At 42.8% G+C, this 72089-nt stretch overlaps 1 protein-coding gene across 1 annotated transcript; it reads right to left on the reverse strand.

Moving 5' to 3' along the window:
* Positions 1-5985: 5985 nt before the first annotated feature.
* HS3ST1 (heparan sulfate-glucosamine 3-sulfotransferase 1) lies at positions 5986-17480 on the reverse strand. The gene is made up of 2 exons (XM_055795595.1): positions 17311-17480; positions 5986-8689 (listed from the first exon to the last, which is right to left on the reverse strand). Exon 2 carries the CDS (start codon positions 8559-8561, stop codon positions 7599-7601), a length of 963 nt encoding a protein of 320 aa, XP_055651570.1. The 5' UTR covers positions 8562-8689; positions 17311-17480; the 3' UTR covers positions 5986-7598.
* Positions 17481-72089: the final 54609 nt, after the last annotated feature.

Genomic DNA, 72089 nt, shown 5'->3' on the forward strand with positions numbered 1-72089 from the left:
CTGAAAAAACAGTTCTTTTTCAGCTGAATCCACTCTTGTTCTGGCACACCTCTGGCCTGCTTTGGCAAGATTAAGCAGTATCTCTGAGCGTTCAACCATGGCTTGTATCTGCTGAAATCAGATTCTGGATCACTGGTTTGGGGAAAAAGAAATTTAGCGGCATCATTCCCCAGCAAATAGTTATTACTAGACAATCAAACACAAGAGATGATGGCCTGTCTGTCAAAGAAATGGCCACAATTTTAAAGAGCTGAGGTCCTTCAGTTAGTAGGAACAATGCCAAAGCTGTCTCCTGAATAAGGTAATGAAGAGTTTAGCAGCAATAGTGCTGTAATGTATTCCTGCTGTCTGCACGGGGCTCATCGTCCTCCCAGCTGGTTCAGCATAACTGTATATAAGGCAAGCAGTTATGTAGGTGGAGAAGAGAGCTGATTCTACTAAGCCACTTTCTCCTTTATGTTTACATTGCTACTTCCAGTATACTAGCAGTTAAACAGGCCAGTTCAAGGCTGGTAACCTGGGGCAGAGGAGAAGAAAAAGCATCCTTTGGTGACAGGTGAGACGCTGCAAAACTCTCATGCTTGTGATAAGGTGGAGGGAACATACCAGAACTCTGCAGGCCCCCACAGAGGCTGTGACACCCATTTTATCCTTGCTCTGAGAACAGGAAAGGTTTTCCTTTTTACTTTCCTGAGCTGTCAATCCCTGTTCAACTTCATGAGCAGTTAATTTACTTGCTAAAATCCATTTTTCATGCATTGCCCCATTTGTAAGGGATAGTAAATCCTTTCCTTTATTTACTGTGCTTGAAATTTAGCTTTCTTCCATAAGGCTACAGAAGAGAAGTTCTTGTATGAGTCACTAAAAGGAGCACTGAGGCAGTTAAACTTTTACATTATTTTCTTTTCAGTTTATGAATGTCTGAGCTTTAGCTGACTCAAGTTCATTAAGTATGAAAAAACGGCACTAGGATTTTAACATCATTTGATGTTAAATAATTAACTCGGAAAACTAATGCCAACGTCATAAAACATCATATGCATGATATTGAATATATAGCTATATTCAGTAATAAATATCTTATGGAATTCACATAACTGAAGCCCACACAAGAATAAGGAAGCTGCCAAAAGTAGTATCATATCCAGCTGGCTTAGTCAGCAAGAAACCAACTGGTCCACAGATGCTCTTTTTTTTCTATGAGAAAATATCCTCTTTTGCAAGTCTCCTCTCTGCAAAATGTTTAATATGAACTCTTCTCCTCCTGCAGGCTGTAAGTCATTTATTCATCAAACCCTTTTATTTGTAGCAGATGGAAAACTTAGTACGAATTTAAAAACAAAAAAGGGGAAGATTAGACACTTAGGTGAATAATAACTCTAATTGCATTATACTGCGCTGACTTTTAAAAAAGGTGTTGAGGCATGGGAGTCAACTGATACTCAGATGGATTTGGATGCCTTTTCTCTGTTCAAGTAGCACAGACAAGAACTGGGAAAGAAGCTGCTTTTCCTGCTTGTTCATCATATGTAAGGATGTGAACATAGGGAATGCAGCTATGGTAAGATGCTCCCCTGTATCCAGTGTTCCCTTACTATCTGCTTCCAATGTCCTTGTCTGTTTAATTGGCTCTTTAGCCCTGGTCCCAGCCAGTGTCACCGTCAAAATGGATTAGATGCTTTGTTTCTGGAGGGTGTGTCCTTTTGTTCCCTCTATTATTCCCCTTGCACAGGAACCCACATGCTCAGGCAAGAAAACAAGTCAGTAAAATAAAAAAGACATGGTATGGTTCCAATGCCTTTTCTTCCAGCACATGCACACTTATGTTACCTTTGTTAACTGACTGTAGAACACAACTTGCATTCCTGCTCTTTGTACTTTACACAAAGTCACAAGGGGAAAAAAGATGCCATTCCTATGTGGATCAAGGGAATGGTTCTCAGACTGTTTCCATTACTTCACAAGAAATACTGCTACCGCTCATAGTATAGGTAAAAGTCTCTTAATTTTGCCAATAACATAACTGCTACTCTAGCAATGGGAAAAATATGTTCCTTTGATTATACATTTATTTTTACCAAAAGCATTAGGTAACTAGTTGCATGTGACGGTGTGACAATAGCTCCTCCTGTAATACAATTACACAGACCAAACAAGCTGAATTTTATTTAATTAAAGTTTAAAATATATCAGAACAAACATAAACAAAGTATGCTTGAGACCCTATAGAATTTTATTTAATTAAAGTTTAAAATATATCAGAACAAACATAAACAAAGTATGCTTGAGACCCTATAACGCTGTGATTTCCCATTCATTTGAACACTATTCTATAAAAATACCATCAGATCATGGAGCTATTTTCTTACAGAGTGATAATATAATAGTTAATCATAGGACAGATGCGATACAGCAGCATACTGGAGAGGAAAAAGGAATGTCACAATTTTCAGTAACAGGAGATACCATGAGAAGTCTGTCTGGTGTAAGAAATACTTCAACTCCTCCTTTTCTAACTGTGTGTTATCTGGACTGAACTGTGTTCAGTGCTGTAAAATGCCCTGATCATTATTGTTGAAATAGTGGTGACTGATTGAAAACCAAGGAGCAGAGGGCATGTTAGTTGTTCTGCTGTTTTACTGTGAATGCATACATGTTCCTGTTTTTGTAACCCTCATCCAAATTAAGAAGAATTTTTCCATTCACTTTAGAACAGTCCTTTGTTCAAGTGAACGTGCCTTCATAAGTGAAACTATGTGTCTATGTTGTATTACAATTTTTTTAATATACTAAAGGATTCCTCATGCACCTGCTGCTTGGGGTTTGGCTCTTAAACTGTTTTGGCAGAACATAATGTCAATAGCAAGTAAAAAGATTATATCATTATGATAGGATTATTGACTTAGAAGTTAATTGAAGACACTGCTTTCATAGATAACACAAAGTTATATTCAAGCCAAAAATTTCATGTCCCTTATCATTAACAACAACAAAAAAAGTGTTCTCAGACCAATGAGACCAGCTGTTCCTATGCATCCAGCTGCTCCCCACCCTGACTTGCATATTTTATATATCCCAGAAGGCATTTAAAATCTGCAGCATCACTGTTGAGTTTATTGCACTATTAACTTAAAAGCTGCATCAACTGATGTGTGGTAGTTAAGTAGAAAATTTACTGTGGATCAGTTAGTATTGCAAGGAAAGAGTACTGCTTTCCTTTGCTAATATTCTAGGAGACATAAATGCAATTTCATTTATTTTTGGTAAGCAAAATACTAATAAATGTTTTTCATAAGATATTTGCATGGTTGCCATCTGTAACTGGCCTTTTGAATGCAACTGCAAAATGAAGGAAGTAACATTGAACATACAATCTTTCCAGCATAACTGGGCACTTAGGCAGAGTCATATAAATAACATTTCCAGGGTTAAGAATGGGAAAAGAATAATATTACAGCTGTAGGGGCACATATTTGCAACTATTTCAGCTGGTATGCACCTAGTAGCAAGTTCAACACACTTTGTTGACAATGTTAATTTAATATTTTTGCCTTACTGTACTTTTTATTACTGTATTACTGTAATAGAGAACATTTACTAATTTACTCCTGCAAAATTTCATCCACAATGTGAGCTTAATAAGGACTTTAAAGTCAGAGACTTTGAAAAAGAGAAAGAAGAAGGGATATTCCTCTGCAAAGTAGTTTTGATGTACAGCCTCTTACTTGTGGGGTGCATGTGTGAACTTTCTTAAATACATGATCAGTCATGCTAGCTACAGCAGAAGAAACATACATGGAAATATGTCTTAAACCAACATTTATTTTTAGATATTGGAAATCTGTGTGTATGACAAGAGGGAATGAGAATCCTGGCTTTCTGCAGAAAATAGGTATGAAAATGCATGAAACAAGGAAACATGAATCAGCCTTGAGCCCCAAAGTAATGAAGTTTTTGTCTAAACTACTCTGTGGTGGTAAGTCTCACACGCTCACCATGGAGTGTAGCATTACCATATTCCCAATACAAACAGGCTCAAGCAAGATTAAAAAAAAGGATGGATTTTTTTTCTGAGATGTTCCAAAACAAAGTTGATTTATTCAAGCACAGTAGATGTTATTTCACCTACAACATCAGGAAAAAGGCACAAGGAAAAACAAAGCACGTGTAAAAGGATCATACAGCACCAACAGTACGTAGCAATAGTCTTGATGAAGTAAGAACTTCTGTGATTTTTTTCCTAGGAGACTTTTTTCCCTTTCCATACTTTTTCAGCAGTGCTCATGGAATAATGATTATAGCTCAGACTTTGTCCTCTGCAGGTAAAATATCTGGCTTTCAAAGACTCACAGTAATCCATGTTGTGAAGCAAAGGGCAAGACTTAGTCCTACAGTGCCACCCTGATTAATGACTTGATTGGTATTTCTTTTTGTAGGAAATGGGGAGTGGTAGGCTTTGAATTGCACATTGAGTGTTGTATTTATTTTATATTTGCAAGAGTAATCACAGACTTGGCTAGCTGCCCCGAGGAAGCAGGCCTCTAGAGCAACACCTAAGTGGTTGTACTTTAAACCTGAGATGGTAGAGTTTTACAGAAATACCTATATTGCATAACACTGGAAAGGGATTTTCAGAGATTTTTAAAAATTAATAGATACGGCATGACTTCAGTGCTCCCTATTGGTGTTTCTACAGTCCCAATAAGAATGTGCTTCAGCCTCTTTCTTCCATTCTCTCTTCACTTTTGTCTTTTATTGTTGTTTAGCATTTCTTTTGAAACAGTCTAGGAAATATACGTAAATACAGTAATGCATGTGTGGAAAGTGAGTGCTGCTCTGTTACACTGAACATTCATACTCTAAACCTAGTTTTAAGTATTGTAACTCTTGAATTTAGGACATCTATGACAGGTAAATTTTACCATTATTATTAGTGTGGGTGTGATTTATTTTCCATCATCATCATAGCCACCACATAGCTAGCTGTGCAACCTCCAGGATAAGGTATTGTACAATCATGTCATCCCTGCACAAGGCATAAACATTCAGTTTGACATAGTGTCTGTGGGCCCCTTTGAATGTAGGGTCTAAGGCATGAGTCATGTGAACCTTTGCTTCAGGATGTGCCCCTGAAGTGGTCACTTCACCTCCTGATACTACAGAGAACACACTATGGGGTCTTAGCATTAACACAGAAACAGTGACCCAATGGTTCATGCTCTACTTCTCTTTCTACAGAGACAAGCCGTATTGGGCAGTGGGAAACGTGCATGTGTCCTGCTTAGTGACAGCAAGATACTGGTATAAAGTAGCATTATACATCTAAAAGTATTCTCAGTACCAACATCAGGTGTCAATATTGCTCTGGCATTCACAATTCAACACTTACACCTTATGCTGCCCTGTATGACCTCCTGCAGGTGAACTTGATGCAACCCTGTCTCCTCTGGCTCCTGGTCACATACCCTGGTAGTAGTTTTCCTTTCCCAGCAAAAATCTGGTGAATGTGGTGGGTGTAGTCTGGGACTGTAGGGAGGTCCCAGTGAAGATGGGACTGTACTAAGGTGAAAAGCCTTTTGTCTGGACCAAAACCTCTTAGGTGCAGATGGCTCCTGCAGAGGTCACATTAGCAAAGAAATAAATAATAAGCGTAAAGAAAAATACTGCCCCAAATTACACAACCCCCCCTGAACTCACCTTTTCGAAAATTTATGATGGCACTACAATCCTGTAATCCAATTTTTGGCATCTGCGTCATGTAAGATCTGACATTACTGTCACCAGAAACTTTCCCTCCTTGTCGTATATTCTGGGTCAGCAATGGACCATACAGGCACAACTGAGTAGCAAACAACTGCTTTCCAACCAATTCACTAGGCTACAGGTAAATTCTTAAGTAACATTTAACTGGAATCCAAACTGGAGTTGAATCCTAAATTCTGGCCTTTCAAACTAGAAACTGATGAACAAAAGAGAAAGGAAAGATGCAATTCAGAAAATATTTTATTGAGTACAATACCATTTCATTGTAGGCTTTCATCAAAGGTCTACTTTATAAAACACCACCAACCTCCCTGAGGTTGAATACAGCTTGGGCAGGTGCACAAGGAGCAGGAGAGAGAAGGGCATCATCTGCAAATTTTCATGCAAGCAGCATAATATGGGATATTTGCATCCAGACAGTACCTTGTCATAGTGCCCAAGTTTGCACCATCTCACCAGAAAAAAATTAATGACTCTACATTTAAATTTTATAAAGGATTGCAACAATCAGTTACAAGTTCAGATTTACAGGGTGTCGCCACTGCACATTCAACAGCTAAACATAACAGGAAAATTAGGAGCTCAGAATGAAAGTACCATAGTAAGCCTTGTGTGGAAACAGGATTAACTTTAACTCCAGAAATCAATGGCTAAGACAACATCATAACTACTGTAGACAAGGAGAGATGTAATTTTTACTAATGTACTAACATCTAACTTCCATTTTTAGCAGACGAAAGACCATAAAAGTTCCTGGAATTGGGGTTAATCCCACAACACACAAGTCTAATCAAGACTTGGCATCACGGCTCATGGAAGGAGATTAAAAGAACAGCAGCCCATGGGCAATTTTCAGTTGCACGAAGCACCTGCACAGCTCATAGGAAACAGCCTTAAATGGAGTACAAGTGGTAATATTTATATGAATGAAGTTGCTGCTTATTGCAATGTAGACCAACTAATTTTTCTGGTGTAAGTGTTCATTTTCAGTGATGGCAAAGCATAAATGTGCTATAAAACGTAGGAACAGTCATAAGCAACCTTGAAAATGTCCCTATATTGCTTAAAGTCTTCTCTCAACCCTCCTTTATGAAGTATATATATATATTCAGAGACTGTAGGAAGTTTTCAGGTTGATCATATTTCTGCAGCTAACTCCAGATTTTATGAGCAGGTCCCCACAGAAACCTTAAAAATCTACTATGAAACCTGCACTGTACTGCCAAAGAATTGGAGGAGCACTTGTTATAACAGGTTATACAAAGGTAAGTACAGCAGTTAATATGTCATATTACAGAGACTTCCACTTTCCTTTGGGTGTGCATGTCCCAACACGTAGAAGTACAACCACTTTTGAGGAAATAATTTTATAAAGCAGAATGGAACAATTTGCTAAGTACAACAATATTTTTTCAAGTGATAGAGAAATTCTTAAACCACATTTTAAAGCAAGAAAAAAGGAAATGTAAAGTCTAGCATATTCATTAGCAATTAAAGGAGAAAGTCCAGAAAGGCCAAAGTATTCAAATTCTGAAGGGTTCTGTTGTAATGAATTTCCTATTTATTAAAAAGACAATGCATTCTCAAGAGACCATCTTGCAGTGAAATAATTTAGTTTCTTCATATAGACACATCATACACAATGTTAACAGCCATGAAAAACAATACAAAATGCTTTCAAATTTAACAAGTAGAAAAATATAACTAGTATATATGGCAATTGTGAATCTAATACTGTACAGAAATATTTATGGATTTTACAAATAAATTATAGCTTAAATGCCCCTTTTAAAATTTCTAAATGTACAGTGGAACATAGGTTCTGAAGCCTACCACTAACTTGCCACAAATGAGTGCCAGTCAAATGTTCTGCCCACAAGCTCGAAAAATTTCTTGTTGGGTTCATGGAAATATTCATGCAGTTTCTCAAGTAACCGGGTATCTACTTGTGGGTGGGCTCGTCCTTTTGACTCATGTAAACAACGCTCTCTACCACTGTCCCTTAAGCAGTAGAAGCCTTTAGTTTTATTGAAATAAAAGTTTGAAGCGTTTATCTGTGGCGATAACTTCAAAAATCTTTCTACCTTCTCTATTTCTGGGAAGGGATCTTTGATTAGTTTATCCCCATCTACAATATGAATATGATTGAGAGGAAAATACTTCAGCCAGTTTTGCATGTGAATGTAGTATAAGCTTCTGTTTATTGCCTTGTAGTCCACATTGAGTTCACCATCTTTAATCAGGAATTGTTCAATGGATGGATACGGCTTGTGCTTCTGCATGTGATTATAGAACACTTGGGTGTAATCTGACAGTACTCTCTCACTTGGGTCTCTTAAAATAAGGAGTAGTCTCATTGATTGGTTCATGTTATAAACTCTTTCAGGCACTTTAGGTGATGTGAAATATGCTGGAGTTTTTTCCACGGTGATCTGATGGGGATAAGAGAATGGCATTTGATTAATATACCACTGCAATCCATTTCTGTAATGATCTTCCCAGTCAAAGAAGTGAACTTCACTTTCTGCTGCTGCAATATCTGGATGGAGACTCAACATCTCTAACAAAGCCCTTGTTCCACCTTTTCTTACTCCAATAATGATAGTCTGTGGCAGCTGCCGGCATGATCCATTAGAATGAATGCTTTCTTTGAAGTCATTTTTTTGAGACGTTTTCTTTAAAAGCTCTCTCTGAACAGACTGAGAAGAAGTCTCAGCCTTTGAATTTATAGCCGGTCTGGAAGGCACTATCTGAGGTTGAACAATAAGCAACACAGCTCCCAGCAGAAAAGCTGCCATGACAGAAGTTCTTAGACTGGTTTCACTCAAGCAGGTAATGGGGCATAGAGTGATTTCCACCGAGAACAACCTTTAAAAGTTGTTTTTGTTTTGCTGAGTGAACACGTATTTCTCAGACAGAAACTTTGCTGAAAGAGGGAAAAGAAAAAGCATCACATTATTTTATACTCAGACATATCACTACTAAAGCCACAATACAAGTATCTTTCGCTCGTCACAACTGAACAAACTTTAGCTTTCCCAACTCTATGCTCCTAGATCATTTGGTATAATTACAGTTTTTAAAAGACAGGCACATACAATAATGCCATGACAAAATTAATTTCCAGTCATCAGGAGACACGACGAAACTTTTGCACCCAAGATACCTCTTGAGTATTACTTTTTGTATTATTTTTTAAAATCTGATTTCACTGGAGTTGAAGCACAATCACAAGAGAATTAAGCGCTTTTTTTATCTGCAAGAATAGGTTTATCTTTGAAACAAAACATAAAAAGGAAAAGGTATGGACTGGCCCAAAAGAGCATTTCTAAAAGCTGAGGGTCTTGTAGGAAGCCTAGGAATTACAGCCTCCTAAAGGATGATGTGACAGCAACCTTAGAAGTAAAACCTCCTGGGGAGAAAGGCTCATGCAATATAGATAGAGCTGCCCAACTGTGGGAAGGTAACACTCTCCTAGGAAGCAGTTAGGAAGAGCTCTGCGTGAGTAGTAGACCAAAGAAAAGTTAGTATTTGCTTTGCGAGTGGGGTTTCTAAGGATATATCAGGTAGCATGCACTCTGGCCCTGCAAAACATAAGATAATGAAACCATAGACTACGTAGTATGACTGCATTAACAAAATGCTAGAAGAGCTGTGGTTCCAGTCATGATGCTCAGGAAAGAAACTACACAATGAATGCTTCTGAAGGTCATTTCAAGAGTTAGCCAGCAAGCTGCTGTGACGTAAACAACTAACTTTACACTTTATCAAAGGACTACTAACCATCAGCACTGAACTCTGTTTAAAGGTCAGGGTGTTTCTAATGCAATGTTTGAAGTGAACTCTTAATGGCCTCACACATAGCATAGCTGTTAGATCGTCACGTTATAAGCAGGCTGCGTATACAAACTCCCTAAACTAAAATGTTTTCCGAAGACTTTATAAACTCAGTGGATGGCTGGTGTAAGCATGATTTTGGTATCGTCTAACTCACTTTAGAAGTGGAAGCTGCAATGGCAGAGCACCCAACTGCTTTGTCTCAGCAGGCTATTGTAATTATGAATTTTAAGCTTGGAACAGTGCATACTGTACCAGCTAACAAGGGCTGAAATATGAAATTACGTATGAACAACCTGAGGAAATGCAAGGGCTAGGTTTTGGAAATTCTCCAGAGAATCTGAAAAGAAACTAAGAACTTTTCCACAATAAGCTAAGCCCCAGTGTGACAAGGACTAATGATGTGTTTCTAAGTGATCTAGAAAGTTTTATTTGGTAGCTCTGCATTTACAGAGGTCATGACTCCATCCTGAATGGATCTGGTCTGCTTCCTGATGTTTGCTACTGATTAGTACTTTTATGCTTTCCCTATATCTAACCACTTTTAAAGGGCTACAAAGCAGTGATATTGTTCGGAAACAGAAATCAAGGCTGGGAGGAGAGGGAAGCAAAGTGTCACGATAGGTGCAAAGTCTAAAGAGGGTGTGCTTCCCTGTATGCCCGCAGGCTTTGAGCTCATGAGCACGCCTTGCCTTGGGCAGAAGGTCATGCTGCAGGCTGTTCTGTGATGTCTGATGTGAGGCAGCTTTGCAGAGGAATTTGTTGTTCTTCCATTTTTGGCCGCTGAAATTTTATATTGCTAAAAGAACTCCATTTGGCTGTTGTAATTATCTTCTGCTCTTTCCCTGTCCTCACCATTCCTGTTAATCTTTCTCCGTTTGATCTACTTCAGGTATAACAAGAAATAATCTGAATTATTTGCCCTACACTGAGGATGTTGGTAGGGTGACGCTGGGTGACAAAGAGTTTGGTATATATATTCATGGTGGATGTCCCCACTGAGCTATGCTGCCATTATATTCAGCAGCAACGTGAGCAAATGGTACAGCACCAGTCAGATTGCATCAGTGATTGATAGGCAGCTCAGTACATGAGAGCAACAAAACATCAACTCTTGCTGAATTTTAAGGTCACAGATTAAAGGAATAGCCACTTACTTCAGAGTATATTTTAAGAGTCACTAGCTCCATAAATAGTAAGCCTGAGTTGTTGCCTTAACACCTTACTGGAAAAGCGTAATAGGATTCCAGTGAGGAACAGGTTGAACTGTTGTTGAAAGGAATTCAGTTAAAGCCTAATGGTAGGAACCCTTATTTCTGAGTAGTCAGGCTGAAATATGCAATGCCAATAGCCAACTTCTGCAATAGGCTGCCTGTCTCTGAAAAGATTAACTTTTAGCTGCTGGTCTCAGCTATTAGTGACAACAGATTTATTGGAATTTTTTTTATTTTTTGAAATGAACTAGATATACCTGTTCATTGGGACTGTTCATTTTTAATTCACAGTTTCCATACTACTCAGTCGCCAGCTTTTTCTATTTACCTCTTCCCGCGGCCGAGTATAGCATGGGAATGTTTTGGGGAAATAAAAGACACAGCAAAATGTCTCTTAACTGAGCTCTACTCTTGTTTCGGCTGCCATTAATCTTTGAAATCAGATTTGTGGGATATTACAGGTGTGGTACCAAGGGCCTCACCTCAGGTATTTTTTTGAGCCTCAGTGGAGCTCTGCCTCCCTGTCTTTCCATTTTTAACTCAAATACTTTGGTGGGGGGGGAGTATAGCTTTTTCTAAATAAACCCAACTGTTTTCTGTTGCAACATCAGACCTCAGAATAACATGGGAGTATCTTCTGTTTCAGACATGCAGAATTTAATTGTTCCTCCACAACTCTTTGTTCAAGGTACACAACAGGTGTTCCTACAATGCAGAACACTGCTACAGTATCTGTAGCATTTTCTGTCTTTAAGCACACCTAACAAACCGTATCAGTAATTATGCCTTTCAAAGTACATACATGCTATTGTTTTGCTTGCAAGCAAAAAAATCCCAACTTTGTCTGCCTTTTCTTTCCACTCTCTTTTGTTTCTCTCAATCTGTGTAGGTTTGATACCTGGATCAATTGTGTTTTGTGAGACTAATGCAACACAATGGATATGGCTCCTAAATTCATCTCAAAACAAGTTGTGTGGGCAAAGTGGTGTCCAGGAATAAAACTGCATATAAATTGGTTGTCATCTTCTCTTATGTCCTCTTTAATGCTTTATGTAGATCTGCAGTTTGGTGGCTAGAATTACAGCCGTTTATATAAAATGATGCAAACATGTATTCCATAGCTTTATAATCTGTGGGTCTAAAAAACTGTTTCAACAATAATAAGCATACACTGAAGAGTTTACAGCAACCACTCTGCCAAATTACTTTTCTGCTTTAAAGAATTTTCTTCACTGCCTCCAGAAGTCACGCAGAGCATACATGACTTCCCTCAATGACTCTGTATTCCAGATTAGTACAAAAATTTAACTGACAGTCATTACTATTGTATTTGCTACAAGTAAACAAGCAAGTTAGTACAAGAAACACAGTTTATGTTAAATGGTGCCTTGAAGATTATACCAAGACTTTTCAAAGTCTGATTGCTTTTGCTTAATCTTTTCTTCAGCCTTCTCCAATTAATTTGCAAAATGTGCCATAGTGTTTATTCAACAAGATTAAATGTGGACATTGTCAATCAAATCAGCTTTCATGATTAAAAAAAATCTTCAAAAGTAATAGTAACTTGAAAATAAATGGAAGCTTTTCTCAGTAAATGCAGTAGGAGGGCCACAGCTGCCAGACTTCATTGGCTTTTAAACACATTACAATGCTTTTTGAGATGTGTCACTATTTTATGATTTCTATCTCTTACCACATTACCAAGATAATTTAATGCTTTGGTATGTTTATCCTCAATCAATGGCATGGCCTAAACTACCTAGATTATATATAATTTTCAGTTCAGTTAGCATTAACAAAATAAGGCAGTTTTTGCCTGGACTGAAAATTTCATTTTTCCTGGGGGTGGGATGGGGCTGGGTTTCACTCTAAACTTTCATAAACGCCTTTGAGTTAACTGCTGAAGCAGGCAGGAGGGAACATAAAGAGTGTCTGTATGGCAGTCAGTAGGCGTCAGGTTGAGTCTGCTGGCAAATCTGACAAGTGTACGCTTCACAAAAAAGCCCACAGCAACATACTGAGAGGTTTAGCAGAGCTAATGAGACACAGTTACTACTAGGACAGTGACTAGGAGAGGGAAGACTAAAACCTTCCCATGAACACGCAGGTGACTTCATCTTCATTAAAGCAAAGTTGTGTTTTTATGGTTCTCTAGGGACTGAGGATGAACAGGTTACATCTCAGATGCCTTCACTTTCTCTCCTTGTAGAACTGAAACCCTTCACTGGAAAGATCTTTGCCCAGGCATCTGAAAAAGCACAGTCTGGCCTGAATGAGAACCATAGATCAGTTGCTGAAGTTTGTCTCTAGAGGGAGATTAAAGCTGAAAATCTGAAGGAGCCATTCTGTTCTTATAAAATTATATTTAGTTTTGCAGATGCGATAGAACCTCAACACAATTTGCAGACTCTGTTTTCCTTTGCAAATATTTGGACACTAAATACTGAAAAATATAAGATTAACATTGCTGGTTAAAACTAGCTGTGCAGTACAACCCACACATCTGCTAAACTGGCTTCTTATATTGGGGAAAAAAAAAAAAAAAAATCCATAACTGAGCTAACCAACTCTAAAAACAACTTTCTAAACTGATGAAAGTCAGTGATCTGGACATTTGTATTCAATGCTGTGTTTAAAAACCTGAACTAGATCAATTGTAGTGTACTTTAAATTCTTCAATAACTTGATATGAACAGCTTATATTCCTGTCCTCTAAGTATAGCTGGTGTCTGCCATAGGATATATTCCTACATAACAGGAATTGTTTATTAGAGCTTTTTTTGAGTGACAGTTTGTATCCAGTTCGCATAAAACTCTAGTACAGCTATCACTTAAAGCTCAGTCAAGAGCAGGAAAGGAAAGGGAGCAACATTTATTTTTAAGTCTGATCTAGTTTATTAAACATTTTTTTCCTTTGGAAGTATATTCTGCATTTTGCTGTTTTTAACTATTAAACTGTCTCATAATGCTCTCTTCATGAAGAAATGCTTCCCACACTTCCTCACACACTGTTTTTAATCACATTTTAATAAAAATTTTAAACAAGTGCCAATGAAATGCTCAAATTCTAGTTTCCAGTAATTAACTACAAGTAATTGCCTATTTCAGTGAGTGCTACAGAGACAAGTGTATTAAGTTAACTAGAACAATATACTACTGAAGCCATAGATCTCTAGGGGCATAAACTATTGATCACCTCATGATATAAAAAAAAAAGCCATCTGTGCATTAAGAAGGGAGGTAAAAAGATAAGCAACCATACAAACCTGTATTACAGTGCCTAAGTGATATTGTCTAGGTACATTTCCCAAAATATATTAAAAAAAATTCTGCATAACCAATAGAAATTAAGCCATGACTAACTTTTACAGTCAGCATGTTAAGAAATTTAAACATAATTTCAGTGCTGTTAAGATGATAGATTGTCTATCAGCTGTAAGACTCCAGAAATACAATTGTAAAAGTCTCTCAATTTTGGTTTGGGGAACTTCACACACTGAGAAAGGCTGACTTGGTAGGAAGTATTTTTGGCTGAAGTCTGCTATATTTCTGCACCTGCTGTGATAAATACAGTTTACACAAATTAGCTAGGTCACCAGTTCATGACTTCTAAAGAAAGAGTTCAGCTCCAGTGTGAGCAATGAAGTAGCAAATTTATAATAGACTGTAGTTATATATAACATGCATTTTTTTTCCCTTAAGGTCAGAAGGGACCACTGCAGTCTTTCATGCCAAGAGATCATAAAAATTTTTAGAAGAGAGGATACTGTAGCTATCAGAGAGCCTCATGCAGGTAAAAATAAAATGGGACATTACAGCAGAATAAAAATAAACCTGAAAAGCTCAGGATGCACAAAAGGTTTTATACCGAATGCTAATATGGAATCCCCCTACCACCTTCTAGCAATTTTTTTAGTACCTGCCATGACTAATTTTTTTCATAAAGAGAAAGCATACACATACCACTGTCTCCTCTATCCCCACATAAACCCAAAAGTTCAATTCAAGATCCAGAAATTACTCTCCATCCCACTTCCAAGCAAAATGGGTCACATTCCAATTAGGAAGCAGAAATCTACTGCACGGTTAATAGAGTTGTTTCCTAGTTCATCAAAGCTGTCCCCAAGAAAACAATCCACATGAAAGAATGGCTCAGTCCTGTCTTGCTCCCTTTCTGTACACAGGCTCACCTTAACTAGATGTATTGAAAAAGGGAACACAGCAGATTAAGCAATCCCATTCTCATTTTCTCTGCCAAGCAATTTCTTTCACTCTCTGTAGCTGTGGGCCCTATTTCAAATACCAGCAAGACATTTAAAACAACAATAAACACACACACACACACACAAACTTTCACATAATCTTTTAGTTCATATTACAAGCTGATTTCTGTGTCTTCCAGTCCTGCCTTCAGAATAATAATGGAGTGCATACTGGTAAGGTCATCACTGTATTAGGCTTGGCTAAACCAATCATTTACTAAGCAAAGCACTACATGGTGACCTGGAGGGAACCCTCATACTCTGGAGTGAGAAGTAAGGTAACCCATCAGGATCTTCCATTTTGGACTGCCCAGGCATATTTTCAGTTTTCTTCTTCTAACTATCAAAACTTTTCACAGAAATCTATCAGCTTTGACATACTTTTGGGCTCTGATAGCTTCTTAGCTCTGGGTAGCATTTCTAGAAGAGGGAAGGGTGAGCTCCCATGCTAATCAGACTAATTAAACCATTTCTAGTTTCCTCTAATGAAGAGCAGAAGAGTTATATGTATCTGTACCTGCATGTATTAGGTATTGCAAAACTGTTTTCCATCTCCTCTGTTCTTCTGTAATGTCTGTGGAAGCATATGGTTAATTCAGAACAACCAAGGTAATATTCTGACAAGGAGGGGACACAGTCAAGAACTTAGCAATGCTGGGGTCAGAATTTGCTCTGTCAAAATTAGTGCCTCTCCACTGCAGCAGCTGGCTTTGCTTCAGATGCGTAATCTTGCTGCTGACCTACCGGAGGCATTCGATAACTATGTAATATCAAAAGCGTCTGCATTTTCCAAAAAGGAAAAAATCCAGGGTGGGTACTGAAAGGGTGGATGTGCAAGAGATAGCTAAAGATGATGTCAGTAACTGCGCTCTTACTGATAGGTGCTCATTTCTGAGCAATGTGGGAAATGCACTTGTTCAAGAGCGTAAGAAACGCTAGCAGATGTAAATTGTAACAATTACTATATTTATATATATTTACAGATTAAGTTTGATAGCCAGACAATATATGAGCATATACTAAACTGAACCTATTCCACTGATGCTCCACTTGGCATACATACTGCTGAGACTCTCAGTGGGCAATGAATGGGTCCCTCATGCCAGAGGTATGATCCCCACAGACACTCCAGCCCCATGCCATTCAAGCTTAGTATTCACAGAACTTCTCAGATTTATTTTCTTCCCCTCCCCAGTATCCAGAGACTAACAGTCTTGGCACAGGGAAAGCCCTCAACCTACCGCACTAACAGAGAGGAAGGGGAGTCATATACTTTAATTCGCAGTCAACTGAGGTGATTGAATTGCCCGTACTTAGCTGGGTGCCCTTTCCTGATCTCGACTGGAAGACAAGACCAAACCAGAACCCTTCCAGCTGGGGGCTACCATCCCTCCCTCCCATCATCCTTTTGCCCTCAAAAGATGTGAACCCCTTACGCCCTGATCCCCAGAAAGCACCCCGAGAACTGCAGGAATCAAGCCTTCCCCGGGCTGGTGCAGGGAGCCAGCGCTTCAGAACAGAGTGAGCTGAGTTAAGTCTCCGTGCTCCTCCGCCACCCCCGAACACCACCTCGCCCTCCAGCCCTGCGCGCAGCTTGCCAGGCTCCAGTTCAGCACGCTGCACCCAGCCGGATCCAGCACCCTGCGTGGGAACGGATCAGAGATGCTCCGAGGAGCTTTTGCAAGTTGTCCTGCTGTCAGCTGGAGCCCTGCGCTCCGCCACCCCGCTTCCACACCCCTGCCACTCTGCCGCGACATGCCCTTGTCATTTAGCCACAGGGCAAACAAGGAGGCAAAGAAATAAAGTGCCCAGGGGCAGATCTGGTCACATCTACAACCCGGGTGCTGCCGACCACCTTCCCCCCCCGCCCCGCTTTCTTTTCGCTCCCCGCCACCAGCGACGCCTCCCCGAGCCCGACTCGGTGAGAACGGCGGGTGGGGGGCGGCTGCTGCGCAGCCCCCTCGGGGTTGGGGCCGGTGGGTTTCGCACGGCGGGTCCAGCCCCGCTGCTCAGCCCCGCAGCGGCGCTCGCCTCCCGCGGGCGCGGGGCTCCCACCAGCAGGTGCCGGGCGGCGGAGCGGGTGGCAGCGCCGGCTGCCAGCGCCTGTGCGCGCCCGGGGGGCGGCGAACCCCCCCGCGACCGCCCCGCCGCCGGCACCACCTCCCACCCCAAACTTCCCTGGCGGCCAGCGCCCGCCGCCCTCCGAGGAGGGCTCCGAGCCGCGTGTCACTCACCGCCGGGGCGCAGAGCCGTGGGGCAGCGCCCGCCCCGCTGTTCCATGGGCGGCGGAGCCAGGGGAAGCGCGCCGGGCGGCGTGCGGGGGAGCGGGGGAGCCGGGGAGCGCCCGCTGCCGCCCGCCTCGCTCGCCTGGAAGCGGCGCTGCCGGCGCCCGGCGCCCGCCTGTTTGTGCAGCCCCGCCCCACCCCGCCCGCGTCACGGCCAGGCCCCGCCCCCGCCCCGCCCCCCCCGCGGCGCCTGGCGACCTGCTTGGGGGGGGCAGTGCCGGGGCTGCCGCTGCGCCCCGCGGCCGGCGGGGGACCTGTCCCGGCGGCGGGCGGCGGCGCAGGGTGGGCACGCAGCGGTGCGGGCACGCAAACGCAGTAATTGACACGAATCACGTTACAGCCCCAGAGGAAGAAATGGCTACCTGCCGAGAGCGGCCGCTCGCCCGGCCCGCCGGGGGCCTCCTGCCTGTACCTACCGACATAACCCGTGCGAGGCCGCAGGAATGAGAGACCGACAGCACTTGTCGCTGTGTTTACTTCTTGTTTATGTGTTCTGCACTTTACAAGGTGGCTTTGATTTTTTTAAATTCAACACCCCCCCAACTCCCGAAATGCTTTTTGTTCAGCCAGACGAATTTAAAGCAGAACGGATGTCCAGAGTGACAGAAATGCTGCTTCCTAACAGCAGTAGGAAACAGGCTTTCTGGGTATTTATTTTAAATCATAGGTTTATTTTATTGAAATACGTCTCTGTTTGCCAGGAACTGATCTGTGGGTTTTTTTTTCAAGATAAAATGCATTAAAAACAGCATTAACATACCGCATCTTCATCCATTATTTCAACAGCCAAACCCTCTTGAAATTTACCAGGTGTAAAAAACAGGCCTGAGCAGCTCACCCCCCCCCCCCCCAAAAAAAAACCAACAAAACAACAAAAAAAAGAAAACCACCCAAAACGCAAGAAAAACAACCCAGGGGCTGGTGGGGGAACCAATTTCTTGGTTGGTTTTGATCAGTTCAGCCCCACTTCTGCTTGGGGTGCTGCACGCAGCCCCCGAGGGCTGCAGGCGGTGGGGCATTCCTGCAGCAGGTGGGTTAGTGCTGTTTGCACACAGGGTTTGGTGCCGGCTCAAGAAGTAACTTGCTCCATCACATCCACCAGCACCCCCCTGGCTGGGGCTGGCGGGCAGCCCGGAGCCTCTCTGCAGCTGAGGGTCAGTTTAAAACTTCCTGATTTCTTTCTTATGTTTCCTGTTTCAAACTTTTACTTCTTTTCTGTACTTACACTTCTGTAGCTTTGCTTGGAAAGAACAGTTGCTTGTTCATCAGCTTGTTTTGAGAACTGCTGTTCTCCAATGGCACATGATTATATAGATTTAGAGTTTGATGTTTAAATTTCCACCCACGTTGGTGGAGCTGTTTGCACAAGCATTGCAGGAGTGGGTTCTCACTGTATGTGTACACCAGCCAGGTTTTTTCCATCCTTCTACTAGAAACTGTTTCTGCAGCTGCTGTGTGAGGACTGGGAGGTTGGCATGAGCTAGACCTCAGCATCTGAGAGTGGTCTCTTTAAATAACCGTGGGATGAGAAAGGCTTAAATCACCTCTCCAGTCTTTGACAGGACACTGGCCAATATTCCCACTGAAAATGGACTAAAGAGATGTTTGCAGGGTTCTATGACTCTTGCCTGCAGCTCATGGTCCATTCACTCGAGTGCAGGTCTGTGGGAACGTCAGGTCACGCTTGCTTCCTGCACCAAACCCCAGCTTAGTGCACTAATGTGATGCAAAAATTCTGATGTTATATATTTTCTTAAATTCTTTGCCTTCTGCCTTGGCCTGCACTGATATTATAACAGGAGCCACAGCAATCAATTATGGAACTCTTTTCTAATCATGACTCCTGTTGAAGGATGCAAAACAAAGATGTTATGTTTATTTAAGTATCACCGGCAATTTCAAAAGGATTACGGGAAGTAGGTGTGTGCAGGGAGTTACTTTGTTTGTCTGCCTCCAGCCTTGAATAGGCATACTTTTGTATGGCTAAATTAATTAGTAAAATAAATATGTAATAGAACATCTAAGGAATGAAAAGCACTCAATTATGTTTTAAAAGCAGTATCTCTAAATAGAATCTTGTCAGAGGTTTTCAAGAAACAAATCCAACTACTGAAGGAAAAAAATAGGATGGTAAAATGTCTTTTATTTTCTGTTTTTGCGTATTTAGTATTTTAGATGTTTCCTGTATTTAAGTTTACTAAATTATTTCAGTGTAATTTCTTTAGCACCAATAGACATGTTCAAATACTTTTGATTTTTTAAGACAAAACCAGAACATTTCACAAGTTTGTTTACTAAAAAAATAACAATATTGTCTTTTTACTTGTATTTTAATACCTTCCTGTATGTTTTATTATAAACCTGAGAGTCTAATAGAGAAATGCTTTCATTTGAGATTAGCCTCACTGTTTAACTCTGCTATTTATGGCGTGACAGTAGGTTTTGGTTAAAACCGAAAAACTTAGATGTTCAGTGGCTACAGACCCACACAATTCAGTCATAAAGTATTGTTGTTTCTTCCATGTGATCTCTAGATCAGATACCATAATACACATTTCATGTTTAATATCCAGTCTTGATATAAAAGAATCAAAAGGTGAAAAAATCACCATTTCTTTAGGTAGTATGTTCAAATCATGAACTATCTTTTGGCATCGATAACAGAAAGTGTCTGTGCACCTTTTAATCTGAAGGTATTTAACTGTAGCTCCAAGCCAGTGTTTTATATTAATCACCTTCCCAAGTAGATTAAAGATACGTTCTTCCCCAAAACATACTTTCTTATTCTAATTAAGTCACTTTTCAGTATTTTATTTTTTTTGTTAAGCTAAACAAATTATCTCTTCCAGTGTCTAACTGAAAGGCCTTTTCTGTAGGCTTAAGGAAGCTTAGATTTATTTTTCTTCACTTTTCAAAAATTTTCATCAGTGAGTGCAATAATGATGCTTAAAATTTACATGGAAACATTTTCACAATACTTTGATACTGAATCCCAACTGCCATTAAGGTTTCAGGATTTATTGGTTACCCAGTTCTTAAGCTACTTCAAGTACATTTCATTGACAGTTAACTTTACTTTTTAAATTCAAATGTCTGATCTACTAAATCTGATGCCTTTTGAAAGTCTGGGTCTGTTCTGCCTGCGTACTTTTCTTTATCAAGCAAATCTGTAATTTCCTCAAAGCAGGTTTGTTTGAGGTGATGGCAGTTGTTTCCTCAACTGTGGGAAAACTCGTAAGATAGAGTGACACTAACTGTACACATGCTATATTTTTATTTGGTTAATTGAGTAATGGCTAACTGGGAAAAAGGAAATGAGAATTCTTAAAGCCAAAAGAATGAGAAAGGAAATTAAAATAGTCAGTGCAATGTTGCCAATATCCATTTATACTTCCCTCTAGTCTGAAAAGGGGGGTGTGAAAAATGGGATATCTGCTTTTAGCAAAATTCCAGTATATCCTGGATTACTGGCATGGATCATATACTCTAAAGAGAGAGGTGTCCTGCCCATACAGTAAATGAAATGGGAGCCTGCTCAGAGGAAATCATTCTGCAGGAGGAGATGCCAGCCCATTCAGAGCCAGGTCAGATACCTTGGGGTCAGGGCCCCTGCTGGAGACAGGAAGGCAGCAGAGGTGGGACGCCTGTTAGGTGGGGAGGGAGGAGGTGATGACTCACTGGGCTCCCTGTGGCTCCCAGGAGGGAGCAGGGATCAGCTCGGCCACTGCTGGAGGTGGCCTTTGCTGCTGGCTCAGCTCTGGAGCTGGCTGAAGCTGTTTCCAGCACAGCCTGGAGAGCACTGGTTTCACGCTGTCATAAACATCAAGGAGAGCACTCCTTCTCTTTCAAAGCTTTCTTTCAAACCCTGTGCCATGACTCCACTCTGTCTCACTGTAACTGTTTCAGAAATGCAGAGGCAGAAGACAGCTGCAAGACAGACATGAAAATTACTTAACTGAGGAAATGCTTTGAGCTTTCTCTGTATAGTCTGTGTTGAAGCTGCCTGTTACACAGCAAAGTTTACATTTGTTGGGGTCAAGTAATGCAGTTATGACTTAAGCAATTCAGGACAACCCAGGCTCACGGATTTCTAGATTTGTCACTAGGAAATACTCAGAGGAAAGCAGAGTGGAAGTAGTGGTGTAATCCAGTCAGCTAAGGGAATTCAGGGGTTGAGTTATAAAATACATTACAATTTTATTTTAAATTCAGGAAATAATAAGTATGTTACTTCAGGTCTAAAATATAAAGAACATGAGACTAATTCAGGGCTAGAATGTAAAGACATGAGAAATGCACCATTTGGATGTGAAAAGCAAAGGATTTGGAAAGGGAATTGTGGAAAATGTGTGTGGTTGGGACTGTGAGATTATAAACTGGCCTTGCTCAGGTGAAACACATCTAAAGTTTTCCACTTTCCTACATGTTGTGTTTTTCCTTTATCCTCAAAGTCAAGCACTTATAAGGTGTTCATGTTGGATATAACAGCATGGCCACCAGGCAACGTGGCTCTTGATAGAAATACCAAACCAATGTAAATGCAGGGAGCCATCCTGTCACTTTGTGAACAGTTTTCTCCCACACTTACAGAGTAAGGCAGTGCTGCTTGTTGGGCCTGATATCATTGCTGATAGAGTGGTGGCTTAACAGAAACCGTCCAAAATGAACTCTTGGGTGGTGAAACCTTGTAGTGTGCAAAACAGATGAACTGTCAGATTTGAAAGAAGGGCCTGGGATTTTGCAGTCTACAGGTAGAGTGATATTAGTGTTTGCAGAAGAGACTGTGTGTCTCCAGCCTGGGAAATTTTCTTCTCTGGAAGAGAAAGGCTTTCTGGGCTGTCCAGAGGGGATCTGTCCCTGCGGTGGAAGACATCAGCTCAGTTGTTCATGGTAGAAGGTACAGCTGAAATAGGGAAACTGTGGCAATGAGACAGTAATTCCAAATGGGTATCAGGTTTGAATGAATATACAAAAAGCTAAACTGTAAACCTTTTGAAAGTTGAGTTTGTTTCTGTCAAGTGTCCGGTGCTGCTGTTAAACAAGCTCCACTGTCAAAGCTTCTCAGAAGTAGTGATGGTGCATTTAGTAATGGCAATACTGAGGAGATGTAATACTATGGTCCAGTCTGGAAGCCACATTTACCATATATTCTTTCTATGGTCCAGTATTTAAAAATTAAATTCACATCTTAGATTAAGCAATAAAACACAGGGAAAACAAACAAAATGTAGCAGATGGAAAGGAACTGTGTGAGAGGGACCAGACTGGTGTAGGAACAATACTGAAGGAGGTGCAAAGAAAATCTAAAAAGCCCAATCACATAAAAATATTTTCAAGGAAAATTTATCTACAGAGAATAAGTGAGGGCTTACTGTATAAGTGAGCTTAGGAAAGCTAGGTGGAAGTGAGGCATGCAGGAGGGAACCTTGCCGTGAAAAAGGAGGATGAATGATAATTAAATGATAATATTAAACTTTTCCAGAGAAATAAATAAAGAGTTAAACTGAAGATTCCTCACATCCCCAACACACAGCACACTTCAGATTTTTACTTAAAATGATCTCTGTGAAGCGTGTAGTAATGCCATGGCCTACTAATATGTTTTCTTTAGGCAGACGTTCTTAGGTTGGCACTTTAAGCTCCAGGAGCTGAGCACTGAGGGGCACTGAGGTTTATACTGCTGTAAGTAAGAGCCCTGTCAAAATCCTGTAATTCAGTATAAACAAAATTTAAGACTTTTCCTTTCCCTAACTGAAGCTCTGTATGTAATAAGAAACAGAGATTATTACTTAGTGATGCAAGACTCAGGATGATGGCTTTTACATGATCTGAAGAATGTTGGGTTTAACAAAGTAAAGGCAAAAAAAGATAAGTAGTAAATTGACAATGGGTAAGATCCAAGTTCCAGAAGATATGTCAGACTTGTTATAGCTTTGCAAGTAATTAAGCCTCTTCATTTGAGAATGCAGAGTACCCCTTTCAGGTAAGGTATTGCTATATAAAGAGAAGCGGATAGGTACAAAGTGATTGTTGTTGTAGTGTGATCTTCCTGAACAGCTGTGTGGGTGACAGGAGCTCTGTCAGGCAGAGGTGAGTCCACAGCAGTTGCTGCTGCACAGGTTTTCCCACCCTTCTGTTCAGGGTGATATCCTAAGGCTAGCAGAACCTTGCAAGGCCAGCAGAGCTTGCAGGTGCCGCCAAAAAGGCAAGTTTGTTTGTCCCTATCCCCACCTTCCTGCTACCTGACTTGCTCATTGGGCAGTTGAGTTTGGTAAAGTAGCGGAAAACCACTGGTGCCACTGGGAAAGAGAATAGTTTCCCATTGGTTTCATGTGAGGTGCCTCACCGAGGCTTGGTCCCAGCACCAGAGCGTGTGGCTGAGAGCTGTTCAGAAAAGGTTAGGATCCCTATTTTCAGTGGTACCTAGCCACTTGAAATGGGAGTAAAAAAAGTTAAATGCTGTTATATCCCTTGGAAGTTGCTTGCAGCACACAGAGTAGGTGACAGTGATCCATGCAGCTGAGCCTTGCTGTGCAGTTTCAAATCCAGAAAAAACCCTGAAGACAGTGAAAAGGAGACAGGGTAAACAACTGACTGGAGTCACCTTCCCATTCAAGCATTATTGTGCTTCCAGACTTGTAATTTCAGACATCTCTCAATGTCAAAAAGCCTCTTGTGTTATTTAGGTTTATTATACGTTCAGCCTGAGAGCTAGAAGATTTTCTCCTACTCACAGCCATGTACAAATGTAAGGAAATAGCCAGAAGGTCTCCATAAGACAAGTTAATTCTTTGCTCTTCTGGCTACTCTAAAGTAGGAATGCCTGGCCTCAGATTATTTTAAGAGAAAGATATTCATGCTTTTTGGAATTTTTGGATTGAGTTTCCATCTCAATTTTTAGAGGGCATTACTGTGAGAAACTGTTTTGTGTTTGATTCTGCCCCCTTTGTTTTCCTGTACCTGCCACCTGATGGATATATGGCATTAGGGATTTTTTTTTTTTTGTGTGTGTGTATATCATCATTGCTTTCTTTAGAAGCAAATCCCTGTCATGCCAATGCTACATGGTCTGTGGAAACTTAATAGTAGTAGGCAAGAACTAATCTGCATACGTTAATTGAAGTGTGCTCTACTGCCTTCTTGCTTAGGAGAAGGAAAGACTCTTGTATTTATACTCTGCAACTCAAATACAAACCTGCATGAGGTAACAAATACGTACATCTTTCTTCTAGTACTGCAGTATATTGCGGAGGGCTAGCCTTTGCCCAGCCTTTAGTGTGTGACATGGGCAGGGGACAGAGAATGGAACTGTGCTGTATGCTGCACACTGCTGGACTGAGCCTGATAGCCTTGCAGCGAGAGGCACTTTACTCCCAGTTGAATCGTCTGGGATGTCTGCTGGCTTTAAAGGGATTAAAAGTAGGTAAGGCCATGTCCCACTTCCACAAAATCAGCAGGAGGTGAAACACTGTGTGTTTTCAGAAGTACTGGGGAGCAGTGGGACACTTTCAAGCTGTCATTCCTCGAGACAGTGTGGTGTGTTTACCTGCTCAGGACCAAGACGGGGACCCAGCGTGTGTGGGGGGTCACCTGTCCCCTGAGTTTACACTACAGGAAAAATATATTTTGATTGTGTGGTCTTTGCTTATTCAAATAGAATGTAACATCAGTAAATGGACTGGAAGCCTGAAACAAGCTGTGATTTCTCTTAATACTAAAAACGTTTGAAAGTGTTTGTGATAGCGACAGTAGGGGTATGGTTACCTTAGATGAAAAGAGCATGCCTAAGCACACAGATGCTTTGTAGTCTTTATTAGACACAGTGTTCAAGATTGACTGCTTTCACCTATCCGATGATATCCAGCATAACTGTGTTCTTTTAAGGGCGCTGTTGCTTTTAAAATACTCTTTTTTTCTTTTTCTTTTTTTTTTTTTTTCTTTTTTCTTTTCCCTATGATGGCCTCTAACCCTTAAGGCTCAACTCTACCACTCTGATTCACAGAATTACCTAAGTTTGCAAGTGATCCTATGGAAATCAACTGACCTTGCAGAGAAAGGTACATTTAACAGAGAAAAATAAAGCTTGATCCAGGCTTTCATTAAATACCTCTTTTGTGTAACGTGGGCTGGTCTGTGTTTGTCTTTGTTGCATGTAACTAGCTGCCACTAGATTTCCAGGCACAGATCAACTGGGTTATGAAACCTGAGTTCCAGATACAGAGTGAAGTCCGAGGAAATTAGATGACCCATGTTGCAGACAGAATACAAGTTCAGTGTGGAATATTTATTGCTTCAAATTATCGTTGTAAGAGTAATAAAATGAAGCCATATTTGTAGGCTTCACAGTGATATATTTTTATGAGCTTAGAGCTTCTGTTTGTATAAATTCAATAGAGAAGCTGTTTGGACTTGTTTCAGATTTCTTTAGCTACAGGGGAAGAACATTTATTCTCCATTTCACTTGTTAGAAAGAATGAAAAGCAAATCTTTTATCCGTTTACTAGAAAATACAGCTTTAATGAAACTCATTACCTTTCTGAGTCTGACTATTTGAGTTGTATAGAGATGGAATCGTGTTGCCTAGACATTGAAGGACAGGACTGACACCAGTTCTCTTTGACTCTTTTAAGGACACACAGATGAAAACTGGTTGGATAGGTTCATCTGAAATACTTACCCAAATCATATAGTCAGGTCAGAGTATTTCAACTGACAATGGGTTTTGCTGGAGACTGAAGGAAATATATTTATTTGTGAAATCCTGTGTAAACCTTCCTGGTTTCTGGGCTTGATTTTCTTCTGCAGTTACTCAGCATCTTGTGGGCTGACTGCATTTGTGGGGTCCCTCGATCATCCTGGCTCCCTGGTTGCAAAAGTTTCCATTAGTCAGGAATCCAGCCCTCATTGTTAAATGCTGAACTGTAGTTGAGTGAAACTCCATTTTGAAACACCGAAATCATCAGAAAAATGGAGAGACCCTTGTCTGTCTACCCACAAAGCAGTACGTCTTTCACAGGGCTATCCTGGCTGAAAGGGCATTATACTGGACTGGGTAAAAGTAATTTCATTATAGCCTTAGGACTACCATCATGGCAGAGTTCATTCATGGAGTGGGAGAGAAACCCAAACCTGCTACTGTTTCATGCTCACTCTTAGAGTAATATTTGGTCTGGCCTAATTCAGGTCTTGATCTGATTCCCATTGGGACCGTTTTCAATTCACTTTGGGTTGTTACAGGTGGTAGTGCACTTGGGGTGCACACTGGCTGCATGAGGAAGCCGTGTTACTGGGATCCACATTGGAGATGTCCCTATGTTCCTGGAGAAGCCATATCATATGAGCTGGTTCAGTTCTTTCATTGACAGAAAAGATTGATCCTCACTTCATCCTTAAAAAGAAAATGTAACATTTGAATTTCCTTTTACTGGAAATTACAAATTTAAATTAGTGTCTTATTGATTAAAAAGATAAAATGTTAAAAAGTAAAAAAGAATTTAGTACAACAATAACCTGCAACTTTTCTTGAAAACTCTTTTCCTCCCCTGCAGCTGTTGCCCTTGCTTCTGTAGTGGGGATATGTGATGATTAGTGCAGAAAGAGGAGGAAAATACAGTTTAATTCAAGGATTTGAGCAGCTTTTTGGACAAAAGATTTTCAGAGGAAAAGTGGATTGATTTGTATTTCCCTCTATCTTTTTTTCCTCCCAACTTCTCTCCCTCAATGAAAGATGGGTAAGATGTATCTCTGTGTATGTGAATAGTAACCAGTTTACTCCAAGACAGTGCTTTGTGAAAAACTAGCAGGTTTAAAATTCAGCTTCCTTTTTAGGCTCATGTGTCTCTATGTAAACACCTCGTAACCTCTCCCACTGTTTCTCCATTACAGATAAGTTAGCAGCATCTCAATTCAGCTAGTTCAGGAAAAGAAATGACCAGTGGCACAGACTCATCATGAGCCTACCTTAGCAGCTACCAGCAATTAAAGGTATCTATGGGCAACTAATATAAACTTTTCTGTCTCTCATCACAGTTACAGACACACAGTGTGAAAAATTCTGTGTTAGAATAATTGTTTCCTGTGCCTTTTTACTCCAATTTTGCATGAAGAAACTAATATTGTCCTTATGCTGCAGCAGAGCCATAGTAAAGGAACAGTGACAAATGAGGTAAATATACCCACAGGTGAGTTGCTGCTTCTGCTACTATTAGCCCTGAAGAGAAGGGTCTGAGTTTCAGAACTTTGGAATGAGAAGGAGGTAGCACAGCTCAGAGGTGCTGGAAGGAGACAGCACAAGAAGAGTGTGGGAATCAGAGATGCTGAGGTATCAATACTTTCAGGGATCTGCCTTGTGTTATCCACATCTTACTACTATTGAGACTATGAGCTTCTACCTCCTTGTAGCTCATCCTCCTAATGACAAAATGGGTTGGTGAAAAGGACTATAAACCAAAGAAAATTGCAATTTTATTTTACAACCATCTTTTTACAAATACTTTATTCTTTAGTGCATCATCATTAAGATGAATTCCTATCTAGACCATAGGATAGTTTATGTTGGGAGGAATCTTAGGTCATCTAGTCCAGCCTGCCCAAAGTCAGCACATGGTCAACTGCCATGTTCTTCCACTAGTTCTTGCATGTTTAATTGTTTGCATACAATTTCCAGCTATCTAGTCAGTGCAAATCTCTTGGGCACACTGTGCTGTGCCTGCTTTAATTTATTTGGAGTTCTATCACCTCCTTGTTTTCTGCAGTTTCCTATCCATTGAGATTTTTTTCAGGTGAAGTCAGTTCTCAGCTGCAGCTTCACATATTGCTAACCTTTATTATAGGATCCTCCTTTCCTATCTTCCTTAATTATAGGAAGCATTTCTGTCACATTAGTCTGCCATGTTTCTTTCTTATAACCCTGTTTAGATGTTTTTCAGCAGAGCAGTCTTTTATGCTTAAAATGGTCATTATTAGAACTGATAAATCTTAACACACAAAGCTAAAACCTACTTCCATTTCCCATTCAGAAAGTCTGGGATTTTCTAAAAAAAATGACCTAATTACTTGTTTCTGATTTCTAATAAGAATATATTCCGGTATTTACATTTTCTAGGCTGGTGTTGATGTCCATGTGTGCTGGTATGCACTGAACTATATTTCGTTACTAAAATATTCCTGTCTAATATATATATATAAATAATTGTACATACAAATATTTAGATTTTGAATCATGACTAGAAAAACATGATTTTTTTGAATTAAAAAGATTAAATCTCATTTGTTTAGAAAGTTTTCATGAAAGAATTCTTCCTGTTTGTGAGTGTCAGCTCACACAGTCTTTGTTCTAAATCAAATAAAGAGAAAAGTAAGCAAAACCGATCTGGAGTTAATTAAAGTGTATTTTTAAGCAGTCTCACTATGAAAAGCTATTAAAAAAAGCCTCCATTAATGAGGTGCATCTTGATTAGAAAGTCACTTTAAACCCCTTGCTTGTTTTCAGTTCTCTGGGAGAGCAGCAGAAAGAATTGTTCAGTTTCATTGTGTAGAACTCATTAGTAAAAGAGTGCTAATGCACGTTGGCTACCCTGGTAAGCTGTGTCTTATATAAGTCTGATTCAACTAGACAAATGACCTGTTTTTAAAAGGAGATGGAAATATTTGCAGTAAACCTGTGGGCTGTCAGATGTGCAGAGGGGATATAGCTACTACAGAAAAAAATGTTTATTCAATCAGGCACAGAAGTTCAAACAAGCCTAGTTAAAAGACAGGAAAAGGAAATCAGCACTCAGGACTAAATCCTTGTCTCAGTGCATAGGCTAAATACCCCACCTGTCCTCTTGTGATGTCAGTACCTTTTCTGGTTCTAGTGAAATTCAACTCCTTCTGATAGAAATAGGCTCCTTTGTTATGAAATACACACAGGAGAGGAACAGCACCAGAGAAGATTCTGTATTTTTGTTGGAGGGGTGGAAAGACTCCCGGTAGTCTTCTTTCAACACTGTCACTAATCATACAGGAAGAAACTAATTTTGTGCATTAGTATCTGTAGACTTGAAAACATGCAAATATCCTGCAAATATCATTGGTCATTTTCTCAAGCAATTGCTTTACAAAAAAAATATATTTTTTTTTTCCAACTTGTCTATCAGTCTAGCATGGTGGAACAACGATCTACAGCCTAGTTCTGTTGTCTTTTGCCCATGTAGTTCATTGACTGCAGTGGAATTATTTCTAACTTTCTCCACCAAGCCAAGATTTTCAAATGCAGAATTAAGAAACAGTTTTCTTTCTAATTCATCACAGAATCAGAAAATCACAGAATGCTTGAGGTTCAAAGGGGCCTCTGGACATTGTCTTGTCACCTCCCCTGCTCAAGCAGATCCACCTACAGCTAGTTGCCCAGGACCATGTTCAGATGGCTTTTGAGTATCTCCGAGGATGGAGACTCCACAACCTCTGTGGGCAACCTGTACCAGTGCTCGGTCACCCTCACAGTGAAAAAGTGTTTCCTGATTTTCAGAGGGAACCTCCTGTGTATCAATCAGTTTGTGTCCATTGCCTCTGGTCCTGTCACTGGGCACCACTGAAAAGAGTCTGGCTCAATCTTCTTTGCAGCCTCCCTTCAGGAGGGATAACCTTGATAAGATCCCCCTGAGCCTTCTCTTCTCCAAGCTGAACAGTCCCAGCTCTCTCAGATTTTCCTTATAGGACAGATGTTCCAGTCCCTTTGTCATCTTAGTAGTCCCTCTCTGGACTCTCTCCAGTCTGTCCATGTCTCTCTTGTACTGAGGACCCCAGGACTGAACTCAGCACTCCAGGTGTGGCCTCACCAGTGCTGAGGGGAAGGATCAAATCCCTTGACCTGCTGACAATACTTTGACCTCCTGACACCCCATAATGGTTGCCTTGTAAGCAATTCCTTGCTTACTTGTGGGAAGAAACATAGAAAAATGTTTTTTTCAATCTTTTTGTGTTCAATTTATGCTCTGCGTTTACTGTCTCCTTCATGCTGACATGTTTCTTGCATTTCTCATCTTGGAACAATGCTGAAGATAGCAGAGTTTCAGGTTTTGTTGAGTCATCCCACATCTAAGGAAAAGCAGAGGAAGCAATTTTTTATACCTTTCTAAAGAATGGGAAAATAATCAAGTAGAATATTGCAATCCCTTTCTTCTACAAATACCTGCAAATCTTCCAAGTTTTTTCCCATTTGCCTCATCGTAGAGGAGAGGCCTAATATGTGATCTTCACATTTATATGGAATGTACTTACATGTACTCGTATACTTACGCAACTTCATGCCTATATGAAATAAAAAAAAAATCATATACCTCCTTGATTAGCTACTTGGGATGCAGAAGGCCAGCAGTCCATAGGTTCTCTGTTAGGGTCAAGGGGCTTATCCAGTGGTGGGACACGTTTGTGTGATAAAAGCCCTCTGTCATGTTTCCACTCATAGAATTATTCTAGAGCAGCTGGAGAAGAGGAACCTTACAGATTGGCTAATAGAAGTCTCAGCTAAAATAAATTATAAAAATGTTGAGTACCTAGTGTAAGCCTGTAATAGTCAATGCAGAGATAGACACTCCTGGAGGAGAAGTCCCTTCTTTCTGCACCATAGCCATGCAGTTATAGAAAGGAATTGCCCTTTGGCTGTTCAAGGAACCTATAGAAGGAGTCTATAGTGCTGTCTTACTCTGCCTAACCTTCAGAAATTATGCTTAGATAAACTAGATTCTAACAGAAGATAGATATTAAGTATGATGTTAAGAAGTAAGATGTTAAGGTGTTGCAAGTATGTGCAAAGTCACATGAATAGTGTCTACTTTTGTGTAGCTGTCACTTTCCCCAAAAGCACATATTCCACTATCATGAGACAGACATGTCCCCATTCATATAATGGGGCACATAAACAGCCTCGGGTCACCTAAAATTCTATGCATACAGACAGAGAAGTCATGCTGTTCTGCTCTTAAGATTCCCTGCACTGGACAATTACTGCTGATTGCACACCAAAGGATGGAGACCCCTCCACCTGCTTGTAGTTGTAGGCAGGACACCCAAAGGAATTCAGATTGGGTTTTACCTGTACCCAGAGTGATCCTCTCAGCTGCCTGCAAGATGCAGGCAATACAGCTTTGGGCATGCAGCACGAGAGGAAAAGAAGTAGTCCAGCTCTAGTGCCCAAAGCAGGATAAAATTAATCTGAATCTTGAATCAGTGATCTGATTCTTTATCTGTATCTCCTTAGTTAGAATCAAGGATTCACAATGTCCAGCTAACACTTAAATTTGTATTTCTGAACTGATATGATTAATCAGTGAGGAAATATAGGTCCTTCTTTTTCACCTGACTCTGTCTGAGTTGGAGCTCTCCATCCCTATTTCCCCAGTTTCCAATTTCTGCAGATTACCTTGAATACGAGTGGAAAAGCTTGCTGCCATTTCTGCTAGTAGCAGTACGAATGTCTGCTGCTGCTGTGTGAATATGAATTTGACCCAGAGACACGTGTCATCCCTTGTGGCTTTTTAGGAATGCAGCATAAAAATGCAAGTATGTGAAGAGTTGGAGCAGACAGTGCAATTTACTGAGAGGAGATGCCACAAAATGTTATGAAATCCTCCTAGCCTACTTTAATCTTTCTCCTGTGTTCTCCCACACAGTGTTCAGAACCAGTTAAGTGACATGAAGAATATTACACATTTTTTTGTAACAGATGGGGGACATCACTTTTATAGATTTAAACAATTCTTTAAAAGTCAGGTTCTGTTAAGATTCATCATGCTGTGATTTTTCTCACATCTTGTCCAGATTTCCTAGTCTAAGCTGATCCTAGTCTAAGTAGTGGACCAAGGAAGCCCTTGCATTGGTCCACCAGCTGATGTCTGGACCGCCCTCTCTTCAACAGACAAATAAGGAGACTTTGGAGAAGGAGAACGTAAGTTGTGCTCCCTCTGTGCCCAGTGCTGCTGCTGCTGCATGAAGGAAATAGGCCACATCTACTCAGGTGCTGCAGAAATGTGTTTTCATCCTCAGCATTCCTCACATTAATGGGCAGATTTGGGCAAAATGGATTAGTGCATGTGCTTTTTAGGCAGTAAAAACTGTCTCTGGAAGGACTTACCAAGGCTTGATCAGGTCAAGGAAGGATTGTCAGATGGGTTATGGGATGGAGCACCACAGGTCAAGTGTGCCAGTCCAAACAATTTGTTCCTGCCTGGCCTCTTCTATGCCACACTCTCTCCAGAGACATGTCATCCTTCCATGTATAACCAGTCCTTTCCACTATATAACCAGTTGTGTATCCATAGCATGACCAGAATGTTGTAATGCATACTTGACAAAGCATGACTTCTGTGTCTGTATGCACACAGTTTAAGTGACCCGAGGCTGTTTATGTGCCCCATTATATGAATGGGGACATGTCTGTCTCATGATAGTGGAATATGTGCTTTTGGGGAAAGTGACAGCTACACAAAAGTAGACACTGTTCATGTGACTTCGCACATACTTGCAAACAGATGTGGATGATGGCAGGCATCTGCAGTTTGATTACAGGATGGATGGGTATTTGCTTCCGTAACAGGGATGAACCATACTGTACAGTGTACAGCTTCACGAGAGCTATACATGAAAAGCTGGAGACCCCTATTCTAGGTCACTCATGACATCCAACCTTCACATCACAGGCATTTATATAATAACAACTCCTTTCCTGAAGTGTTGTCTCAGAGGTATGGTTGATGAGAAGAAAGTGTTGTGATTTCAGACCAGACTGGCAGTTCAGAGGCTGAATGGATTGCATGCCAAAAGACTTTAATCACAGATGTAAGAAATTTTACAAGTTATATGGCTTCCTTGCCCCATGGGAAAGACAGCAAAATCTAGAAGTAAGTAGGGAGTCAATGTAATGTTTTCATCTGTGTGGTACATAGTCACACGGCAGGGCTGTGAGATCCTTTTCCATTCTTGAGTGACTCTGGACACCAATAGTATTGGATAGATAAAATTTAATTATTGGTTGGCTTGTTCAAATTCCCTCAACACCCAACCACTAGCAGGCACTGGTGCTCACAATCAGCCTATCTCAAAGGCTTTCCACAAAGACACTCATCGTACTTGACAGGTTTGTTTACACTTAAGGTACTCTATTTTTAGAACTGTTACTCCCTTATCCTATAGGGTTAATTAAAGTTCATATGCTCACAACTCTTGTCAACTAAGTTCACTCCGTGTCAACTGACACAAGGAGCAATTTCTTAGGCTTGACTTATTTTACGCTGAAGTTGGTGAGAGCTGTTCCATTGTCTGATCCAAAGAAACAGTGCCAAACCTGATGTCCTTTAATATTTACATTAAAACTCCACCAGGATACAGAAAATTCAAATGTCTGCAAGTACATTTCCCAGTTCATTAATTTACTAATAGATGTGTGTATACATGCACACACTTATGTATCTCTCTAAAGAAATACAGCTGGACAACTTGATTCAGTTTGCTCACTGATTAGATTTTCCTTGGACTTCAATGACATTTAGTTGTATCTCTGCTGATCAGCATGATGTTTAGCTCCATGCAGACTTGTATTTTATCTTGGCTCCAAATATGTTCTCAAATTAGCATGATGATACAGATGGATTCTTGTCTCAGAGCCATATGATTGATTTCATCTCTGATATTCTGCTCCATCAACATGCAAGGAATTAGTCCTGACATCAAAGGGCAATCTGTTTACATTGGGAGTGAAAAATATCAGCACTAAGCAATGCAAAACAGATTAAAAAAGAGAATGGCACTGCCACTGGTTTCTGAAACAAAACAAAACACAACATATTAGAAAAGCCATACACTCCCTTCTCTAAAGCAATTATCTTAAGTGCTGAGGCCATAAGAACATCTGTAATGAGTCAAACCAAAGGTCTGTTTAGACTGCTGTGTATGTACACTAGTGGTCAATTTCAGATGCTAGAGATATGAATGGGGTAAGCAGATGGTGATATATTTCTTCTGTTGCAGCCTTTTCAAAACAAAAATTCTAGAGGATTTCCAGGAAGTGGACCAGCAATAATTGCAGTAATTTCAGATGGGTTATAATTTCTTAGCAACTCTGAACAGATTTTAGGAGGTAGTAGCAGTAACACATAATACAAAACATTACAAAAAAATTGCACTGCAGCTTGTAGATTAATACAGTTAGGATATATTTTTTCAAATAAGAGAAATTCTGACACAAATAATTGTTATCTTCCATTTTGTTTTGGAACATAAATAGTGTTGTATTTCTTTTGATTCAGAAGATTGTCTTTTGTACTTGTCAGTGTAAAGGATGAAAATAAATAACTAAACCAGATTTAATTCTGGCCTTGACACTTCAAGTTAAAAAGTTCCTTTTTTTTTTCCACTTTTGAGTCAGAAAAGATTTTATGTTGTGACCTAAAGTTACTTACTCTGTTACATTGCTATTTTTATATAGCTTATGTTAGTTTCTTTTGATTGATGTGAAATAAAAATAATATAATCCCTTGAAAAAAAAACCCTAAGACTGAAGTGGTGAATGAGAATTAGTCTGACGGAGAAAGAATACAGCAATGGGCTGGGCAATGCATGCTTCCTCTGGGTTATAATATATAGCCTTGTCTCCTGCCCATCACTTATTTTGCATTGGAGATCATTGTTTTCTCTTTGCATTCCACACAAATAATGAAGTAACTGGTTTAGTCGGCTCTTGGTACTGAACTGCAAAAGAAAACTAAGTTTCTGAAGTACAAAATGTTGTAAAGGGAAATAATTCTTTAGTAGAAATAGCTTAGGTAGCTTGAAAAACTGTATTTCTTTGTATATACTGGCTCCAACTTCCCTGAGAAGCTAAAGGAAACTCTTATAATAAGAATAATAATAAAAAATAATATAATATATAAATAATATATATAATATATAAACAATGAAACTCTGTTGTGGTTTCAGCTGGGATAGAGTTAGTTTTCTTCTTAGTAGCTAGTGCGGTGCTGTGTTTTGGCTCTGATGTGAGAACCATGTTGATAACACACGCATTTCTGGTTGTTTCTGGATGATGTTTATACTAAGTCAAAGACTTTTCAGTCTCCCAGGCCCTGCCAGTGAGAGGGCTGGGAGGGGACACAGTCAGGACAGGTGACCTGAACTAGCCAGAGAGGTATTCCATACCATATGATATCATGCTGAGTCTATAAACTGAGGAAAGAAGAAGAAAGGGGGGAACATTTGGCATTATGACGTTTGTCTTCCTGAGTAACTGTTACACGTGATGGAGCCCAGCTTCCCTGGAGATGGCTGAACAGCTGCCTGCCGATGGGAAGTGGTGAATGAATTCCTTGATTTGCTTTGCTTGCGTGCGCAGCTTTTGCTTTACCTATTACATTGTTCTTATATCAACCCTTGAGTTTTACGTTCCTTTCCAATTCTCCTCCTCGTCCGTCTGGGTGAAGGAGAGTGAGCAAGCAACTGCGTGGTGCTTGGTTTTTTTGAAAGATCCAGCCAAAGCTCTCTGTTCAGCCAGGCTGGTCTTCTTCCACGCCAGCCTGTCTTTCAGCATATAGGGACAGCCCACTCCTAGAATCATAGAATCATTTAGGTTGAAAAAGACCTTTGAGATCATCAAGTCCACCCATTAGCTCACTAGGACTGCCATCACTAAGCCATGTCTCTAAGCACCACATCTACACATTTTTTAAACACTTCCAAGGACGATGATTTCACCACCTTGCTGGGCAGCCTGTTCCAATGCTTGATAACACTTCCTGTGAAGACACATTTCCTAATACCCATTCTAAACCTTCCCTGGAACAACCTGAGGCTGTTTCCTTTCATCCTGTTGCTTGCTATCTGCGAGAAGAGACTTACCCCGACCTGTCTACAACCTCTTTTCACATAGCTCCAAAGAGCAATAAGGTCTCCCCTGAATCTCCTCTTCCTTCTCCGAACTAAACCACCCCAGTTCCCTCAGCTGCTTCTTGTAGAATTTCTTCTCTGGACACTTCACCAGCTTTGTTGCCATTCTCTGGACCCTCTCCATCACCTCTGCATCCCTTTTGTTGTGAAGGGCCCACAACTGAACATAGTATTTGAGCTGTGTCTCACCAGTGCTGAATACAGGGGGAAAATCACTTCCCTAATACTGCTGACGACAAAATTTTTGATAGAAGCCAGGATGCCGTTGGCCTTTGTGGCCACCTGGGCACAATGCCGGCTCATTACCAATTTGGCCACTGCAAGGGCAAGCGAAGGAGCTGGAGAGGCCACGCCGGGGACCGCGTCTCTCCGCTCCCCTGAGATATTTCCATGGTTCAGGACAGCCCTCTGTACAGCGTGCTGCATCGTGCTTCCCAGAAACGTGGCCTGTACTGCATGAGTGCACGCCCTGAGACCCAGACAGCTCAAAAGCTTTCTTTAGCATTGCTGAATATCCACCAAGACCGACATGGGTGCCGTGTTTCTGTCTGTTCAGCATGTGCAGGACTGTACATCTGATGGGCCTCCCGTCCAAAGCCTTCTGGAGGTGAAAAGAGGGAGGGAATTGTGCCCCAGAGTCCCTTTCTGTGTCAAGTTTCTTGTTGAGGTGATGGGGACCTGAGGTCCCAAGTGGAGGGAACCTAGAATCATGGAATCATTTAGGTTGGAAAAGACCCTTGGGATCAACAAGTCCAGCCGTAAACCCGACACTGCCATGTCCACCACTAAACCGTGTCCCCAAGTGCCACCTCTACACGTCTTGTAAATACCTCCGGGATGGTGACTCAAGCGCTTCCACTGGGCAGCCTGTTCCAATGCTTGAGCACCCTTCCAGTGAAGAAATTTTCCCCAACAGCCACTGTCATCCTCCCCCGGCACAACCTGCGGCCATTTCCTCTCATCCTGTTGCTTGTTGCTTGAGACAAGAGACCGACACCAGCTTTGCTACCGCCTCCTTTCCGGTAGTTGTGGAGAGTGAGAAGGTCCCCGCTGAGCCTCCTTTACTCCAGGCTAAACAACCCCAGTCCCCTCAGCCGCTTCTCGTAAGAATTGTGCTCCGGACCCATCAGCAGCTCCGTTGCCCTCCCCTGGACACGCTCCAGCACCTCTGTGTCTTCCTCGTCCTGAGGGGCCCACAGGTGAACACCGTAGTCGAGGCGCAGCCTCACCAGTGCCAAGTACAGGGAGATGGTCGCTGCCCTGGTCCTGCTGGGCACACGGTTTTGGATACAAGCCAGGATGCCCTTGGCCTTCCTGGCCACCTGGGCACGCTGCCGGCTCGTATGCAGATGGCCGTTTGCTGCCCCAGGCCCTTTTCTGCTGGGCAGCTTGGCAGCCGCTCTGCCCCCAGCCTGCAGCGCTGCGTGGGGTTGGTGTGACCCCAGCGCAGGCCCCGGCACTGAGCCTTGTTGAAGCGCACACAGCTGGCCTCGGGCCATCGCTCCATTCTGTCCAGGTCCCTCTGCAGAGCCTCCTGCCCTCAAGCAGGGCAACAGTCCTGCCCAGTTTGGTGTCACCTGCAACTTACTGAGTGTGCACTCAGTCCCCTCATCCACCTAATTGATAAAGATACATAACAGAGCGGTCCCCAGTACTGAGCCCTGGGGAACACCACTTGTGACCGGCCATCAGCTGGTTTTAATTCCATTTACTACAACTCTTTGGGCTTGGCTGTCCAGCCAGCTTTTCACCCAGAGTAAAAGAGACCCATCCAAGCCATGAGCAGCCAGTTTCTCCAGGAGAATGCTGTAAGAGACAATGCTATGTCAAGGACTTTCCTAAAGCCCAGGTAGACAACATCCACAGGCTTTCCCTCATCCACTATGCGGGTCATCTTGTCACAGAAAAAAATCAGGTCAGCCCAACAGGACCTGCCTTTCATAAGCCCATGCTGGCTGGGCCTGACCTCCCAGTTATCTTGCACGTGCTGCATGGTGCCACTCAAGGCCTGCTCCATAACCTTCCCTAGCACTGAGGTCAGGCTAACAGGCCTGTATTTCCCTGTATTCTATACTTTCTTGCCCTTCTTGTGGATGGGTGTCACACTGGCTGACCTCCAGTCTTCTGGGGCTTCCCCAGTTTGCCAGGACTGCTGATAAATGATGGAGTGCAGCTTGGTGAGCTCCTCCACCCCTCCTCCTGAGTCTTTATGATTTCCTTCGTGAAGAATGTCCAGCCTTGCTGGACCCCTCTGCCCTTCAGGACTGCCTCCCAAGGGTCTCTGTCAGCCAGGCCCCTAAACAGGCCAAAGTCTGCCCTCCAGAAGTCCAAGGTGGCAGTTCTGCTGACCCCTGCCCTTACTTCTCTGAGAATCAAAACCTCTGTGATTTCATGATCGCCGTGCCCAAGACAGCCTCCAGCCATCACGTCACCCACAAGTCCTTTTCTGTCGCAAAACAACAGGTCCAGCGTAACGCCTTCCCTAGTTGGCCCTCTCACCAGCTGTGTCAGGAAGTCATCTTCCACACACTCCAGGAACCTCCTAGACATCTCTTTGCTCTGTGTGCCTGTGACTGTAGGCAGGCCTCCCAAAGGAATTCAAAGTCGGCACGCATGAGAGACGGTGAGGCGGCCCATGGATGGTTTAGCCCTGCTTTGCCACCCTGTGAGATGGATCGGCTCCCTTGGTGCTGGCCTTTGTGCTTGTAGACGTGACGGTGCTCATGGTGCCTTCATGACACTGATGGGGGGGGCGATGGTGATGGTGTCTATCCCTGTGGTGGGACAGGGCCTCTCCACAGGAAGGCGGGCGTCTGCTCTTGCTGTGCTGCTGAGAGATCAGTGTTCCACAAGAGGCATTTGTGATGGGTGATGAGGGGGTGCAGAAGGGGACGTGCTGCAGGACACTCCTCCCTCCTGCACCTGCCCTGACTGTGCCTCCAGCTCTCAAGCTTGCTGCTCTGCATTGGCTTGTGCCCAGGCCTCCTACGGGTGCAGCAAGCGGAGCATCCAGAGCCCTGCTCCGCACTCATGGTGCTTGTTCCCTGTGCAGAGGGCTCAGCACTTGGAGACTGTGATGTCCACCTCCCCAGGGGTGGCCCCAGGGCAATGCTGTTGGGCTCTCAGGGGTGGGTTTGTCCCAAGTTCATCTGGTGCAACCCCTCTGCTCAATCTGGTGCAATCCCCTCAGGCACCTAGAGCAGGCTGCACAGGACTGTGTCCAGGTGACATTCAAAGGTTGGAGACCCCACAACCTCCCTGGGCAGTCTGTGTGTTAGAGCACCCTCAGAGTCAGAATGTGCTTGCTTGTGTTCAGAGGGAAATTCATGCCTTTTCATTTGTGCCCACTGGTTCTCGTGCTGTCAGTGGTCACTGCTGAGAAAGGTCTGGCTCCCTCCCATCCAGCATACACACACAGAGGCACCTTGCCCTTAAAATGGAAGCAGAGCAGAAAACTGCAAGAAGAAAGGGAAAAGGGGTCAGGGGAAGCATTCTGTTTCGGTGCTACTTGCTGACCTCAAAATGCCGCCCCGCTGCCTCTGCATCTGAGGAGGCAGCAACCTGCTACCCGCCCGCATGCCCCAGCAAAGTGTTGCACAGACACTCACAGACAGACGGCTGGTTAAAACAAACTAATTTATTGCCATGTTTACATCATGTAAAGGTCCCAGAGGGGATCAGCTCTTTCCAACAGGATGGGTGGTCCCATGCTGTTACAGGTGATAACGGGATCCTCAGCTGCAGTGACATCTCCAGCTGGACCGGCGGACATTCCCCACACGCCGGTGATGCTGAGCTCCCCTCGGGCGGTGTCATGTCCGTGCCCAGCTTGCTCAGAGCTGCGGCACGCACTCCCCAGGCAGTCTCTGGGGTGAGCAGATTGTCTGTGCCAGTGTCCACAGTTGTCCCTCGGGCCCCACCGTTGAGAGATGAGAGGAGATCCTCAGGGTCGCAGGCACGGGTGGAAAAGCCTGTGTCCACCAGGATACAGGTGCAGAGCTGCAGACCTCTGAGGTGGGAACCTTCCTGCTGGGTGCGCCTTGCCATGTACCTGCAAAGCAACATCTCGACAGCAGCGTGGCTCTCTGGCCGTTGGTGGATCTCGGCAGCTGGTCCTCGGGGTGGTGGAGAAAGCACAGTGTGTCTCCCAGCAGCTGCTGCCTCAAGCACATGCACTCCAGCCCCACATGGATGCTGGGCTGCTCTTCTGGCAGCTGCCCTGTGGTGTCCAGCTCCAGGGTGAAAGAGTGCCCGGGGGGTGGCCGCAGGAGCACAGGCAGGCGGTAGGTGATGCTGTTCCCGTGCACACTCCAGGTTTCACGGGCACCCTCCTCCCCAGTGGCTGGGTACGGCTCTGGCATGAAACTCCTCTTGCACAGTATCTGGCAGACCTTAAGGAGGTCACCCGCCAGCTCCTTCGGGGCCTCGCACGTGTCAGGCAGGTCCTGCATTGGCGGTGGGGTGGGCACAGCCATAGAGCTGACACCGCTGTGTGCACCATGGAGGTCTTCCTCCTCCCTGTCATCCTCCTTTCTGTCCTGCTCACTGCTGCTGCCAGAGGCAAGCTTCATTTTCCTGACCAGCAAGCTAGCGAGTATCACCAGGGCTCCTGCAAGAGTCCAAAGCGGCCACTGCTGCAAAGCGGGAAGGAGCATGGCTTCCTCCATGCCCCTGCTCCGGTCAACCTCCTGCATCACCCGAGTCGTTTGCTCATCCAGATACGCCTTACGCTGACGCATCCGCTCGTCCGTGGCCGTATCTCTGCAGTGGAGGCCCTTCTGCATGGGCTGCGTGGCCAGTATAGCCAGGATGAGGGCGATTGCCGCAGCCATGGCCTAGAGGAGGTGGGAGAAAAGGGGGCTGAGCAGGGCTGGGTGGGAGGGAGCGCGGGGCTGGGGGAGCGGGGCAGGAGCCGGCTGGAGCTGGGGGCCGGTAGGAGAGGGGGTGATGGAGGTGCGAGGGAGCAAGGGCAGGGTTTGTGAGCACTGTACCGGCGGGAGCCGCGGGCTGTCCCCATAGAGTCTCCCGAGGCCCCATCCCTGCCACAGGACAGCGTCCCATGGAGCCACGGGCACGCGTCCCATCCCCAAAGCCGCTCTGGGCACCTGCCCCCAGCGGGAGCCCCCAGCAGCTCTGCCCCAGCCCCGAGGGCGGTACCGTGCCCTGCCCTGAGGGGCTCGCCTCTCGCTCTGGGTTAGAAAGGCCCTGGGCATCTGCCCCGTCCCCCACCCAGCCCAGCCTTCCCCCTGCATGCTGCACTCACCGAGCGCCGAAGGCAAACTGCAGTGGGGCTGCCTGGTGATGTCCCTGAAGACAGCTCCCATTGTGACACGTCCTCGGTGATGTCACAGCCGCCCGGACAGCATCACCCACCCAGCAAGCTCCAGCCTTCGTCCCCACCGCCCGACTCAACGGGTCCTGGGCATCGCACCAAGAACAAAGCAGCCTGGCGGGAGCGAGTCCCCAGGGGCTTCTTGACCAAGGGAGCAGACACCCCCCAAAACTGAAATGAAGACGGGGACTGCAGGTGGATGTCCCTGACTTATGTAGAGAGGTGCAAAGTTTTCTGGGCCAGGTGGTCTGACTTCGATCTGTCTTGAAAAGAAGAGCTACGAGCCCTTGGGCAATAGATAAAACTCCTCCTCCCTGTGCTCCTCTCGGATTCCTTCTGGCGGGGCAGGACTGAGCCCTGCAGACACTGACGGTTAAGCCAAATGCGAATTGTGTCCCTGGTGCAGGTGGGAAAGATCCTGCGGCTCCTGTCTCTGGTTACCAAGTTGCCCCCTGCAAGGGCAAGCGAAGGAGCTGGAGAGGCCACGCCGGGGACCGCGTCTCTCCGCTCCCCTGAGATATTTCCATGGTTCAGGACAGCCCTCTGTACAGCGTGCTGCATCGTGCTTCCCAGAAACGTGGCCTGTACTGCATGAGTGCACGCCCTGAGACCCAGACAGCTCAAAAGCTTTCTTTAGCATTGCTGAATATCCACCAAGACCGACATGGGTGCCGTGTTTCTGTCTGTTCAGCATGTGCAGGACTGTACATCTGATGGGCCTCCCGTCCAAAGCCTTCTGGAGGTGAAAAGAGGGAGGGAATTGTGCCCCAGAGTCCCTTTCTGTGTCAAGTTTCTTGTTGAGGTGATGGGGACCTGAGGTCCCAAGTGGAGGGAACCTAGAATCATGGAATCATTTAGGTTGGAAAAGACCCTTGGGATCAACAAGTCCAGCCGTAAACCCGACACTGCCATGTCCACCACTAAACCGTGTCCCCAAGTGCCACCTCTACACGTCTTGTAAATACCTCCGGGATGGTGACTCAAGCGCTTCCACTGGGCAGCCTGTTCCAATGCTTGAGCACCCTTCCAGTGAAGAAATTTTCCCCAACAGCCACTGTCATCCTCCCCCGGCACAACCTGCGGCCATTTCCTCTCATCCTGTTGCTTGTTGCTTGAGACAAGAGACCGACACCAGCTTTGCTACCGCCTCCTTTCCGGTAGTTGTGGAGAGTGAGAAGGTCCCCGCTGAGCCTCCTTTACTCCAGGCTAAACAACCCCAGTCCCCTCAGCCGCTTCTCGTAAGAATTGTGCTCCGGACCCATCAGCAGCTCCGTTGCCCTCCCCTGGACACGCTCCAGCACCTCTGTGTCTTCCTCGTCCTGAGGGGCCCACAGGTGAACACCGTAGTCGAGGCGCAGCCTCACCAGTGCCAAGTACAGGGAGATGGTCGCTGCCCTGGTCCTGCTGGGCACACGGTTTTGGATACAAGCCAGGATGCCCTTGGCCTTCCTGGCCACCTGGGCACGCTGCCGGCTCGTATGCAGATGGCCGTTTGCTGCCCCAGGCCCTTTTCTGCTGGGCAGCTTGGCAGCCGCTCTGCCCCCAGCCTGCAGCGCTGCGTGGGGTTGGTGTGACCCCAGCGCAGGCCCCGGCACTGAGCCTTGTTGAAGCGCACACACTTGGCCTCGGGCCATCGCTCCATTCTGTCCAGGTCCCTCTGCAGAGCCTCCTGCCCTCAAGCAGGGCAACAGTCCTGCCCAGTTTGGTGTCACCTGCAACTTACTGAGTGTGCACTCAGTCCCCTCATCCACCTAATTGATAAAGATACATAACAGAGCGGTCCCCAGTACTGAGCCCTGGGGAACACCACTTGTGACCGGCCATCAGCTGGTTTTAATTCCATTTACTACAACTCTTTGGGCTTGGCTGTCCAGCCAGCTTTTCACCCAGAGTAAAAGAGACCCATCCAAGCCATGAGCAGCCAGTTTCTCCAGGAGAATGCTGTAAGAGACAATGCTATGTCAAGGACTTTCCTAAAGCCCAGGTAGACAACATCCACAGGCTTTCCCTCATCCACTATGCGGGTCATCTTGTCACAGAAAAAAATCAGGTCAGCCCAACAGGACCTGCCTTTCATAAGCCCATGCTGGCTGGGCCTGACCTCCCAGTTATCTTGCACGTGCTGCATGGTGCCACTCAAGGCCTGCTCCATAACCTTCCCTAGCACTGAGGTCAGGCTAACAGGCCTGTATTTCCCTGTATTCTATACTTTCTTGCCCTTCTTGTGGATGGGTGTCACACTGGCTGACCTCCAGTCTTCTGGGGCTTCCCCAGTTTGCCAGGACTGCTGATAAATGATGGAGTGCAGCTTGGTGAGCTCCTCCACCCCTCCTCCTGAGTCTTTATGATTTCCTTCGTGAAGAATGTCCAGCCTTGCTGGACCCCTCTGCCCTTCAGGACTGCCTCCCAAGGGTCTCTGTCAGCCAGGCCCCTAAACAGGCCAAAGTCTGCCCTCCAGAAGTCCAAGGTGGCAGTTCTGCTGACCCCTGCCCTTACTTCTCTGAGAATCAAAACCTCTGTGATTTCATGATCGCCGTGCCCAAGACAGCCTCCAGCCATCACGTCACCCACAAGTCCTTTTCTGTCGCAAAACAACAGGTCCAGCGTAACGCCTTCCCTAGTTGGCCCTCTCACCAGCTGTGTCAGGAAGTCATCTTCCACACACTCCAGGAACCTCCTAGACATCTCTTTGCTCTGTGTGCCTGTGACTGTAGGCAGGCCTCCCAAAGGAATTCAAAGTCGGCACGCATGAGAGACGGTGAGGCGGCCCATGGATGGTTTAGCCCTGCTTTGCCACCCTGTGAGATGGATCGGCTCCCTTGGTGCTGGCCTTTGTGCTTGTAGACGTGACGGTGCTCATGGTGCCTTCATGACACTGATGGGGGGGGCGATGGTGATGGTGTCTATCCCTGTGGTGGGACAGGGCCTCTCCACAGGAAGGCGGGCGTCTGCTCTTGCTGTGCTGCTGAGAGATCAGTGTTCCACAAGAGGCATTTGTGATGGGTGATGAGGGGGTGCAGAAGGGGACGTGCTGCAGGACACTCCTCCCTCCTGCACCTGCCCTGACTGTGCCTCCAGCTCTCAAGCTTGCTGCTCTGCATTGGCTTGTGCCCAGGCCTCCTACGGGTGCAGCAAGCGGAGCATCCAGAGCCCTGCTCCGCACTCATGGTGCTTGTTCCCTGTGCAGAGGGCTCAGCACTTGGAGACTGTGATGTCCACCTCCCCAGGGGTGGCCCCAGGGCAATGCTGTTGGGCTCTCAGGGGTGGGTTTGTCCCAAGTTCATCTGGTGCAACCCCTCTGCTCAATCTGGTGCAATCCCCTCAGGCACCTAGAGCAGGCTGCACAGGACTGTGTCCAGGTGACATTCAAAGGTTGGAGACCCCACAACCTCCCTGGGCAGTCTGTGTGTTAGAGCACCCTCAGAGTCAGAATGTGCTTGCTTGTGTTCAGAGGGAAATTCATGCCTTTTCATTTGTGCCCACTGGTTCTCGTGCTGTCAGTGGTCACTGCTGAGAAAGGTCTGGCTCCCTCCCATCCAGCATACACACACAGAGGCACCTTGCCCTTAAAATGGAAGCAGAGCAGAAAACTGCAAGAAGAAAGGGAAAAGGGGTCAGGGGAAGCATTCTGTTTCGGTGCTACTTGCTGACCTCAAAATGCCGCCCCGCTGCCTCTGCATCTGAGGAGGCAGCAACCTGCTACCCGCCCGCATGCCCCAGCAAAGTGTTGCACAGACACTCACAGACAGACGGCTGGTTAAAACAAACTAATTTATTGCCATGTTTACATCATGTAAAGGTCCCAGAGGGGATCAGCTCTTTCCAACAGGATGGGTGGTCCCATGCTGTTACAGGTGATAACGGGATCCTCAGCTGCAGTGACATCTCCAGCTGGACCGGCGGACATTCCCCACACGCCGGTGATGCTGAGCTCCCCTCGGGCGGTGTCATGTCCGTGCCCAGCTTGCTCAGAGCTGCGGCACGCACTCCCCAGGCAGTCTCTGGGGTGAGCAGATTGTCTGTGCCAGTGTCCACAGTTGTCCCTCGGGCCCCACCGTTGAGAGATGAGAGGAGATCCTCAGGGTCGCAGGCACGGGTGGAAAAGCCTGTGTCCACCAGGATACAGGTGCAGAGCTGCAGACCTCTGAGGTGGGAACCTTCCTGCTGGGTGCGCCTTGCCATGTACCTGCAAAGCAACATCTCGACAGCAGCGTGGCTCTCTGGCCGTTGGTGGATCTCGGCAGCTGGTCCTCGGGGTGGTGGAGAAAGCACAGTGTGTCTCCCAGCAGCTGCTGCCTCAAGCACATGCACTCCAGCCCCACATGGATGCTGGGCTGCTCTTCTGGCAGCTGCCCTGTGGTGTCCAGCTCCAGGGTGAAAGAGTGCCCGGGGGGTGGCCGCAGGAGCACAGGCAGGCGGTAGGTGATGCTGTTCCCGTGCACACTCCAGGTTTCACGGGCACCCTCCTCCCCAGTGGCTGGGTACGGCTCTGGCATGAAACTCCTCTTGCACAGTATCTGGCAGACCTTAAGGAGGTCACCCGCCAGCTCCTTCGGGGCCTCGCACGTGTCAGGCAGGTCCTGCATTGGCGGTGGGGTGGGCACAGCCATAGAGCTGACACCGCTGTGTGCACCATGGAGGTCTTCCTCCTCCCTGTCATCCTCCTTTCTGTCCTGCTCACTGCTGCTGCCAGAGGCAAGCTTCATTTTCCTGACCAGCAAGCTAGCGAGTATCACCAGGGCTCCTGCAAGAGTCCAAAGCGGCCACTGCTGCAAAGCGGGAAGGAGCATGGCTTCCTCCATGCCCCTGCTCCGGTCAACCTCCTGCATCACCCGAGTCGTTTGCTCATCCAGATACGCCTTACGCTGACGCATCCGCTCGTCCGTGGCCGTATCTCTGCAGTGGAGGCCCTTCTGCATGGGCTGCGTGGCCAGTATAGCCAGGATGAGGGCGATTGCCGCAGCCATGGCCTAGAGGAGGTGGGAGAAAAGGGGGCTGAGCAGGGCTGGGTGGGAGGGAGCGCGGGGCTGGGGGAGCGGGGCAGGAGCCGGCTGGAGCTGGGGGCCGGTAGGAGAGGGGGGTGATGGAGGTGCGAGGGAGCAAGGGCAGGGTTTGTGAGCACTGTACCGGCGGGAGCCGCGGGCTGTCCCCATAGAGTCTCCCGAGGCCCCATCCCTGCCACAGGACAGCGTCCCATGGAGCCACGGGCACGCGTCCCATCCCCAAAGCCGCTCTGGGCACCTGCCCCCAGCGGGAGCCCCCAGCAGCTCTGCCCCAGCCCCGAGGGCGGTACCGTGCCCTGCCCTGAGGGGCTCGCCTCTCGCTCTGGGTTAGAAAGGCCCTGGGCATCTGCCCCGTCCCCCACCCAGCCCAGCCTTCCCCCTGCATGCTGCACTCACCGAGCGCCGAAGGCAAACTGCAGTGGGGCTGCCTGGTGATGTCCCTGAAGACAGCTCCCATTGTGACACGTCCTCGGTGATGTCACAGCCGCCCGGACAGCATCACCCACCCAGCAAGCTCCAGCCTTCGTCCCCACCGCCCGACTCAACGGGTCCTGGGCATCGCACCAAGAACAAAGCAGCCTGGCGGGAGCGAGTCCCCAGGGGCTTCTTGACCAAGGGAGCAGACACCCCCCAAAACTGAAATGAAGACGGGGACTGCAGGTGGATGTCCCTGACTTATGTAGAGAGGTGCAAAGTTTTCTGGGCCAGGTGGTCTGACTTCGATCTGTCTTGAAAAGAAGAGCTACGAGCCCTTGGGCAATAGATAAAACTCCTCCTCCCTGTGCTCCTCTCGGATTCCTTCTGGCGGGGCAGGACTGAGCCCTGCAGACACTGACGGTTAAGCCAAATGCGAATTGTGTCCCTGGTGCAGGTGGGAAAGATCCTGCGGCTCCTGTCTCTGGTTACCAAGTTGCCCCCTGCAAGGGCAAGCGAAGGAGCTGGAGAGGCCACGCCGGGGACCGCGTCTCTCCGCTCCCCTGAGATATTTCCATGGTTCAGGACAGCCCTCTGTACAGCGTGCTGCATCGTGCTTCCCAGAAACGTGGCCTGTACTGCATGAGTGCACACCCTGAGACCCAGACAGCTCAAAAGCTTTCTTTAGCATTGCTGAATATCCACCAAGACCGACATGGGTGCCGTGTTTCTGTCTGTTCAGCATGTGCAGGACTGTACATCTGATGGGCCTCCCATCCAAAGCCTTCTGGAGAGAGATAGGAGACATCAGGAGGCTTCCCTTTTCCCTGGGAGAATTTGCGTTTCACCTTTCCGTCTCTGAGTATGTATCCGATTCAGCCTGGGCGAGAGCTTTTTGTATAACTTTGCCCTAATTGCACTAGTGTTGTCCAGGGAGCACCAAACACACTGCAGTGATCCTGGCTTGACGTATTCACCCCAATTAGAAAATAGATGACTCGGCGATTTTGCCTTTACCAGGCCTGATCTGAGCTGCCTGTGAGATGCTGGCAGTGCATCACTGTGGAGTGTAACACCCAAGGAAAAACAGTAGTTCTACACATGGAAGCAATCTTCCAACAGCCATGGGACCGTGTTCTTTGATAGATGAGCCTCCAGCTTTGGGTGAAAATCCAGTAATCAGAAGTACAGTAACCTCTGTAAGCCTTTGTGGGAGATTTTTGTGAGCTTTACAGGATGATCCTACTGAAAGCATCTGCTTGAGGAGAAGCAACAAGACCTAGTGATGGAACTGTTGATTTCAACAGTGCCATGAAAGTACAGAGAGGACTGAATGGGCTGTCCAGAAGGTCAGAAAAAAGATAGAAGAAAGTCTGTGTATGAATGTAACCACTGCTAATGTACATTTGACTATGAAGTTAATCTTTTTCATGGAGAAAAGGTGAAGGCAATGGAGGATGGAAAGTAGTTCACAAATACTAACAAATTAACTGAATGAAATAGGGAAACAAGAATGTGACTGAGTAGACCCTGCAGAAATGACCCCAGAAACACTAAGGGAGGCAGACGTTCCATATCTATGGTATCTATGACAATTTGTTCAGTTGTCTTTGTCTCATGTGGCAAGGACAGAAGTAGCAGGAATTGGTACTGCTTAGCTTTGCTTTGGCTCTGTGTTGGCATGGCTATATTATCTTCCATGCATACCTACAGAGTAAAAGATGCAAGATTGTCTCTTAGACTGCTATGCCTGGAGAAGGAAGAGAGGAAAAGCAAAGAGTAAAGGGGGAAGAGAAAGGGAAATGAAAATACATGAGACAAGATGAGACAAGAATAGAAGTGAAGGAAAAGAAAGGAGAAAAAGGGACTAATAAAATTAAAAGGGAAGTGGAACCAATTGAAAAGTATCTCCATCTCCTGACCAAAGAAACCCTGTTTCTCTTGGTGAGGATGGATATACTTTCATTTATGTACCTTCTCTTTTTAAGAGTTATTGCAATTATCAGTAATAATGTCATATTTGCTTATGTAATGCATATATGCATGCACATGTGCACATATGGAAGAAACTTTCTGTCTTTATAAAAATCTGGTTTTGAAAGCTTCAAGAAGCAAAGGTGAATGTGTTTACTGTAAATTGTGTAAATTGTGTTTCAATAGACTGTACACCATGAAATGCCCCTTTCACTCCCCCATCACATGGCAGTTCTTTTAAGTTCACCCAAATGCCCAAGAAAAGCCTCCGTGTTCTGGCACACCAATCCAAAAAGCCATTAGGAGCTCTTCTTTCTCTCCCTAGATCAGGGTCAAAAGCAGCGTTTGCAGCAGTTTCTGGGAGATGACACTAAGAGTGTTTCTGTTTTCACAAGACACCCTTCGTCTGCCATTTATACACCGCTTTGCAGCCAAGTGGTTCCTTCCTTTCACATGTGAACACATCTGAACTGTATATTTAAAGCCCTTGCATTAAAACAAGGTCTCCTACTCAGAGCAGTGAACAGTTCAAGTCATCATATGATCAGTCAAACAAAAAAACCCCAACTTTTCTGTATAATGTGACCTAGGGAAATGCATTGGCTGAGTAAATATATTGTTGATTTGGTTTTCCATTAACGAGCAATTTCTCTGTAAATGACCTACAGTACTGCTTTCTGGGAATAAAGCAATAATGATAAAGAGAAGGGAATCCAAAGGAATTATTTTTGTCTTTCAAGAAAACTTGTAGACAAAACCAGGACACTTGGGTTTCTCTGGTTTTGTACCTTTTAGAGTGACATGCCTTTGTTGCTTTGTCTTCCTTCATCTCCAGGTCAAAGAAGTCATGCTGTACAATATAACAGCAGTACTGTTTTCGTTTTCTCAACATCTATGCTCAGGCTATGCCTTTAAAAAAGACAAATTATTATTTTGACTGTCTTGTCTGTGGCATGTTATGTAATTTAATGTATTTTTATTTATATCCCTCCATTGAAAAGAATGATGGTTTTCACCAAAAGAAAACAAGACATTCATTCTCATTTGTTTGGGGATCCAACATGTATCTGTTCAGAGAGATTTGACTGCACTGTTTGCTTCAAGACTGGGAGAAGGTAATATAGATTTGGGGTGGAGAATATGACAAAGCGTGTGGCACTGGAGCTAATCTTTTATAATCAAGGTTGTCCCATGATAGGCTGGGTCCAAAATTTTCATGCATTTATGCTTTTTTGATGTCTTAAGAAGTCTTAATCAACTGCAAATTGATATCCAGCAGATTTGTTAGTATGCAGACCTTTGCAAGATTATCACGCGAATGCTTAGGATTTCTTGGAGCAGATGTTCCTTACCAGATTTTATCTGTGTCATTTCAGTGATAAATCTTTCTAATTTCTTCACCTTTAACTACAGTTACATGTTTTCCTTTGGTTGTGAGAAATAAAAGGAACTGATAAGAATTTTATAAAATGAGTATGATTTATCTGGAGGTCATGGAGTCTGTGATAATGAAAAAAAATGCCCCTAAAATTTACCATTTTGAGGAAAAAAGGTTAGAAATTGTGAAAAACTATTAGCAAAATCATTATATCTTGTACTGTGAATTCTCCAAGTTTCTGCTTCAAGTTCTTCTTGTAAACTGTTAACCCAAAGGTCTAAATCTAGCTTTCCTGACACATTGCCCCCTGTACACTCTTTATTCAGATGTGGTTTTAGTCTCACAGATGGGTTAAAAGTGAGAGTCAGCTCACATAATTTTAACCTTCTACAGTTAAGGTATATACACCAAAATAGACGTCAAGTCTGTCTTCATAATTAGTAGAGAAGACCCATACTGAAGGGAACCTATGTACTTGAGATAGCTGTCTTAGCATGGGATGAGTCATATCTGAAGCTGCTTAGTAGTGGTACGTGTTTATTGTTGCTTTAGTGGTGGCAGAACTGCAGCATCAGTTTTGGCATTAATCCCAGCCATAGGCTTTGTCCACAAAAGGAAAGTTCTTTCCATTTGCTTGGATACTAACCTATGGTGAGTTCATAGTCCTTTCTGCCCATGGACGTCTTTGGTGAATAAAGTCAGACTTACCTCAGTCTTTGAAGCTATGAGAATTGCATACCTAAATGCTATTGAGAAAGTAAGCGTTATCCTCCTTCTGCCTTTGCCAAGCGTAATTTGTAAGAATATTTATTCTCTTCCTGCCATTTTAAGTTGAAGCTGAGTAGATTAAGTATTGAGAGATACTTAGAGACTGTTGCTACATTTTTACCAGAAAATTAAACAAAGTTAGAGAGTATTTTTACCTTTCATGCCAAGTGATATGGTCTGGCCATGATCTTAAGGTTAAACTCTCTTCCTCTGAATCAGAGTGGCAAACTGCCAGTTGGAAAAGGTCCTTGGCTTGTGTTAATACCCAACCTTTGCTGAGAATTACTTGAGAGACTGCTAGCTAGCCCTAGTCAAAACCATGTTAGAGATTGTTTGAATGGCATGGAAAATGGCATTTTCATGTCAAGAACATTCCCTGGTGTCACGGTTTAACTCCAGCTGGCAACTAAGCCCCACACAGCCACGGTGTCACTCCTCGCCCCTGGTGGGATGGGGGAGAGAATCGGAAGAGTAAAAGTGAGAAAACTCTTGGGTTGAGCTAAATACAGTTTAATAGGTAAAGCCATGCACACAAGCAAAGCAGAATAAGGAATTCATTCCCGTCTTCCCATCATCAGTGTTCAGCCACCTCCAGGAAAGAAGGGCTCCAGCATGGGTAACTGTTACTTGGGAAGACAAACACCATCACTCCAAATGTCCTCTCTCTTCTTCTCCCAGTTTTACACGCTGAGCATGACATCATATGGTATGGAATATCCCTTTAGGCAGTTTGGGTCAGATGTCCACTCCCAACTTCTTGTTCCCCCCCCAGCCTACTCACTGCTGGGGTGGAGTGAGGAGCAGCAAAGACCTCAACTCTGTGTCAGCGCTGCTCAGCAATAAGGAAAACATCCCTGTGTTATCAACACTGTTTTCAGCAAAAATCCAAAACATAGCCCCATACTAGCTACTATGCAGAAAATTAACTCTATCCTAGCCAAAACCAGCACACCTGGTATTGCTTATTTTACTTATACAGTTGTTGTCTGTGATGATGGAGGACATATAAGTACTTTAATAAGAGGAGCTTGGCAGCTAGAGCTGTGTGAACCTCTTATCTGCAAAATAAAACTCAGAGGAACATCATCTAAGTGATGAGATATTGATGAAACTCTTTGTTCAGTCTTTACTGTGCCACCAGCAGTCATTAAGCATAGCTCTTAGTGCTCTGCAGTCTGGGAGCTTTTCCACTGTACAATGTGAAGAGTCTTTAAAGTGGTGGGAAAACAAGCAGAAAGATGTGTGGTGTTACTGCTTCCATCACTCTGGGATGATGATGCACCAGTGATAGAGAAAGAGGAGACAGTAGGAAAGCAGGTAGGAAATTGTAGTGTTTTCTAGGCTTCCTGCCCTCTTTAGCTTAGAAGATCCTGGAGTGGATAAGAGCTGGACTACAGGCATTATAGAGTGGTTGCAATGAAAATGCTAGAAGGGTATATAGCTGCCAAGCCATTACTGAAATTATCTGTTCTGCATACCACACTGAGTTGAGCCAATGTACACCTTTTAGTTTTAATTCTTTCCCAATAAATGTATATATCAGGAACCATAGGACTGGGAAACAGTGTTTCCTTGGGAATATTAATTTGAAACAATGGTGGCTATTTGTTAATGATGCTGAAAGAAAGGGATACATCTAAGGAAGACAGAGGGGTAAAGTTAATATCTATCTGTCCGTTCCTCAGAAGGTATTGAAGACACCCAAGGCTGATAAGAATATAGACATGCCTGAAGCTGTTTAGTGGTTCTTGCTGTATTTTTCAGGGTTTCACTCTGAATGAACCTGAAATGCAGTCAGAACTTGTTTGCAGTCAAAACCGACAACAAGCCCTGCCAACAGCCTGAGCTGCTTCAAACAAACAGCACCAGGTTATAGGTTCATAAATATCAGATGCAGTGCTTTGAAAACTGTATTGAGATGTCCCAAATGCCATGGTGGCAGCTGAGCAAAGATTAAAAGAGTAATGGAGAAAAAAATCCAACTGCTTGTGTTTGTGGGGAAGAATCTCTCTGGCAGCAAAACCAGAAGACAACTTAAGCATAGTCTGCCTATAGCACGTTAAAGAACATTTTACCACACACCTGCATTTCTTTTGTTCTGAGAGAATGAGGTGACTCCCTGATAATAAAGCTCCTTAGAGCTCATGAAATAGAGGAGGAAGCCAACACACTAGGGTGTCAATAAGTACTTATTCCAAGAAAGAATACATTTTTCACGGGCTCAGTGCTTATTTTCAGGCTTGTTAATACCACAAGCAATATGCCTTTTGTTGGCTGTGCAGCAGAGCTGAAAAAGAGCAGATTGTGCATTAAGGCACAATTCAAGGTAGGAGGGGTAGAGGAATGGTTGGGTTGTGCCTGTTGTTGAATATTGCTTTAGCAGGCTATGCTCCTATGATTGCTGCTGCTGTCACTTTGGTGTGGCCTTCTCTTCTGGCTAGATACTTGAGATAGTAGATTTGGGTATCAGAAGCCTTCTTTCTCTGTCATGAGTTATAGTTATCTGGCTACTTCCATATCTAACAGCTTTCACATCACAATTCTTGTAGGTATAAATTTTACAGGCGTATGTAAGAAAAGTTTAGAACCTGGAGAGGATTTTTTTTTGGCTGCTATAAAGTAACTACAATTCCATGCAATCATTTTCACTGGTTTTATTGTCTGTGGTTCACTGCAGTTTACCTTCTAAATATAAGTGCATTCCTCTTCAAATAAACACTTTGCTGGCCACATTTAAGATAGAAGAAGAGAAGGGACAGATAATTGTGATAAACTGAGAATGTGAAGTCTTTAGGATGCAAATTTCTTTGGCCTCAAGTTAATTTTAAAATGTGTGGTATATGGGTTTGTAATAGAAGGCTGAACTGAGGTTGGAGTTCAAGGATTTAATTGGGGTCCCCTGAGTTTTCCTGAACAGTTTTCAGTATATTTTTGTGGGGGTTTATTGTTTGTTTTCATTTTGGTTGTTTTTGAAATTCTATTTGCACAGTAATAAGGCTTGCCCAAGTTTTATAGCTGTGCCAGAACTAGGGGTAAACTTTGGATCTTGGCTTTCAGTTGAATTTCTGTTAATCCTTGAATCTGAATACCATCACATCTAAGGTCTCTATTTACAAATACTTGTTTCCTTGTAGGTACATGTTCTCTTAAAATTACATTTAGAAGGGAAGGTTCATACAGTTGTTAACATTTGTGGTACTCCTATACTTGGATCATTCAGTTTATTGGGAATCAGCCCAGCATCCTGACACACTGAGAAACGTCATGAAATGGGTTAACTTTAGGGACAGAGCCTGAAGAAGGGTGAGGTAGAAGCCATGTCCTGTTTTCCAGAGACAGTGGAAGTTACTCTCTGAATTACTTCCCCTGTTAGAGTTATTCAGTCTGGTGAGATTCATGGGTGTCATAAACTGAAGCATGCTGCACTCAGCATGCCTTCACTGTAGTCTATGGGGCTATTCAGTATGAATAAAGGCAAGTGACTGATTTTGTGTAACTCATAAGCAATTATAGCAGTGAAGGTAAGAGTGGGACTGTAAATAATCAAAGTAAATGAGAAGGCAGAATGCCCTAGAGCATTTTTCACCTAACAACACAGAAGTGAAGGGCAAGGATAAAGCAGTTTGCACTATTTGAGGGAACATATTAATTAACTTATTCATTGAGAAGCAAAAGCAAGTGAAAGGGCACCTTCCACATCAGTGTTTGAAGCAGGAGGTAATAGCATTTTTAATAAGAATGAGACCTAGGCAGAAAGGAGACTTCATCTTTCTTGAGAAATCATCAAGCAGGATTGCATGGCTCATCACATAGTGCAAAGACAGTCCTTCAGGCAGAAGGTAAGTTTGCATGACTCCATGCAGAGATGCAGACACTGGTGCCAGGCACAGCTCTTTGTCACTGTGCTGCATGTCACTGCTTCATTTTAATGAGTTGATCTTAGCAGGAGACAGTGTTTGCCCATCTAAAGTAGGACTGCCTATTTTGGGCAGCACTTAGACCCTACCCTGGATCATGCAAATGATTCTATGATTCTGTATAGTTGTTTCATAGTCCAGCCTGCCAGCTCTAACACGGTCCTGCCAATATCTCATGGTGTGATCCAAGAGCACTTTGGCATCCTGTTTGAGCTCTGAGCTGCCTGTAAGATGTAGATCAGGGGTCCTCAAACTACGGACCGCGGGCCGGATACGGCCCCCCAGGGTCCTCAATCCGGCCCCTGGTATTTACAGAACTCCCCCTGCCCCCCCCCCCCCATGACTGCCTGCCACTTCATCTGCGTGCTGGCCCCGTTTAAAAAGTTTGAGGACCCCTGAATTGTAGATAATGTAGTTTACCCACTGTATAGTCAAATCATTCATGTTGATAAAATATTACCTAAATATTGTTAATGTCTGTATATATAGCAAAAGTATGAATAAGAATATGTCATGGTAAGTACCAGTTCCTGTTCTAGTAGTGGTTTCAAACTTCACTATTGTGAATGTGTTTGAAAACCTTTGTTTGCATTCCTGCGTGAGTTAGTCTTGAGCAAGGGTCGGGGTTTGGTTCAGAAGCTCGCTATCGCTACATGCTTAAACAAGAAAGGATGTGAGGAGAAGGGAGAGTTGGAGACTCTAAGTTAGGAAGATACCTATGATGCCTCAGTCATGAGTGGGCTTTGAATCAGTTATAGAAATCTCAAAAAAGATCAACCATCTTGTTTATAGTATATTTTCAATAAAATTTGATATAACAGCCTCACAGTGATCTGTGAGAAGTTTGCTATGGCCTGCGAAGAATTCTGACACGTGGAAATAGTCTGTTACAGAGCTGGCCCTTTATTTGAAACTTCTGGTCTTCTGTAGCTACTCCTTCAAATGATGGACTGGAATATAAAAGAATTGCTGGAGTGAACATTATGGAAGTAATGAACTTTAAGAAATTTCTTCTTAACAGCAAGCAGTTAAGGTTTTCCCTGAAGTGCAAGTATTTTCATCCCTTTGTTGTTTTCTTCCAATCTGATTTAATTGTGGGTGATTTAATTATATAATCAAATGCCCAATTCTTAAATATATTGTTAAGACTACTACTATTGCTACTACTACTACCTGGCTCTAGTAATACCTTCTGAAGAGCTCAGCTGGCTAATTAAGTGCACTGTTAAGAAGTGTCCAGGGAATCTTTTGGATTTGCAAAGTGTTTGTCTCAAAATAATCAAACAAAGAATAGGACAAAGTAATGAGCTTGCATTGTATGAGAAATTGGATTCTGCAGTTTAATGTTTTGCTTGTAAGCTGAATAAAAATATTTCCAATCCAAAGGCATATCTGTATGTATATATAAATAAGTATGTATTTATTTTACATATATGCTTTATGAAACCATGGGGGGATTGCTTATGCCAGTCCACACCTCTGCTATGGAGGGATGTGTGTGACAATGAAGTGAATGCAGTCCAGAACATGTACAGAAATGATCTATGCAGATAATAATATGAGAAAGAATTATCAGAGATTGCCTGTTTTGACAGCAAAATTAAGGGTGAAAGGGGACATGACTAAATATTTCAGGATAAGGAGAGGAGGTAACTGCAGGAAGGGAGGTGAATTCCTTAAGTTAAAAGGCAGATTTTGGCGTTACAGCTAGTGAGTCTGAATGGTCATGAATGACCATTTAGTCTGTAAGTAAGAAAGTTTGTAACCATCAAATAAAGAAAAGCCTAGAATAAGAGGGGCCAAAAATATCTAATTATTTTTGAAGCTGGGAAATTATAGGAAAGATTACAGAGTGTGGGTACTTGGGAATTGAGAGGATGGACTTAAAGTGTGAGGAAATCACTTGTGAATGGCTGTCCCTGTGTAGTTGTTGGTTAGCCCATTTCAGTTCCTTTAGTGGTTAAGCAGGAAATGGAACAGCTGGAAGGTATAGGGCTAGTCAATAGACCACCTATGTTTATACTTTTAAAGCAACTGTTTAAAATGGTGTAACTTTGTGATACTATCCTAATTCATGCCAGATGAGAATCTGGCTATGGGCATCACACTGGTTTAATAAAAATACATAAACAATTTTATTTGTAAACTGACCAGTAAAGCCCCCAGTTGCAAGTAACTCCCTGGCAATTAAATACGTTCCTATATAGTGCAGCTAACACTGAATGAGGATGCCAGAACTGGACCAAAAATGATTACAGTGAGAGAAAGCAATGGCTGATGCATAAACTTTGTTATATTATATATTCTATATTATATATTCTTCTTTTTTTCTACTTCAGAATCAAATTCACTGCTAGCAAATCATCTAAATTAGCAATACATCTAAAAAAATAACCTTGCTTTTTTTTTTCGGGTGTTCTGTGGTAAAACACCTGCTGCTACTCAGCTGCCACAGCACAACTTGTTCATTCCTGTTCTATTTCTTCACCATTTTTCCAACCCCAGCCAACACTGTGCAGCAATCAACTATCTGACAAATGAGGTGGCTGCTTCAGGGTATCTGAGTGAATTAAACCCTCTGTGGCCTCACCTTCACATCTGCAATTACTTTAAGCTTTTCACTGGTAGTTCACACACACCCCAGGAAGAGATTTGTACAACTTGTCTTTCATGTAAAATTGCAGATACAGTGCACATCAGGATTCATGGGTATTTATCATTTCCTGTACACCTTAAGCAAATATAAGGCAACATTGCTAAGGAGTGTTGAATCTACAGTGAACTTTCCAGCTTGCATTGAGTCAGATTAGCCTATATAGTTTCACTAGATTACAATCTGGGTTTCTTGCATAATGAAAAAAAAAAAAATAAAATTGCTCAATGAAATAGTCCGGTGGTGTATATGGACGTCCATGACCAAACTAATTTCTGGTTTAATTCCGCTGACATTGTCTGACTCACACTATGGATGAATATTGGCTTGTTCAGTGTAGCCTGTCACTACTTTCCACGTTAATTTTAATGGAATTGCCACGATACCTTGCCTTGTATTCTTGCATTATAACTATGCACTCAAAGAATAAAATACAGCATTACAGGGATAAACAACTGAGATCTGCATGCATATCCAGTGTATGCAGAAAATGTTGGCATTTCACTGTGATTGCTTGGGGATTTTACAATATATGAGTAACTGCAGGATTTCATTATTTAATTGTGCTTTTTGCATGAAATAATGTAAAAATAGTTTAAATCTTTACTACAGGAAAAATGTAGATCTACAGATTTGAGCAAATTTAGAATACAAATAGGAAAGTCATGGTAATATTTATATTTTAATTAATATTTTTTGAGGGGGACAAAACATGAAGAGTGGCCAAACGGAGTTCTGTTTATTTTTCTCCATTTGAGTTTGAACCAGAAGTTTTTGCTTTCTTGAAGATAAATATATAACATTGGCAAAACTCTGTGACACTCCCACTGTGACCTCTACAAAGTAGCATCTTTTATAGATCGTGAGGACATGGAGAACAGGAAGAAAACTTCCCAGTGTAGCCTCTTCGTTTATCTTCAGCTCAGGGGTTAGGGGTGAACTCTGTGCTCAGCTTTGCCTTTTTTGAATCATTACCCACACTGACAACATTTTATACTCTTTGCAAAGGAGTAAATGGAAGGCAATGAATATTCTGGCCGGTTTCCTATAGGCTTTAGATCAATACTGGAATCAGATGGACTATGAGTACCTGTCTCATGGGAATTGCACTTTCATGCCTGTAGGACAGCAGTGGCTATCATACAACCAACATTTTCATTCACTAGCTGGATAATGGGCTCTGCCATTAAAACTGTCCATTTCCTCCTAAACCATCTTTGGAACTATATTCCCTCAGATTCATTCCAGGACCATGTAAACCAGTTTAGCTGCAGCAGCTTGCCAGGTAATCAGGTTTGGCTGGCAGTCACTTGGTCCAAAAGTCTCTGTCAGTGCTGTCTACTACTAAGTGCTACAAATGACACTGTATTAGTGAAATACATTTATTAGCTTTAAGACCTTTATTAGTACAAATTTTATCAGCTGCTTATGTGATTTTTTTCTATTGAATTCATAACAGTGCTGGCAAAAGGCAAAGGTAGGGCATGAGCATAGGGAGGCTAATTTCATTGTTGAATTGAGAAGTATGGGTGGTTTTATGCAACTATATGTATTATACCATCCTCTTTATGAAAAAGGTGCAATAGTACAGAATGACTAATCACAGAGAAACCAGTGTGCCGTCATCCTTCTCCCAAGAGGGACCTTACTTGGTTTGTGCAATACAGCATTCAAAACCAAACCATCAGTATTTATTTTCCAGTGTCTCACCTGATGACTGAATGAATAACCATCACATGAACAAAGAGCAATCTGTTTGCTTTATAAGAGATGTAGTTTCAGGCACTTAGGAAATAATGAAAACTAACATCTAACAGCAATGTTAAAGGCATATGATGAGCTAAGTGTTTGAGCAGTGTGTGAGAAGGAAAAAATAAATTGTTGATGGCACATTGATTTCTATTGTAAAGTTGAATAGTGTTAGCTTAGTAGTGATGATTGATGAGACCCTAGAGTTGAATTCACCTGGGATGCGTGACACTTACACAGTTTCTGTAGACCAATTAAGTGAAGCATGAGTGGGTTTTCATCCTCCCTCCTTCTTTTCTGTGCTTCTATGCATCTGGTCTGTTCTCTATTTGCATGCAAAGGTAGCTCACACTTCATGTCATCCTGTGGGCTCAGGTACTGCATGAAATAACACAAAGACTGCATTTGTATCAAACTAATTTTTATTCTCTCTTAAAACAAATAATTACATAGCTACTACTATCCCTTTTTTGGGGTGGTGTTTTGGGTTTTTGGTTTTGGTTTTTTTTGTTGAGTAAGCTTGTTACTGATATCTTGTTGATTGTTCATAATCTTCCTTTCAGTAAGTCTTGTGCCTTCCTCTGTTTTTCATGCAGGGTATTACTATGCTTATTCTCATTCCTTCTTCCATTGCAGCTTCTAAAAATAATCAGCCATAAAAGTAGCCATTGAGCTTTACTGTTACCAGCACAGTGAGATTAATAGTGGTGAATATACGGTACCTCGCTGAAAGGTTGTCTTAAATTGTTTGACACATCTCCCAGGACAGTCAGGGAGTTCTGAGAAACCCCAGTGTTTCCCGTTACTCCTTCCATGGTAGTATGGGTCTACATTGATTTTTCCAGTAGTCTGTGCCAAACAGGAACAATTTAGCTCATAGGGAGGTAATAAAATAATCTTTACAAGCAATGAATATAGTAAAGCAGGTCAGAAACTGGATTTGTGTTTATAGGAGAGAGAGGATCTGGTAGTTTAGTATCTTCCAGTGAAATTCTAAATTAAAAAAATAAATCTGATTACTGTTATTTGGGACCACTAAAATATTTCATTTTTTTATCACCTACTTTCATTTCAAGAAGGTATAATTTATTATTATTATTTTAATGTGGTTAATATATTTCAGTTCAAACTTTTCCTTTGCTTATCTATAATTTTCAATGCAACACAGCCTAATATAAATTAACACTGATATGAGTATTAAATTTTTTTAACATTGCCAAAATTAAATAATTTCCCATTTCTAGAGTGCTTTGAGAAAGGTGATTATTTTTTTTTTTTACTCCAATTAAAAATATAATTGAAACAAATCTCTTCTCAGGAAAATTTTCAGAATAGTAGTTCTGTTAGTGAAATTAATTTCCAATGTCTGTGGTCAATGCTGGAGATTATTCAAGGAATCCAGGTTTTGAAATTTAGCTTTTAGGTCCCAAGCTGTACCACTTTTTTCCTCAGGCACAATATGAATCTTAAATTAGCATGTGCCATCATAATAATTTTTGCTCTCAACCTTTGCTGCAGGAAAATGTACATAGAAAAGGTAGCATGAGTGACCTACGCTTATACCATCAGCGCTCCAGTGGCTATGTGAGTATCAGCTCTGTTTCTTTTTATTGGTCTATTGTTGATAGGAAATTGCATCAAAATTGCCTCTAAGTGAAGAGTTTGTCTTCTGTTCCAGAGCTGACTTTTCTTTTTTCCTACATTTGTGAAGGGGTCAGTGCTTCTAAAAATAATTGTAGGACATTTCAAAATGGAGACTGATAAGTGAAAAGTGCTCAGGTGTACAATTAATCTTCTAAGAAAATATGAACACAGGAACATCTTCAGACATTAACTAGTAAAAGCGATAAATCCTTCCTTTTGGTCAAGATATGCTTAAGCCTAGTTTTATTGACAGTGATACCAGTATTATTCCAGGATACCTGTGACTTCACTCTTCATGAACTGCTTGAGCTGTATTCATTCCTCTGCTGTCATACAAGTACATTTATATAAGAGAAGACTGCGCTGCCTGTGTCATTGTAATTGTCATGGGCAGATGCAATGTGACTTTGTGGCATTGAAAAGGAAGAAGAGAGTCAGTCAGCTCAAGAAGTCTCACTGTGAAGAAGGAAGAGAGCATTAATTGATTTTCTGAATTTTCTTTCTAATGCCAATAGAAAATACTGTATGAATGCCATGCCTAGAAAATTGTGTCACAAAATAAAAGTATGCGTGGCATAAATATCTTCTCCATATCTTACACCTTAGTAAGACTTTTGAGTGTCCAATCAGCATGGGAGACCCAATGCAGCCTTCTTCTGAGATGCTTCAGAGGCTCAAAAGGGGAAGAAATTACCACAGAGTAATGGGTGCTCTGCACAAAGTTTTCCACTGTTTGTTGACCTCTTTGTAGTTTCTGAGTCGTGCCTTCCATGGGTACCTAATCCTTCTCCAGCGGTATCATTTGCTAGGCTTCCTTCATGGACTCTTAGGGTTTTTAATTTTATTTTGTTTTGTTTTGTGTTTGTTTTAAAGCAACTTAGTTTATGGGTCCTCCTTTGAATGGATGCATTAGCTTTGTTTTTAAGTTGCATAGCTCTAGACCTAATTACAGCTAAACTTAAAGATGTGGCTGGAAAAGCATACTGCTGTGATTTATTATGAGTCACGTGCTCTTGGAGTGTGCTAAATACATGAATTTTTCAAGTAAATTGAAAACTTTTGTAATTATTTTCAGGAACAGAGAGAATTAAGAGACAATATACGTGTGAAAGGCAGCTCTCCTACAAACAAGCATCCAGTACTGGCATGGTTTTTCCATCCAAAACCAAAATCCTTCTATAGCACAAAGCCTTTACAGGTCAGTTTAGCTATGGAAATGACTAAGCAAACTCATTTTACCCCCTCTTAGTCTATATTAATCAATACTTATAGAAAATAGCTTGGGTTAAATAGTCCATGGTCTAGATGCCAAATGTTCAGTCAAATATCAGAGCTTCAGCTGATATGTGTAGGCATGATTACATTTAATCTACTGAATACGAATCATTTTACTTCATTAGAGGCCTGTCTCAAGTACCTGTAAGCATACTGCAGTCTGAAAAAAAGGCAGAAAATTACCGTTATTTTTTCTTTCATGAGACATCTTCTGATAATATTACAGCCTGTGAGACCTATGAAGCCATCTACTGGTAAGTTTTTTATCATGACCTTGTCTATGCTATTCTCGCTCTGTCGAAGTCTTGGCAAAGTGCTTGAGACAAGTTTTAAATTACCCTTATAAGCATTATTGGCTTATGCAAGTAGCAAGGCCTTGAACGACCTGCTTCCTGAAGAATTTCTGTAGAACTGATGGTCCCTTCTCAGCTGAAGGGTGAATTCTGTCCAAATACCTCTGAGGAAAAAGGAATTACCATCAAGTCAAACTTTTCCACTCCTAGTTCATGCCCTGCTGCGTTAGGTAAGGGTGATTCATAGGTTGCTGTTGGTTTATGACAGTAAAGTCTATTACACTGCTCAATAGGAAGATAAGTGCAAATAATGATGATGATAGAATTTGTGGATGGCTTTTGATCAGAGCAGCTCTATACATTTTGGAAATGTTGCATCAAGCCTCACGATGAATTGGCTGCATATGAGCAAGCTGCGATAGAAGGGAGGGGACACAGGAGGCTGGCAGCATGCCTCACAAGAGCCTTTAGGTTCTTGAACTTCTAGCCATCATTTCCAAAGTCTCCATCCAGTGCCGTGACAGCTGATGGGAAGTTTCCCATATCTTCAGAACAAAGGTCATACTACTGATTGCACAACAAGGTCTGCCCTTAGCATTATTGTTCAAAGGATGGATGTAAAACAAACCTGTCAATGCTTATGTAAAATATTTTAATAACTTAATACCTTTCTTTAAAAAAAGAAAGATGTATATATGTGTGTAAGTAATGGTGCACATAGCATGATGTGAAATCATGCATGGGCTTTTTGGGTTTATTCTAGGGTAATTAATTAATCAACTGAAGATTAATAATTAGCCTGGAGAACAGGCATCTCTTGCAGGAATTCAGTCAAAGTTAGTTCTTCTGATCAGCACAGAATCCACAGGAGTCTTTTAGAAGTAATAATAGAAATTTAAAGACAATAATAGGCATAACAGAAAAATAATAACAGAAACAAAATCCTCTTACTTGAGAACCATTATCTTATCTAGCAAATAAACTGATGAAATCAGCACTCACTGAGCTTATTAAGCAGCTGCTTCTTAAACAAATCAGATATTTTACCTGTAAGTTTTATATAGTTTATTTTGCCCATGCAAAGAAAATTTGACTGATATAAAATGAAGTAGTTCCATGGAAATCCACTGAAATGCCACCACTGATGTCAGATGGATGTCTCAGTGTTCAGAAGAAGGTATAGATTACAAAGAGTCCTCTTTCCCTGCTGTGGATGACACTAAACAATCTTCAGCCTAATACTTCTTTCTGCTAACCTCTCCTCTTCGCCCATCATTTTATCCTGCAATTCTTGGACTTTGATTCTGAAAAGGGGTTGTGTCAGATGGACTGTTACATGGGAAGTGTGCTTGAGCGCTATATTTATGTATTTCAAATTTTAAAAAATCAGTTGTATTTCCCAGTTGGCAGTAGAGTTTGCCTGTGCTTTAATCCAACTAGTTCTTGATGTGCTTGAGAAATGACAGCTGATGTGGAGCTGACGTTCCTGAAGGAAAGAACAACAGAGCTGTGGGAAGGCCCACACTGGGCTGCTGCCAGAAGCGGTATAGCTGCATTACTGCTGCACTCTGTACAGATTATTTAGCTCTGTTGAGAAGTAAGTGTCACACTGTGCTAACATGGCTACCTTTGTTCTGCAGCTTAAACTACCTCATTTAGACCTGACTTAGGAATCTTTAGATAAGTGTGACTTCTTTTTCCTTGGAATACATAGAGGTAAAGTGACTCACTCTGCAGCGCTAACCATTCCTGGCAAGTTATGGTCAGTGCTAATCAGTGACATGTAGCAGATGCTCTGTGATGGTATCATCTTGCTTTTACTTGTACCCACCTGTTCAGAGGAAAACAGCTGACCTGTAAAGTCATCTCCCAGATCTGTTGATGCACATATGGAGCATTGCTCCAAGCTGCTCTTTTCTCAACTAGAACATGTTCAACAGCAGTGTAACTTTCAGTCTCAGGAGATGTTAGCAAGGAGCAGGTTAAGGGCTAAGCCACTAATTCAAACAAGACCTCTCTGGCCTGGGACTGCTCTCTTGTCCCTGAGGACTGGAACAGGAACACTGCAGTCTTGTGTCTATACTTGTCAACTTGCACAGTATATGGGGAGTATTGGCTCACATTGTCCTTTCTTAAACTGTCCTATGTTGGTCTTACTGTTATCAAGAGGACTATTGCAGCCATTTAAATGTTTGGCTTCAGAACTAAGGTAATTTTGGACACAAGCACTGTGGAAACCAGGGGCACAAGGGGATGGTACAGTTGTCTCTGGTGCTTGCATGACGAGGCTCGTTAAGTATTTCTCTGTATTGCTTGTACACATACCAAGCCTGTACATATGATCTTGATATAAGGACCAAATTTGTGATGCTGTAGCAGAAGACGCCAGGGATATCTGTGCAGGGGAGAAAGGCAGAGCATATCACTTGGCAAGCCACAATTAGGTAGTGAACTCTGATGGTAACTGCTCATGGGATATAATGAGGTAAATGCCTAAGGGAAGATACCCTCACCAAACAAGTAAGTCAAGAGGCCAATCCTTGTTGGCAGGGAAGTTCTGAGTATATTAACACTCATGTAAAACAGCCGTAGGGAAATGAATCATACAGCTGAAGATTGTTTGAAAATGTCCTGTCACTGGGTGTGCTACTCTGAGTTCGTGTGCAGCACCCTGAGCTAAATTCATTTCAAGTTACTAAAGTAAGAGGAAATTTTTGAATAATCATCACTATATAATGACCTAGATGACAATGGGTAGGTTAAAAATAAGAAATGCGTTTTTGCATTTCAGGGAAATGAGAGTGGCTTTCCTCTGGGAATCAGGGAAAAAATTGAATGTGTGGAAGAGAATTTCCAATTTTAGACCTGATGATCCTCTCCTCTTGCAACCTTGCAGTTATTAACACTTTTGCAAAGGGATGTGAAGTACTATCGTTCAGATTTGGTAAGGGTACCACTCATTCCCTAATATCCCTGGCGTGAGTTGGCCCACGTCAGCATAACAGAGACTGCAGTTCTGACCTTTCTGGCTTTAGATTTCTTTTTAGTGTCCCCATTTTGGCAGAGAAGATTTAACAGTCATTGTCAAGAGGACTACAGCTTCACGGGAGTGTTGCATAATAGAGAACTGGATTCATGGGGTTTCTATAACACTATTTTTAGAACTTGTTTAAAATGTTTGCAAGGTAAACTGCTAATGAATTGGAAAGTATAAGTGACAGTTCCCAGGATAAACTATGTTCTCTGTCTCAGTGAATGATACTGAAATAGACCATTTTTTCAGAAAAATGACATTAGAAAGACTCTGAGAGAAGTGTCTGGGCAGTAGGAATATGTGGAGTTAAAAGGAGTCAGGATTTTTCTTCTCATGGCTTCACGGCTCTGTGTGCAGCCAGAGAAAGTGAGAGAGACAGAGGGAGCCAGCGAAAGAAGCTCTCTGGGCATCCTGATCATTCCTGTTATCCTGACAGTGCAAATGCACTCCCCATTCTGCAGGCTGAGGGACTTCGAAAGAGGTGAATTTTCTGCTATTAATTATCTAATTGTGATGGCTGAGAATATTATATTTGTAACATTTTGTTGCAGAATTTTTTTCATACGAGAATATTTGCAGCTAACATGGTTATCCAAAGCAGTAGGTTGGATTTGTCACTTCCTGGCATTCTGTTCACATGAACAAACATCCCACTGCAATGAGGATGCAGTCTGAAGTGTACAGATAAATATTCTTCTTGACATTGGAATAATAAAGAAGTTTTCTTCTGTCATTTGCTGAGAGTGATTTTTACTTATTTCACAAGCTGAATGGGGCAGTTGTGACTCCATGTTCTGTGAAGTCTCCATTTGAGCTGATATCATACAGTCTAGTAAACTCAGGAAATATATACCAAAAATAGCACTAGAAAGGAAAAAGTAGTGCTTTTGAAGATTTTGGTGCTTTTTGCCTTTGGCATTGCTTCTGCAGGGTTGAGAGGTACTCACCAAAGGGAAGGGACCTTTGATTGCTTAGTTGAATAGCTTTCAAATAACTGCAGAACATGGCAATAATGAAAAATGGAGGATCAAACTCCTCCAAAATGATTTACATCAGTGAACCTGAAGAATCTGACCCAAAGCTTTTAAAATGCTTCCCTAGTTAGTAAAATTGTTGTTAAAAGTCTTCAAGCCGTAAATGTATACCATTCCTTCTGAGCTATGCCCTCATCTTTCACAGTAACATAAAAAAATCCCCTCTGTTTTTTTCACTGTTTCCATTTTCTGCTTTTGAAAGGCTGTTCCCTGCCCAGCCTTTGTTATTTATGGAGACTGATTATGTTTATTCCTGATACTTGGCGTAATGACACCAGCACACTTAACCTGTGAACCTAGGCTATTTTGGCTGGATGGTAATTTGGCTGAAGTTGTCATTAAGGTGTCAGAGTGGGCTGCAGGACAGCCAGTTTGTACCGTGCTGCCATAAGTGCTGAAGGCCAAAGGAGGGTCCTTGCTATGCCAGTTGTCACTCTCTGGAGAAAGCTGCCACTAAGACATAGGAAGAGTTGTCCTGTGGCTTCTCATTTCCTTTAGGGTTTTTTGTATGGGAATGTTGATTTTACCCAATCATAACTCCTTAACTTTCAGTTTATATGGTTGTGCCATGCCTTTGTCCAGACATGTCTATAGCATTTCTCCAGGAATACTTTAAACTGGATAATTCCATCTAATCGCTCACTTCCTGCAAGCCCCTCAAGTGCAGCTATTCCTTAATGACCTTTGGTTAATGTTTGAAGTGTCATCCAGGGAAACTGTGTCCTTCAAGAGATCAATTTAAAATTCACAGTTACCTCAGGAAAACTTCAAGCTCAGCAAGGTTCACATCTGACACTTTCAAGAACCTGCCACAATCCTGCCTGACCGCAAGCCTGTGGTGTAATTTATTTAATTAAAGTAACTGGGAAAGAAAGCCACTGAGAGAAAAGGTTTCTCATAGATTGTGAAGAGGCTGAATTGAACCTAAAATACTTGAGAATGTGGTAGTTATATGAGCAATTTTAAACCCCTCAGCCTTGCTAACATCTATACGCATTTATTCACTGACTTTAAAGGGGCCAGGTTTTCACCCAGTCTCCCAAAGACCTTTTAAACTAACATTGCATTTAGTCTGCTTGTCTGATACAGGTCCTGGGAAAAGCATACTATAATAATGTGTCTGCAGTTGATTTCCTCCAGAAAAAAACAATTTTCCCTGAATCCATATGGTTGTTAGCAAAATGTATTGTTAGCGGAATTACTGTATACAGTGGCTCTGATAACACAAGCTACAAGTTGTCACTGTTTCAACTGACTGTCTGCTCCTAGGCTCATGTGTTGAAAGAGGGTAAAGAAAAAAAGTCACATGTCTCGCTTTAACCTCAAAAGGGCAGGGTGGTGCCATCTAGCAATTACAGGAGTTTGACTTTTCTACTGTAAGAAATTTTCTGCAAAACCTACTAATGTATGAGAAAAATTCATGCAGAATTATAAAACAGCAAAATAATTGAAAACCAATATCTCTTCAAGGAATGTGAAGAAGTGACATTTATCTACAAATACATGAGTTCCAAAATTAGTACTACATGTTGAATTTTTAATACATAATAAGAGATTTGTCCTGAATGGGGATTTGATGTATTGACTTAGGAAAAAGAAGGTTATTAGAGAAAAAATGGTTATCCACTGTTAGCCCCTGCTTTCATTTTATACATCCCTTCCTTTGCTTTGGGCAGCTCCCCTCTTGTGCTGCTTCATCACAGCCCACCACAAGATATTCTATTTAGAAAGAACTAGACACCGTCTACCTGTCACAGCAGACAGAAGAATCACCACTCTGAGGAGAAATATTGCCATTGTGTCCCTTTCTTTTCCATGTCCCAGACTAACAGAGGTGAAGAGGGGGCTGCAGAATGTGGAATGGGGACTGTGTGATGTTGGATCCCCTCCCATACCAAAGTTAATTCAGTCCTTAAATGATACAGGTATATCTATGCATGTCATAGATACAAATTATGCTATTTTCTCTAAGTAAAATTATAGGAAGAGATTAGGTATTATATAAAATGAACACAAAAAAATCTACTTCTTTTCAAAGCTGTTTACCAGTTTGTAGATAATCCCAAATCCAATTCATATCTTAGCCCTTTTATATCCTGCAGTGTAAACATATTTATCAAAATAAATGCATTTATGCTGCAAGGCCCTGTTTATAGCAGTGTATAACTTTGCTAAATTTAAAGTGTTTGGGCATACATTTGTCATGCTGAATGTTTGACTTGGGAAATTATTTTTTTAATGGTTTGGCCAGTTCTAAAAACAAAGTTAAGGAACAGTACTGTTGCTTCTTTTCATCAGGAAAAAAAATCTCTGAACATGTTTGTTGAGAAGTTTGAGTGCTGTCAATTAATTTAATTTTTCAGGATATTTGTCATGGTAGTAGACAGATGTGTTTACCATCTATGAAAATTCATCTTGACTTTGCCAGTTTCAAAAAATCTTTTAAAAAGAGTTAGATTGCTTACATGCTGAGCAAAGTCCAGGACAGTAGGACAGTGGGACACCCCTAGAGCAGAACAGAACTTTTTTCTTACTATACTTCAAAAACAGGTATAAAATACAGTGAGAACAGCCCAGTAAGCTGTGGAGGAAGATAATAATTATTTATTCAGTGCAGTTAAGAACAGGGTAATAATCACCTATCCAGTGAATGAACACCGAGAAGGGAAGATCATTGTTTGCCCATTGCTGTGCAAACAAGAATAGGCTAAGAAGCGCAAGCCCTCTCAAGAAGTACTAGTACTCCCATGCTTCTTGTGTGAAGTAGAATTTTTAGAAAAGAGTCTGGGATCACATCACTAAACACTGTATCACAAAGGGTGTGAACAATTAGTGAAATGCTTAAATTGCCTTTTGTCACAGTACTTGGCTGTACAACCTTACCTTTACAGCCTTATATCAGTGATTTATTTTTTTACTGTTGTTTCTGTGTGAGTATAATGTAAATAGTGAAATGTTCCATTTTTTTTGATGTATTGAAGTATTACATGCCACAATATTTAATTTGCATTAGTCATAATTTTTCAGGAAAACCAAAGAATGTTTTTTATGATAACACGTACTTGTGTATTTCCTTTATATTTAGGTCTTTATCAGTTTCTTAGAATTGAGTTTTCTCTGTAGTTCTGAAAGCCATTATTGCATAAAACAAATTCTTTTATTACATAAGAATTAAGAACCTTTTTCAGAGATAAGAATGAAAAAATCTTCAGGTTTTTCATGCTGATAAAGACTGCACTGGCCACAAAGTAAATAGAAGTATTTTGTAAGCCTTTTCAGCTAATGGGCACAATTTAACAAAGCCTCTGCAAAGTGGATGATGGTAGCTGAGAACCTACTGCACAGCACACTCAGAGCCAAACCTGCCAACAACTTCACCAAGTTCGTACCTATCTTGTATCACTGTAAATGAAAGCAATTGTGGTCTATCAGCCCTTGGTGAGAAGACCATAATTTTCTGTTTTCACAGAATCATACAATGGTCAGGGTTGGACAGGATCTCTGGTGATCATCTAGTCCAACCCCAACCCACTAAAGCAGGTTCACCTGCAGCAAGTTGCACAGAATTCCAGCCAGGTGATTCTCCAGTCTCCAGAGAAGACTCCAGGACCTCTCTGGGCAGCCTGTTCCAGTGCTCTGTCACCCTCAATGTGAAGACATTAGATGGAGCTTTCAGTGTTGCAGTTTGTGCCTGTTGCCCCTTGTCCTGTCAGTCGGCACCACTGAAAAGCGCCTGGCCCCATCCTCCTGACGCTTGCCCTTAAGATAACTGAATACTTTGATAAGATCCCCTCTCAGTCTTCTCCAGGCTAAACAAACCCAGTTTTCTCTCAGGCTTCCTTCATAAGGGCAATGCTCCAGTCTCTTAATCGTCTCTGCAGCCCTTCACTGGACCCTCTCCAGTATCTCCCTGTCTCTCCTGAACTGAGGACCCCACTCCTTGAAGGTCCTTGAAGAGGCCAGTTAGGTCTCCTGAAGTGCAGGGCTGCAATCCTACTTATCGCCCTGCTTCCTCCACCTCCACAGGATCCTGAACTCCACCATCTCATGGTCACTGCAGCCAAAGCTGCCCCCAGCTTCCACATCTCCAACCAGTCCTTCTTCCTTTCTGAAAGCCTTGTTGGCTTCTCCACCACCTGTGTCAAAATGTTATCATCAGTGCTTTACAGGGAACTCTTGGACTGATCTTGGAGTGTGAAACTCTTCCACTAACTTTGGTGGAGTTACTCTAGGTTCATACTAATGTGGTCTGAGGTCTTATTCCCTGCTGATGAAGTCAGTGAAAAGACACTGACTGCAACCTAAATGACACAGTCCAGACAAGCTGCTTTTCTTGTCTTTGTATGAACTGTGCAAAAAGACACAGATCTTCAAGGTTAAGTACAAATATGGCAGCACTGAATGGAAATATTTCAAAGTAATCTTTAATTTTTTTATGATAACCTTTTTTATTTTTTGTATCCTTAGACCGGAGCAGAAAATGGAGTTGCTTCTTTGTGTTTAAAATCAGATTCTGCCTCTGTCTCTCAATCTCACGATGGGAAATTTAGGTATAGAAACACTACAGGTTTGTATACTTTATCATATTAAAAGCATTTTTTTCCGCAGTAACAGTTAAGAAAAAGCTAAGTCTACCACCAGAACTAACCAAATCTGGCATGAGTCTTAGCAAATGTACGCTTTGTAGTGCTGTCTTGCTGGTTTATGTAATACAGATCTGTATGCAGGTAAGTAATAATACCATATGTCATACAACTGATCTATGCTAAATGCTATAGCAAAGTAGGCATATTTTAAGGGGTAGAATTAGTACTGCATGCAGGCCAAGCTGCAATAAATAAATAGTAGAACTGCAATAATGCCACAGCAATGCCTCAGCAACTCATTGGCATAGATGGACTTAGATGTAAATTACTATAACAATCAATTTACAGAGCACTGCACATAGCAAGATTAAATACAGGCCATGCTTTTGGAATTAGTATGCAGATAAAATTAGTGGAACAGTGTATTTTAGCATAGTTAAAAATGACTTTTTTTAGGAGGAAAAAACCCCATAATCTGTACTTCCCTGGATGGTGATGGCTTGATTTCAGATTTCTGTTTTATCAGTTAAGGATGAACGTTTAGAAGACATGAACAGACAACTGCAACTGGTCTGCATCTTTGACTTCTGTCTGCCTCTGATTGTAGCGGTTGTGTTAATAAACAAGTGCTATTATCTCTGTAGGAAAGATTATGGTGAGTGTGAGTGTCTGTATCAGTTATCTGAGAATGACTAATTTGACGGTTGAACTGTACAATGATAGAATTCACTGAAACCAGCCAAAATTAATCACCCT

The sequence above is a fragment of the Falco peregrinus genome, chromosome 2 (genome assembly GCF_023634155.1).
Source record: "Falco peregrinus isolate bFalPer1 chromosome 2, bFalPer1.pri, whole genome shotgun sequence".
Taxonomy (NCBI): Eukaryota; Metazoa; Chordata; class Aves; order Falconiformes; family Falconidae; genus Falco; species Falco peregrinus.

What these genes read in the sequence shown, in the direction of transcription:
- HS3ST1 (XM_055795595.1), bottom strand. Translation starts at nt 8,561, where the DNA reads ATGGCAGCTTTTCTGCTGGGAGCTGTGTTGCTTATTGTTCAACCTCAG.